At 46.4% G+C, this 68,425-nt stretch overlaps 1 protein-coding gene across 1 annotated transcript; it reads left to right on the top strand.

Annotated features, from left to right (window-relative positions):
• The first annotated feature begins 7,712 nt into the window (after positions 1 to 7,712).
• Positions 7,713 to 41,727, top strand: LOC138349738 (tripartite motif-containing protein 59-like). The gene is made up of 3 exons (XM_069325182.1): positions 7,713 to 7,789; positions 39,904 to 40,605; positions 41,539 to 41,727. Exons 1-3 carry the CDS (start codon positions 7,784 to 7,786, stop codon positions 41,725 to 41,727), a joined length of 897 nt encoding a protein of 298 aa, XP_069181283.1. The 5' UTR covers positions 7,713 to 7,783.
• Positions 41,728 to 68,425: the final 26,698 nt, after the last annotated feature.

The following is a 68,425-nucleotide window of genomic DNA, read 5'->3' as shown; positions in this document are numbered from 1 at the left end:
GGAGGGGTTCTTGGGGTATTGGTACTTGTTTGGTTTGGCCGGGGGTGCGTCCTGTGTTGTCCGGTTGTGCTTTTTGCTGTTGCCAGCGTACCGTGCCTGGGGATGCGCTGTGGTTGATCCGGTTCCTTCGTTCCCTATTTTCAGGGCTCGGGTCTCCCAGGTCGTCCGCAGTGTTTCCTTCTTCCTGCGGTCTGTCTTTGCACCCGTGCTGTTCAGACGTTTGCAGCATTTGCTGCTGTGTTGGTGATGTCTTGGGCTCGTTTCGGGCGCAGGGATTTGGGGTCGCACAGGTTTTTGGCCGCCCATCCATATGTGCGTCTGTTCTTGGGCGTTCTTGTTGCCTTGGTCACAGGTTTGCGACCGGTTGTCTTGGCTTTGTTGCAGAGTTTGTGGCGGCGGCCTCCCGGGTTAGCCTTCTTTCTTTTCCTTCTCTTTGGGTATGCAGCCTCCAGGGAGCCGTAGGGGCTCCCCACAGAAAACCAGCGTTGAATGTATATGAAACGCCATTTTCTGGGTGAGCCCCGGAGGCTCCCTGGAAACCCTCCCTCCCACCGGTCGGCGGTTTTTTCGCGTTGGTTGAAGCTTAGCTTCCGAACTGGAGCTTGGCAGCCGGCGCGGTAGGTCCGGGGCTCCCCCCTCCCCCTCCCGGGGGGAGGGCTGCGCGGACGATCGGCGCGGCAGTAAAGTGTGATGTTTGCTTGTTTCCTTGTTTCCTTGGGATTGTAGGGAGTTTTCTACCTCTCTGTTCGGTTTTGTTGTAGTTTCTTACCATCTGGGGTTTGTTTTGTTACGCCTACCTTTCTGGGTGCCTAACCCCGGTCGATGGCAGATAAGGAAAACCCCCAACCATATGGGGTTTTCCAGGGCCATTGCTCCCTGAAACCTCTCTGAAGGGGCCAGGTTCTGGCGCTGGTCCCTGGTAGGTCTGAACTCCTTAGCTAATGTCCCGGTCTAACATAACATACATTAGCCCGATAAGCTCCAGGGAGCCTCCGGGGCTCACCCAGAAAATGGCGTTTCATTACATTCAACGCTGGTTTTTGCTGTTATTACACTATATACACACATTGTATATAACCATCTACATATGTGTTCACCATAACGAACCACTAAGTTCGTATGGTGAGCCCAAAAAACAAGATTGAGCTGCCACACCCAGCCAGCCCTCCCTCACTTCTCCAACACCTTACTCGCCAACATTCCTCCTCCCACCATACTGTTATTGTTTTTATTACACTATTTACACACATTATGTATAAATATCAACATGTTTTATTCATCATAACCATACAACTAAACTCGTATTATGTCCAAACAGAACAGTGGCCACCATACACTGCATGACAAGTCACACAGCAGAAGACAACGCTACGAGTACGACGCCACCTCCCTCACCAAAATGGTTCCTCCCAATATACTCCTGTTGCTGTTATTACACTGTATACACACACATTATATATATGTATCTACATTTGTGTTCACCATAGTGAACCACTAAGCTAGTATGGTGAGCAAAACAAGATTGGCTGCCACACACTGACGCTACCTCGATTCCCTCCCTCCCTCACCAAAATTCCACCTCCCACAATACTATGCACAGCACTAATTATCACCACAATCCTGCTATTATCGTCCTATCATGGCTAAATAATACCAGTTACATATATATTTTGACATTATTTGGCAATGCCATGGTCACAAGCTGAACAGCAGTGCTGTGAGCTCATGTTGCGTGCGCCAGCCTTGGTTGCTCACTCAGTACTGAGGCTCTTACACCCGGGAATGTTGCCAACGATTTTTTTTTTAAATGGCGTCTGTTTATAAGAGCGCCACAATCCTGCTATTATCATAATCCTGGTCACTAAATCCTGTAAATGAATAATAGACCACACGTTTATTTTGTAAAGGAACATATGAAGTCGTTTGAAGATTCCTAGATGGACAAATTAATGCTGTTGTGCTGTGGCTAGCGCTGTGAACATCTTGAAGAGCATTGATTCACCGACATTTGAACATAGTCATTATCACACTCAGGCTCTTCTGTAATACTATCATGGCTAAATAATACCAGTTACATATATATTTTCACATTATTTGGCAATGCCGTGGTCACAAGCTGAACAGCAGTGCTGTGAGCTCATGCTGTGTGCGCCAGCCTTGGTTGCTCACTCAGTACTGAGGCTCTTACACCCGGGAATGTTGCCCACGATTTTTTTTTAAATGACGTCTGTTTATAAGAGCCCTGAGGAGGCTGATGTGAACCCCATGTAGCTGCGGGAGTTTTGAATCATACGCTATACCTATAAGATCCCTGAGGTGTGTTACGCACCACCCGTTGAGCGCCTACAAGCTCGTTGCGCAGTGCAGTGGTTAAGTATCTCGTCTTCCTCAGAGAGCAGAACTTCCGTAATGTCTAAATTCATAGCTCAGGCATTAGCCAGACAAAGCCTTTTGAGAGCATAGATAACCCTTAATCCATGAGTTGTATTACAGATGTAGTGTTTGGTGGTAAAGCCATACATGTTATTTTGCCATCAGGCGATGTTAATTTAGCAATGGGGTGAGCTGGGGCATTATCAGTCAACAACATTACCTTTACCTCAGCAGGATGAATTCTACACTCATTGATCTGCTGCTTTTTTACTAATTTATAAAAGTGATTCTGGAACCAATCCTCAAAAATAATCTGTGTGAACCAGGCATTTTTTGTGTTGTAGTAGATGACAGGTAGTTTGTTCATGCAGTTTTTCAATGCTCTGAGGTTGGCAGATTTCCCAACAATTGCGTACTTTGTTCGGTGACTGCCATCTGCGTTACAGCACAATAATGCTGAAATTCTTTCCTTCTTTACCTTGCAACCAGGAATACTCTTCTCAAGCCTGAAGGCCAAAGTGTTTCTTTGAAGGCATTTCCAGTTAAAGCCTGTTACATCTGCATTGTACACTTAAAACCAGCTTAGATTATTAGATATCATGTGCTGAAAAAGTTTATTCTTATATGCATTAGCACTTCCAACACCTGCACTTAATGCCTCGCCACAAATTTTCTTGTTAATGATGCCATACCTCTCTTTAAATCGACATACCCATTCAGCACTAGCCTTGAAATTGTCTATGTTTAACTTTACAGCAAGTCTTTCAGCTGCATTTCTAATAGAATCAACTGAAACAGCAGTTCCTTTCGCACCATGCTGTGTAAACCATTTAAATACAGACGAGTCCAAATCTGTGTACTTAGCAGGCCTCAATTTTTCCTGTTGCCTATTGCATGAGTTTGAGCAAAGAATTTCTTAATATTATCCTTCTGCTTTTTTATACACCAAACTGTATCTTTACCAATGTTGAATTCTTGGGTGAGTCGAGTGACAGAGTATCCACGCTCTGCATTTCTCATATAAGTCAACTTTCTAATCAAATTGACAAATTATTTCTCTTTTGTTTATAGCTTTAATACCATTGAATGCTGCTCTGAGACATCTGACAGATTAAATGAGTTCAAACAGTAAATTTTTTTAAATTATCACAAAATCCTTCGCGTGCGAGCCCGACGTTTTTACCCCAGGAGAGGAGAAGCACATGGTGCCAGCCCTCTCACTCAGGCCCAACGGGTTGACATGACCTGTGCTTATTTTATTAGGCATACTCAAAATTTAATGTACATATTGACTGTTACAAATTGTTTTATTTAAAATATTATTATTGTTATAATTAGTGAAATATTGTTAGTTTTGAAGTTTTATGCATTTTATACAGTACAGTTCTGTATTAACCATTAAGCTGTGCATGGCATACATATACGACAGGATCCTGATGGCAAAGTTCAATTTCTCAAAATTGCTCTAATGCTTTCCAATTTTTTGTGCATACTAGCAAATCCTGCAACTTTGTCTAAATGATCACAAACGTAACTTGAAAATAAGAAAATAAAAAATAATTATAAAAATTGAATATTGAAAACTTCAGATATTGAGATCAGCTGCAAAATATATAAACTATCACCTAATTGTTCATTTGGTGTTATTATGCTCTCAGAATAGTAATATGATCTTCATTTTCATAGATTTAGAATATACTGTTTTCAGTTTAGTTTCACTGTAAAAATATCATCAATGTGGCATTTGAATTATGTGCACCAAAGTTAGAAAAAAAATTGATAACTACAAATGTTTAGGGTTTGTGAAAAATCCATTCTAATAGGATTGGTAGAACAGACAACTGTGAACATTATTTGTAAAAATCGTGAGAATCGGTCAGAAACTGAATTTTTTGAAGCTGACTCAAAGTTTTAGAGATAATTGAAGTAAATATTTATGACAATGAATAAGGTAGTTCTAATTCATTAATTTACTTATATGTTTTAATAAACGTTGTTTGGACATTCGGTACTGCAATATGTGAAAGTTGTAGGTCAATATTGTGTTGGAATGATGTCAAGAAAAAATACCCCCCCCCCCAAAAAAAAACAACTAAATCCTGGTATAGGAAAAATTATAATGATTTAGGGGATAAAAATGTATATAGTGGCACCTCGATTAACGAGTTTAATCCTTTCTGGCACCGAGCTCGTTATGGGAAAACTCGTCTTTAGAAACAAATTTCCCCATATAAAATAAAGGAATAAATTTAATCCGTTCCACTCACAAAAAGTATCCATACTTGTATGACATTTTATAATGTAAATATAATATTGCACATGTATTTATGAATGTTTTATTGTACTATTTTCATGTTTACCTTATGAGAGTCGTTGCTTGCTTGAATGAGACGATGGGGAGGTGGGAAGGAGGAGAGGGGTTATGTGTGGAAGGAGAATCCACCTCTGAATCAGGGGGCTCTCTTGGAAATTTCTCCCCACTGGGACTGGTTGTGGTTTCACTATCACTGTGCTCTTCTTTTCTACTACTTTTCCAAAGAACGTATCTATTGACAATTGCTTTTGTCTTTGTTTTAGGATGTTCCTAAAACGAGTCAGCAAATTGTCATTAAACATGTTCACACACAAGGTTGTCACTGCTTTATCAGGCAGCTTTTCAAGAATGCGGTCATCTTTTCAAACATTCCCAACACTTCCCTGATCTCACTGAAAGAGGCAGCATTCTCCCTTACCTCCTCATTCCCTTACTAATGGTGCAAATTGTTGATGAGGATCTGCCATACTCCATTGTGAGATCAGTCACACAGACACCACGCTCATGCTTTGCTATAATTTCCTTCTTCAAATCCATAGTAATTGTGTGTTTCTTCCTCTTGACAAGTCTATCTTTAACAAGCAGCTTCTTTGGCGACATCTTGCGTTACAAATTGTTGTCACAAAACCACAAAATACCGAAAGAAAAAGCACAAATAAATGCAGAGGGATGCTTGTCATGCGCGATACAACAACAACACTGGTGTCGGAGGCGTCCGAGAATTTGTGAGAACCCGCGAGACGCTAGGAAGCACCATGTGGTTTTGCTCGTTAATAGAGGTGAAGCTCGTCAATAGAGACAAATTTGCTGTTGAGTGGCTCACTCGTTACTCGAAATGATCTTAGATACAGCCGCTCGTTAATCGAGGTGCTACTGTACTTTATAAAGTGATAAAGCCCTGATCATCAAAAACCGCCTAAAGAGACAAAGAAAATAGAATTTGAAATCTGTGAAAAAACTCAGTCAAAAAAATTCAAGTCCCAAGTTCTGCCAGTTGTGATTGATTTATTGGGTGACCAATTTCATTCTATCTTGACATAGTTAAGGGATGGGTATGCACTCTCCAGGATGTAGAGGTTACAATCAAAATGAGATAACAACAAAGGAGATAAAAAATATAATATTTTTGGATATTGTGACAGTAACAGATATTAACATTAGGCAATACATTTTCTCTATTCGAATATTTAACAAAATAGAGCATGATAACATACTCATTATTATTGGTATTATGATGCATCACTCAGCAATGCTATACAGCACCAGCTGACATATCCACTTTGTGGACACTTCTTGCTACTATTCTTCTTCTTTGTACATTGGACAAGTGTTTGCATCTCTTTATTACTGCATTATCCCTCAGTTCCAGTTAATAGGAGCTGTTCTCCTTATCAACAAAATGTTCTCCTTTCAAAAAAAATTGTCTTAAAATACATTTTTGAAAATATTAGGATGAAACTTGCATGATGCTTATGCCAATAAGTTGGAGATTTGTCTAACATTTAATATTAATTTTCACATAATTCAAATATTTTTTGCCTAGCCCCAGCTTGTACAGCCCAGGCTGTAGCAGCTTTAGGGTTAATGCACGTGGTTTGTATTACGTAGGCTGTTAGAGAGGGAGGGGAGGCAGCCGAGAACCCACCCATACCCCCTTCCCCTTTCCTGCCCCACCCTCCTTACTCCTGCCCACCCTCCTTACTCCTGTCCCCCTCCTTACTCCGGCCCACCCTCCTTACTCTTGCCCACCCTCCTTACTCCTGCCCACCCTCCTTATTCCTGCCCACCTTTCTTACTCCTGCCCACCCTCCATACTCCTGTCCACCCTCCTTACTCCTGCCCACCCTCCTTACTCCTGCCCACCCTCCATACTCCTGTCCACCCTCCTTACTCCTGCCCACCTTCCTTACTCCTGCCCACCCTCCATACTCCTGCCCACCCTCCATACTCCTGCCCACCCTCCTTACTCCTGCCCACCCTCCTTACTCCTGCCCACCCTCCATACTCCTACCCACCCTCCTTACTCCTGCCCACCCTCCTTACTCCTGCCCACCCTCCATACTCCTACCCACCCTCCATACTCCTGCCCACCCTCCTTACTCCTGCCCACCCTCCTTACTCCTGCCCACCCTCCATACTCCTACCCACCCTCCTTACTCCTGTTCACCCTCCTTACTCCTGCCCACCCTCTTTACTCCTGCCCACCCTCCTTACTCCTGCCCACCCTCCATACTCCTGCCCACCCTCCTTACTCCTGCCCACCCTCCTTACTCCTGCCCACCCTCCATACTCCTGCCCACCCTCCTTACTCCTGCCCACCCTCCTTACTCCTGCCCACCCTCCATACTCCTACCCACCCTCCTTACTCCTGTTCACCCTCCTTACTCCTGCCCACCCTCTTTACTCCTGCCCACCCTCCTTACTCCTGCCCACCCTCCATACTCCTGCCCACCCTCCTTACTCCTGCCCACCCTCCTTACTCCTGCCCACCCTCCATACTCCTGCCCACCCTCCTTACTCCTGCCCACCCTCCATACTCCTGTCCACCCTCCATACTCCTACCCACCCTCCATACTCCTGCCCACCCTCCATACTCCTGCCCACCCTCCTTACTCCTGCCCACCCTCCTTACTCCTGCCCACCCTCTTTACTCCTGCCCACCCTCCTTACTCCTGCCCACCCTCCTTACTCCTGCCCACCCTCCTTACTCCTGCCCACCCTCCATACTCCTGCCCACCCTCCTTACTCCTGCCCACCCTCCTTACTCCTGCCCACCCTCCATACTCCTGCCCACCCTCCATACTCCTGCCCACCCTCCATACTCCTGCCCACCCTCCTTACTCCTGCCCACCCTCCTTTCCTGCCCACCCTCCATACTCCTGCCCACCCTCCTTACTCCTGCCCACCCTCCTTACTTTTGCTCAAAGTACAATACCTAAAAAATATTATTAAATTTTTCTAAAAATTTACTATGTTTTGGTGGGAAAAATTTAGTCATAGAAACCTTAAATTTGTTTTATTTTGCCTAATAGGTAATACTGCTTCCATCTCTGCTCGGCTCCCAAGGACGATAGCAGACACAACTTCTGCCCATTAATGATGGTAAGGACAATTTTATTCTTACTGTACTATCAGTGTGTGTGTGTGTATCATATTGTTATTAACTAGTGATGGTAAGTATATTTATTATGTTGTCATTAACTAGTGATGCTGAGCGTATTAACCCTTTAAGTGCGCAACACATCATATGATGGGTTGAGTGACTTGCAGTAACTTGCGCTCCACATCATATGATGCATTGGAGTACAACGCAAGATTTGAAAGATAAAAAGGTAGAGATAAAAATTTGAAAGGTAGAGGGGACTCCCATACGCTGCTTATGGGTTATAGTAAACAGACACCATTTTGTAAAAAAAAATCCAGCTCACGCTACCATCGCGTGGGAGGCATCAGTTACCCAGCAGCCACACATGTCGAGCGCACGGCCGAACGCTTATCGGGCGCGCACCACGCAATCACTCGCCCAAGAGCAAATAACCAGTGAATTATTTTCTGATGGTGAGGAAAGTGATTTTGATAACTGATATTGATAAAGACTACACACAATTGACCGATGATAGTAGCACTGACAGTGAAAATGAGATACAGCCGCCTCCCATGGCAAGGCCTATATGCTCACCCATACCACCTCGCCCAGTGTCTACTCCAATTCACCCTCGACCACACAGTTCATGTGATTATTTAGAGTCTGAGGATATTTTCGGTGACGAGTCAGAGGAAGGTGACTCTTTTTCTGGTTTTAGTGAAGTGGAATCAGAACATAGTGTTACCGAGCCTGGTGCCAGTACCAGTGGTGTTACTGGGCGAGAATTTGTTACGTCAGCGTCTCGCCCAGCCAAGCGCCGCCGCATGGAACAACATGAGGCACCAAGAGTAGTGTAGTGATGGTGATGTTCTCGGGTAGTGTACTCACCTAGTTGTGCTTGCGGGGGTTGAGCTCTGGCTCTTTGGTCCCGCCTCTCAACTGTCAATCAACAGGTGTACAGGTTCCTGAGCCTATTGGGCTCTATCATATCTACACTTGAAACTGTGTATGGAGTCAGCCTCCACCATATCACTTCCTAATGCATTCCATTTGTCAACCACTCTGACACTAAAAAAGTTCTTTCTAATATATCTGTGGCTCATTTGGGCACTCAGTTTCCACCTGTGTCCCCTAGTGCGTGTGCCCCTTGTGTTAAACAGCCTGTCTTTATCAACCCTGTCGATTCCCTTGAGAATCTTGAATGTGGTGACCATGTCCCCCCTAACTCTTCTGTCTTCCAACGAAGTGAGGTTTAATTCCCGTAGTCTCCCCTCGTAGCTAATACCTCTCAGCTCGGGTACTAGTCTAGTGGCAAACCTTTGAATCTTTTCCATTTTAGTCTTATGCTTGACTAGATATGGACTCCGTGCTGGAGCCGCATACTCCAGGATTGGTCTGACATATGCGGTATATAATGTTCTGAAAGATTCCTTACACAAGTTTCTAAAGGCCGTTCTTATGTTAGCCAACCTGGCATATGCTGCTGATGTTATCCTCTTGATATGAGCTTCAGGGGACAGGTCTGGCGTGATATCAACCCCCAGGTCTTTCTCTCTGACTCTTGAAGTATTTCATCTCCCAAATGGTACCTTGTATCTGGTTTCCTGCTTCCTACCCCTATCTTCATTACATTACATTTGCTTGGGTTAAACTCTAACAGCCATTTGTTCGACCATTCCTGCAGCTTGTCCAGGTCTTCTTGAAGCCCTCAAGAAGAAGCCTCTTGAAGCCTCAAACTGTCCTCTTCAAGAAGTCTCTTGAAGCCTCAAACTGTCCTCTGTCTTAATCCTTCTCATAATTTTGGCGTCGTCAGCAAACATTGAGAGGAATGAGTCTATACCCTCTGGAGATCATTTACGTATATCAGAAACAGGATAGGTCCAAATACAGAGCCCTGTGGGACTCCACTGGTGACTTCACGCCAGTCTGAGGTCTCACCCCTCACTGTAACTCTCTGCTTCCTATTGTTTAGGTACTCCCTTATCCACTGGAGCGCCCTACCAGTTACTCCTGCCTGTTTCTCCAGCTTATGCATCAACCTTTTATGGGGTACTGTGTAGTGTGGTGATGTTCACGTGCTTCCACCTTATGTGCACGTAGCGGCCGTACTGTGCGTAGACGGGCTTCAGCTCCTGGTCCACTGTGTACATCACTTCGTCGCCGTCGTGCCCCTGTTGCGTCTCGCAGGACACCAGGTGTACTAGTGTGGAGTGATGGTGCTGGTTTTATTCCTCGAATTCCTGCCTTTGACAATAAAGATGGGATTACCGAGCTTTTTCCTGATAATGGAGAGGATATGAGTGAATTTTACACTCATATCCTATTTTTTTTACAGCATTCTATGATGAGCCGCTCATGGAATATATTGTACACCAAACGAACCTTCATGCGGCTCATCTCATTAGAAGAGAGATAACAGAATTTTCACGATTGCAACATTGGAAAACCACCAATGTAGGTGAAATGTATGTGTTTTAGCAATATGTATGTTGATGAAGCACTGTGTCAAACACGCTATCACAGATTACTGGAGCAAAGATCTGACTATTTCAACACCTTTCTTAGGGAAATATATATCCCGAGATAGGTTTCAGATACTCCTCAGGTGTCTGCATTTTGCAAGTAATGAGGACCGGACAGAGGATGATAGACTCTGGCGAGTGATGCACTATATGAATGAAGTGATTGATAAGTTCAGAGATTTTTACGTACCAGCACAGAAGCTGGTGATTGACGAATCCTTTGTGCTTTTCAAAGGATATGTTTCATTCAAGCAGTATATTCCCTCCAAACAAAACAGATTTGGATTGAAATTCTTTGTACTGTGTGTCTGTGAAACAGGATACGTGTTACACATGATTCTGTATTCAGCTAGCGATGTAGACATTCCCGGTAACGACGAACATGGTTTCTCGGGTAGTGTGGTGAAGTCACTGATGGCACCATGGATGAACAAGGGCCACATCTTATACACAGATAATTACTATACAAGTCCATTGCTAACTAAGTTTTTGGTTGAAAATAGAACTGGATTGGTTGGCACAGTAAAGGCACGAAGGAGGGAAATGCCAGTGTTTGACGGTAGACTTGCAGTTGGTGAGTGCCAGTTACGGAAATGTGATCAAATACTCTCGGTTCGGTGGAAAGACAAGAGAGAAGTGAACATGCTGACAACCATTCATGAGGGTACAATGGTGAACAGTGGCAAGGTGAACTGTGTAACGAAAGAACCAGTATATAAGCCAGATTGTGTTCTTGACTATACTGTAATATCAACATGCGTTTGATAAGGCTAACATGATGGTTGGCACTATCGAGTGTGTGGAAAACATTGAAATGGACGAAAAAAGTGTTTTTCCATCATGTTGACTTGAGCATGTTGACCTGCTATAATATGTATCTGGTGAAAACTGGACGTAAACCTAGTTTCCGTGCGTTTGCTTTTACACTTGCAACACAGTTATTAGCAAAGTTTGGTAAAGATGTCCCTGGCATGCAAAGACCAATCATGAACCCAGTGTTGCAGCATGCTGCAAACCCAGGCTTGCTCACATGGAGGCCTTTCAGCAACACAGACTAAAACATTTGCCACCAGCTGGAAAGCGTGCAATAGGCCAACGTGAATGCCTAGTATGTAAAACAACAAAAAAGAGAGAGTACAGAAACGTAAAGTGGTGCAAACATGGTGTGAAGCGTGTGCAGTTCTATTGTGTGCTGTCGACTGCTTCAACGACTACCAATCTCTCCAAGAATTCTAAATGTGCAATAATAGTGCAAAAACCTGTACATAGTGCATGCTTGTGTGTACATATAATAATGAACATTGTGATACATAATATAATGGCGTAATGGAAAACATTTGTGTGCACATGTGTATACTCGATGTATGTAACATTTATTGACAATGACTGTGATGTAACGTTATGTGCAACACAATTAGTGACTAATATTGCTAATAAAATAGGCCTAGACACTGTAAATAATGCAGCGAAAATAAATTCGTGGCAACTCTGGCTGCTTGAAGACCGCGCGCGCCGCCTCTGGGACACACCGTGCATGAGCGATCATGCATGGTGTGACGTCATCGCCCATCTTGTCGGCTCAATTACGTCGTCGGTAAGTTCAATTGAATTTTTTGTTCTCATGGTCAGGGAACACGACTTAACAGGTTAGGAAAAAAAATATTTTTTTTTTGGTATGCGCCTGTGGGTGACAAATACTAAATAGCCCGGAGCCATACAATGGTTATTCTTGGTGTTTTCATTACCCAGTGATGGTGAGTGTATTCATCATATTGGTATTACCCAGTGATGTGGATTGTATTAGTCATGGTATTATTAACCAGTTTTGTTGAGTGTATTAACCCTCTGAAATGCATTAGCGCCTAATTTCGCTCGATCAAGGGGCGCGCATAACACCTTAACCACTGCACTGTGCCAAACGACAAATGCTTTTCACCAATAACTGTCCCCACCGACAAGTTTTTTTTTTGTACACGGTCAAAACACGCTCGCGGTAGGTTGGATACAAAATGAACTCTTGGGACCCCCAGTGAGAGGCAGCTTTCTTTGAAAAAAATTCCCAGAATGTCCTACGGCTGCTCGCTGGGTTAGTATTGAGTGAGTAACCATGGGGTGGTGCACGCCCCTCTGGCTCCCAAACACCTGTCCGACGCAGTGTTGAAAGATCGCTGAAAAATTGAAAGATGTTGAAAAATTCAGACCTTATAGCCTGAAGAACATAAGGGTCATGATATTGATGAAGCTAGGCACAATAAGGATCTAACACAAAGGTCGGATGCAAGTGATACCACACCTATTAGGATGATACAGTGAGCGTATCCAGTTGTAGCTGTGAACGCCACCCATGCCCACCTATGCCATCTCCAATTTATATAGGTGATACATAGATGAATCGTTTTCTGGGTTCAGTGATGATGCATCTGATACAAGTAGCATAGATGAACAGTGTTAGCGGTTTCCATGGTGGTGTTTTCCATAGATATTTTCAAGATTAGCTGAATCTCTTCCAGAATGGCTCAATCTCTTCTAGATTGACTGACACTTGCTATAAATGACTGAATCTTCCAGTCAGGGACCTTACAAAGCGATATTTTCAAGACTACCTTACGCATTACGAGCTTGGCTACATACCACTTACAAGTACTAAAGCCAAGGATGTACGTGAGTGCGTTATTTGCAAGCACACAGAACAAAGAAACAGCGAAAATCTATCTGTACCTGGTGCAACGAGAGCGAAGTCGCGCTTTGTCCCATGGACTACTTCATTGATTATTACTCACTTCCGAAGTACTGATTGTGTAATACAGTGTGTTAGTGTGTAAATAGTGTGTGAAACTATACATATTGTAATCTTAGTGAATTTTTAGCAAGTAATATTGCAACAATAAATATTGTGGATACATTACTGACACACAGTATCACAGTTCCATGGAACATTATGAACGTTCTGTTGTATACATATTGTAAATAACAAAAATATGCATCATATACAATAAAAAAACTAATAAAACCGCATTGGAAATACATAGAACAAATAATTGAAAATATATTTGTGGCAACTCTCAATGCTTGAATGGCCTGCACGCTTGTTTCTGGGAGTTTCTGGTACGGGCGACCAGCCATGATGACGTCACAGCGCACCTTGTCCACTTCCCCACAGCCAAAGTAAGTGGAATTTTGTATTTATTTTTACATAAACATACATGTTCAGGGTTAAAAAAACATTTTTTGGGGAACACTTGATTTCATGTGCACGGGGAATGTCACAATAAACTCGGCGCATCACAGTGGTTAAGGCACTTGTAGGTATATTGTAGGGTTCAAAACTTGGGTACAAGATGGATTCCTGAGGTGTTTGCCAGCTTGAAAAAAATTCCCAGCATTCCCCACGGTTGTGGGCAGGCTCATATTCAAGGTAGCAACCATTTTGTATGTATCCATATTGAGCTCCCAGTCTCTAATTGGCCATGTTTTTGAGAAAACACTCTCTGATGTTGAAATACAGGGCATATTCCTTGAAGATGAGCATGCCAGTGATTTTGATAACTCAAATCTGGAAAAAGACAGGTGTCTGATACTAGTGATACGGATATTGAAGTGAACGATGTGGAGAGTGTGTACAGTACACAGCTCTCACAGCCCTGCCATACCGGCCTAGGTCATCACCATCAGTGGAACAACACAAATGATTTTTTGTATGTTCTACTGAACATTTAGCGCCAAATGCAATTTGTTCGGATTATCCGGGAATGCTTTAGAGTAGGGTTCGTTAGAGTGAGGATGCACTGTAATTGAATCACTAATATGCTCACAATACTTTTTGAGTATAGCGATGGATCACATTTTATTATATAAATATATCACACTACACACTATTGAATAATATTACTCGAAAAAAACAGAAAAAAAAATCAAAGACATTGAAATAATTAAGTAATAATATTTTTGTGGCAAATCCCGCCTGACAGCTCGGGTGGAGCTGACTGCCTCCGATGATTACTCTGTCAACGCCTCACTTTTGCCAGACTTCCTCGCCCTATTGTGGTCAAAATATGTCACAAATTATTTTCTATTTTTCCCATGATCAGGAAACACAAATGAACACTCTTATAAGACGTGTTGCAGGCTAAAATCGCAAGAGAGCAGCCCAAGGGTTAACAAAAACCAACTAATAATATCAGGGGTTTCGCGGCCTGATGAGGGTATCGACATCATAAAACCAAAACACGCTGAGTCCCTGATGAAGGTAATGCCATCATCAATTAATGCATTTTTAAAAATCCCATTTATTGTCTGAATATTATGGGACTGGTTTTAAATGTGCCCCTTTATATTGTGAACAGTTTGATAGCAAAATGAATGACGTAGCATGAAAATTGAGGTTAGAAAGCTGAAAAGAGTACAGTTCATCCTCACTAATGAACCCCGTTCTAGCGAATTCCCAGAAGATCCGAACAAATTGAATTAGGTACTAAATGTTCAGTGGAACATACAAATGTTTGATTAAGCGAGGATTGTTCATCCAAGCAGTCACCGAGACCGAGCGTCGGAGGTGGCTGTCATCAACTATGATTCGCCAAAGTGTAAACAGTTATACAGTGTTTTATTATGCTTACCCATTGTTTCTAGGGATAAATGGTTGAAGGATGATAAAATGGTATCAAGGGTCATTGGTGAGAGTTGTTGTCACGGGGGCAAGTGGTGTCAGTAGTTAGGGTTTATTGTTAGGGGGGAGGCAGGCGGTGTAAGTTATTCTCATGGAAGGCAGGTTGTCAGTGGTGTAAGTTGTCAGGGAAGCTGGAGTAATAGTGGTGTCAGGGGAGGCTGGTTGTGTCAGTGGTGGAAGTTGTCAGGGAAGATGGAGTAACAGTGTGTGTATTAGTGTAATAACAGCAAAAGGATTATGCTGGGAGGAGCCATTTGGGTGACGGAGGTGACGTCGTCTGCACGATTTGTCTAGCTGTTTAGAGGGTGGCCACTACGCTCTTTGGGCGCACTACAAGCTTAGGTGTACAGTTACGGTGCATAAAACATGTAGATACTTATATATAATATGTGTATATAGGGTAATAACACTGCAAACAGTATTGTTGGGGGAGAAAGTTTAGTGCGTGTGACCTTGAATGAGTGAGGGAGCCGCCAGCCGCCATCTGTGTATAGCGACGACTCGTAGTGCCTGAACTAACTATACCCATTGTTGAAAGTTCGTTTTTTCACCTCATCCACCTCACCCAAATGTAGATATAAACTTCGAAGATGTATAAGCTCTATTCAGTTTCAGTTGTGTGTTTGTAAACTAAAGTCTTTGAAAATGTAATAAGTTTTACGAAACGCGCTCAAGTGTCGCGTCAGACTAGAAATAAAAATGAATTTTGGAGAATTGATCTTTGAATTACCATCAACAGTGAAAAGAAATGTAAGAAAGATAGAGAAAATTCGTGTTAGAATTATTAATCTTACTTTTTCGGTCATATTTAATAATATATGTCTACAGGAAAGACTGCTACCAAAATATACTATATATATATATATATATATATATATATATATATATATATATATATATATATATATATATATATATATATATATATATATATATATGAATGAAAACTCACACCCCAGAAGTGACTCGAACCCATACTCCCAGAAGCAACGCAACTGGTAACTACAGGGCGCCTTAATCCGCTTGACCATCACGGCCGTCAAAAGGAAGTGATAGCCGAGGCTATTTGAGCCACTTCCCGACGGCAACTCGGATGGTAAGAGTATGGGTTCGAGTCACTTCTGGGTGTGAGTTTTCATTCGCATATAGTCCTGGGGACCATTCAGGCTTGTTCGCATTTGTGTTCCTCACGTGTGCCCCAAAGAATGAGGTGATTTGGTGAAATGCTATGCCCAAGATTACCATCCGAGTTGCCGTCGGGGAAGTGGCTCAAATAGCCTCGGCTATCACTTCCTTTTGACGGCCGTGATGGTCAAGCGGATTAAGGCGCCCTGTAGTTACCAGTTGCGTTGCTTCTGGGAGTATGGGTTCGAGTCACTTCTGGGGTGTGAGTTTTCATTCGCATATAGTCCTGGGACCATTCAGGCTTGTTCGCATTTGTGTTCCTCACGTGTGCCCCAAAGAATGAGGTGATTTGGTGAAATGCTATGCCCAAGTTTACCATCCGAGTTGCCGTCGGGGAAGTGGCTCAAATAGCCTCGGCTATCACTTCCTTTTGACGGCCGTGATGGTCAAGCGGATTAAGGCGCCCTGTAGTTACCAGTTGCGTTGCTTCTGGGAGTATGGGTTCGAGTCACTTCTGGGGTGTGAGTTTCATTCGCATATAGTCCTGGGGACCATTCAGGCTTGTTCGCATATATATATATATATATATATATATATATATATATATATATATATATATATATATATATATATATATATATATATATATATATATATATATATACTGTATATATATCAACCCGTTCTCACACAAGACAGCACATATATGACTTAATGCTTAAAGTCAATATGTTGAATATGACTTAGTAAATATGTGATATATTCCCAGTTACTTTTTTTCCAAACCCAAACTCTTCCTCACGTACCAATTTACGTTTCACAGTACCCGTCCGTCAACCTAGATAGCAGAATAGTCGTGATTGGTCCAATTATAAGGAAAATTGTAGTTTTCAGGTCCCACATGGGTTGTGAAATTTACATACTATTGTCCATGCTGTTAGAATATTACAGATCAGCTACTTCCTATTGAAGGCTCGTAGTTTTGTTTTGAGAAATATTAGTTGTTCTTAGTAAATTATAATAAGCACTAAAAATTATTACATAGAATAACAGTGCTTCACCAATCAATATTATATACCATAGTTTGTGCTTTACAAATCTTTAAAGGATGTTTTGTAGGAACGCTAACAGAAAACGATGTTACGTTGGAATGTCTATGGGGTAAACTACTGCAAACAGGATATTATTGTGTCTACTATACCAACTATAGCTAGGATGGGTATATTGTCAACTACCACCTGTTAGGTGGGTAAGGGGTCCAATACCACCCACAGGATGGGTATGAGGGTCACATCCACCCACAGTATGAGTATGGGGACCAACATCCACCCACAGGAAGGGTATGGGGTCCAATACCACCCACAGGATGAGTATGGCGTCCACTACAAACCCACAGGATGGGTATGGGGCTCCAACCACCCATAGAATGAGTATGGGGCTCCAACCACCCATAGAATGGGTTATGGGGTCCAATAACACCCACTGGATGTGCATGGCGTCCATTGTCGCGCGTCGAGCTCGAAAACCGCAGCATTCATCTCAGAACCATGCCTATTTCACGCAGATTTCTTAATAAACGTAAGAGTTTTATATGTCACAAGAAAGATAGAATTATAAGCTTCATTCTAAATACCTTACCATGGGTATATTTAAATTTAAAGCGAAGATACGTGTATTTTTATAATAGCCGAGCTCCGACCCCGGACAGATCGATCGACCGAGCAACTATTTATTTATTTATCTATTTATTTATTTATGCATATACAAGAATGTACATTGAGAATGGGAGGATACATAATATGGTAATTACAGTCTTGTAAAGCCACTAGTACGCGCAGCGTTTCGGGCAGGTCCTTAATCAAAGAAAATTTTAAGAAGGTAAATGCTTGCAAAATTTATAGACAAAAAAATGATAACAGTTACGTGGAATGAAAAAAATAAGATGAGAGAAAATTGTAGGTACAGTATATTAAAGCACATAGGTAGCTAAGATTGATTGCAATGACAGCTTGAATGGTAGTTGACAAAAATTGGTAGGCACAATACAGCAGAAACAATATAAGATTGATTGCAATGACAGCTTGAATGGTAGTTGACAAAAATTGGTAGTCACAATCCAGCATATGGCTAGCACATAAAGAAGACAGCAATGAACACAATGATAAGGTTGTTTGATACTACATAAAAATTAGGAGATTGGGTAACACTAGGTACAGAGCAAATTTAAAGCTCAGTGTAGGAAACTAAGAAGATGAAATTAGGTACTTTTTGGTTTTGCTTTTAAATAAGGCAAAAGTTTTACAGTTTTTCAATTCACTAGGGAGTGAGTTTCCATAGACTAGGTCCCTTAATTTGCATAGAGTGTTTACACTGATTAAGTTTGACCCTGGGGATATCAAAGAGATATTTATTTCTGGTGTGGTGATAATGGGTCCTATTACATCTGTCCAGGGAGAGTTTCAGAGCATGGTCTGCATTTAAGAACAGGGTTTTGTAAGTGTAGTTGACACAAGAGAATGTGTGGAGGGAGTTAATATTTAGCAAGTTTAGGGATTTAAACAAGGGAGCTGAGTGTTGTCTGAAAGTAGAGTTAATTATTATTCTGATAGCAGATTTTTGCTGTGTGATGATGGGCTTAAGGTGGTTTGCAGTGGTAGGACCCCCATGCACAGATACCATAATTAAGATAGGGGTAGATTAGTGCATAATATAGTGAGAGGAGAGCAGAGTTAGGAACTAATATCTGATTTTGGAGAGTATACCAACTGTCTTAGAGACTTTCTTAGTTATGTGTTGAATGTAGGTGCTGAAGTTGAGTCTCTTGTCTAGGAATAGGCCAAGAAACTTGCCATCATTTTTATTACTGATGTTAATGTTGTCTCTCTGTAGCTGAATTGCATTTGATGATTTGCTTTCTCTCAGAACAATGTTTATTTCACGTGAATTCGTTAATAAACATATGTGTTTTATATGTCTCAAGAAAGGCAGACATATAAGCTTCACTTTAAACACTTTACCATAGACATATTTACAGTTCTAATGAAGATACATGTATTTTAAAAATTACGGAGCTCCCACCCGTACAGACTGAACGACAGAGCAACTCTCTCTCAGATCAATGTTTATTTCACTTAAATTCTTTAATAAACACAAATGTTTTATATGTCTTAAGCAAGATAGAAATAAGAGCTTCATTTTAAATACATTACAATATACATATTTATAGCTCAAGTGAAGATACATATGTTTTTATAGTAGCGCTCAGTAGCTTGTCGGGCATGGAGTGCAGACGCCTACGCACTTGCCGATATATTGTATAATTAACAAAGATACACTAATAAAGCCTAAAATCTTATATGCCTCCAGAAAGACCGAGATATGAACATTATTATGATTGCACCAAATGAAATATATCATGTTCGAGAACAAAGATATATCAATTTTAAATTAAGTTTCGACTCTTGCTCGGGCGAGAGAGATGGGGCGACTCTCGCCCCATCTATTGGGGATTCTGTCCACTAAAGACCCAATGCTACTCAAACCCTCCTAGCATTATTTAGGTAATGAAGTAATATGGTATATATACTCACTATAATGTGGGTGTTGAATGCAGAACATGAGAAAACATATATTTACTCCAAACTAATATAATTTCATTATGAAATAAGTAAATAAGTAGCATCAAGGAAGTAGACGGTCCAAGCGTCAATGTTGTGGAGCGACTTATCCAAGATATATCGTTGTTTGGAAAGTGTTGTTGGCATATCCAGTTGTCGCACTTCTCTGCACAAATTATCACAAATTTAAATTATAATGTTAACAAGTAGAATACATATTTTTAATAAAAACTAACATAACTAGCCAGAAAACATTTAACATTTATTAAAAATATATGTTTGGAAGTTAAATCGACTTCATAGGTCAATAGTTTTGTTATATTACAAAAAAAAAAAAATATATACTCGTTATTCGTTGACATGCGTTCGTTACCTAAACTACCATGTACTGTACTTATGTAAAATCTCCCATGTCTCTTCGCTCATCTCACCGAACCCTACAGGCTCTGTGATATATTGTTTAATTAATTGAGATTCACAAATAAAGCTTATAATTGTATATGTTATCAAAAAGGCAGAGCTTAGTTTAGTTCATTTATTATGCACCCCATACCCATCCTATGGGCGATAGTGGAGTGTTACAGAGGCACATAATGGGCTCAGGGACTGAGCCCCACAATTCATATAGCCAAGCAAGTTATAATCTTGATAAGCTAGTTACAAAAGTCAATGCACATTGTCACATCAACAATGGGCTCGAGACCGACCACAAGTACAGTTTATCATTTAAGCAACTGACATATATGGAGGGCTAGTGTCACAATTGATATGTTTATCCTACACATAACCTCCTCTCCCCCTTCAAATGGGCAGCGGTGGATAGGTTACAATCAAGTCGTTTTTTGCGTTTTATTCAGAGATTAGATCTTATTGGGTGAGGAAAGATATTCATATTTTAAAGAAGGCTTCTTGGCTGATGCTCTCCATTGATGGAAAATATACAACCTTTTGAAATCAATGTTAGTTTGATCTAGATATTGTAATTAACGAAAGTATTTATGTCATCAGAAAGGTAGAAATATAGGCTACATTTAAAATCCTGTCATAAATATAACTGAAGTGAAAACGAAGATATATGTGTTTTGATAGTTACTTGATGGCTAGCTCTGAGAGTGTGAAGCCCTGCAACACCAGCCAATAAATTGTATAATTAGTTTCCATATATTTTAATTAATCTTAAAAATCTATATGTCAGAAGAAAGGAAGATGTAGCCGTTAATGTGACAACATTTAAAAATATATATCTCTTAAGTTAAATAAATAATACCACCTTATCGCCTGTGTCTGGACACATGAAAACTACCTAGGTATCAGTATCCAGCCAGGCGGGGATCCCAGGCTGCACAATACTGATAAATTATGTAATGCACTACTTGTGGTCGATCTCGAACCCATTTATGATGTGACGACTTATAGTGAATTTTGTAACTAGCTCATCAAGATTGTAACTTGCTTAGCTAAATGAATTGTGGGGTTCGGTCCATTCATTTTCTTTCTTTATTATGCACCCCATAATACCCATTCCGTGGGCGGTGATGTAAAGGATTACAGAGGCACATAATCGGTTCAGGAACTGAACCCTCTAGTTCGTTTAGCTAAGCAAATAACAATCTTTTGACGCTAGTTACAAAATTATTAATGTACACATACATGTACATATACATACATATACATATATACATACACATACATATTTAATCAACCAAACAAATACACACATCAGTAATCTTTTGTCACAAGTAATTCAACAAAAGGCTCACAACAGTCACTATAAAAGGCACTTTACGTCTATGAGGAGTCGCAGTTACTAGTCTTGCTCCACACCCACCAACTGGGCGGCAGCTTTACAGTCATTTGCTGCATACTTACCCAACAGGGTGGCAGCTTTACAGTCATGTGCTGCACACATACCCAACTGGGCGGCAGCTTTACAGTCATGTGCTGCACACATACCCAACTGGGTGGCAGCTTTACAGTCATGTGCTCCACACCCACCCAACTAGGCGGCAGCTTTACAGTCATTTGCTGCATACTTACCCAACTAGGTGGCAGCTTTACAGTCATGTGCTCCACACCCACCCAACTGGGCGGCAGCTTTACAGTCATGTGCATGTACAGTGGTACCTCGCATAACGATTGCCCCAAAAGACGAATATTTTGGGTAACGAACGGCCCGATCGGCGTCAAATCGTCCCGTATGACGAACGCTGGTTTGAGTAACGTCAACACCACATGGTGGGGTCCGCGCTGCTGCTTGCACATTCTTAGACGCCTCCGACGATGCACATAAATTATGTTGTTCTTGTTTAAAGATGCTAATGATGCTGGGATATAAAAGGGTGACTGCTGAGATGTTGCAAAGCATTGACGTTTTTGTAGGAAAAAGAAATGAAATATCTGATATACAACAAATGTCAAAAAAGTTCGTTCGGTGTTCGGCAGGTAGGCTGCTCCATTATAACAATCTTTCTTTGTTTCAAATGTGTTCCATTTGTTTTTTATTTGTCATTTACGTCTCAATAATGGAGAAGCCTACCTTACATACACTGAATAAACCATTATGACATTTTCCTTTCTTCAAATGTGTTCAATATTTATTTTTCATTTGTCTTATAGCAAAAGGTTCGTTCGGTGGTCGGCAGGTAGGCTGCTCCATGTTTCTTACATACAAAAAACGTAAATAATAAAAAATATGAAGAATTTTGAAAACCAGTACAAATGTCAAAAATGTTCGTTCGGTGGTCTACAGGTCGACTGCTCCATGTTTCTTAAAAAAAAAAAAAAAAAAAAAAAAACGAAAAATAAAAGAACTGTTGAAACAATTTGAAAAATGGACAAATGTCATAAAGGTTCGTTCAGTGGTTGTCGGGTAGGCTGCTCCATTATTGAGACGTAAGTGATAAATACAAAACAAATGGAACACATTTGAAACAAAGAAAGATTGTCATAATGGAGCAGCCTACCCAACAAACACTGAACGAACCTTTTGCTATAACGAATATGAAAGACAAGGGCTGCTGGCTGGGTTAGTAGTGCGTGAGCAACCATTTGTAGCACACATGCCTCTGGCTCTCAAACACCTGTCCCACACGGTGTTGAAAGACTGTACTCAGTCAGTGCAATTCAGACCCTATTGTTTGAAGAACATAAGGGTCATAACATTGGTGAAGCTAGGCGCAATAAGGGCTTAACACAACGGTCGGATGCCTGTGATACAGCACCTATGAGGATGATACAGCGAGCGTATCCAGGTGTAGCTCTGAGCCCCACCCTTGCCATCTCTAATGTATATAGATGATACATAGATGAATCGTTTTCTGCGTTCAGTGATGATGCATCTGATACAAGTAGCATAGATGAACAGTGTTAGCGGCTTCCATGGTGGTGGTGTTCATTGATATTTTTAAGAATACCTGAATCTTTTCCTGACTGATGGACACTCTTTGAGGCTAGCTGAATCTCTTCCTGACTGATGGACACTCTTTGAGGCTAGCTGAATCTCTTCCTGTGTGGGACCTTACAAAGCGATCTTTTCAAGACTACCTTACAAATTGAGCTTTTCCTATAATCGTTTCAATACTACCTTATGCTTTACAAGCTTGGCTACATACCACCTACAAGTACTAAAGCCAAGGGTGCACGCGAGTGCATTATTTGCAAGCACACAGAACGATGAAACAGGAAACAAAAATCTATCTGTAGCTGGTGCAAGGAGAGCAAAGTCGCGCTGTGTACCATGGACTACTTCGTTGACTATTACGCACCTCCAAAGTACTGAGTGTGTAATACAGTGTGTTACTGTGTAAATAGTATGTGAAACTGTACATATTGTAATATTAGTGCATTTTTACCACGTAATATTGTGACAATAAACATTTATTGTGGACACATTACTGACACATGTATCACAGTTTCATGGAAAATTATGAACATTCTACTGTATACATATTGTAAAGGTCACAAATATGCATCATATACGATAAAAGAAACAAATAAAACCGCATTGGAAATGCATAGGAAAAATATTTGAAAATATATTTGTGGCAACACGCGGTGCTTGAATGGCCTGCGCGACCGTGTCTGGGAGCTTCACACACGGGCGACCAGCCCCTGATGACGTCACAGCGCACCTTGTCCACGCCCTCACAGCCAAAGTAAGTGGAATTTGGTAATTATTTTTACATAGACATGTTCAGGGACGGTAATTTATCATTTTACAAAGAAAAATTATATTTTGGGGAACATTTGATGTCATGCACACTAGGGAAATTTCACAATAAACACAGTGCATCACACTGGTTACATGGGGGACACTCGTTTTGTATGACGTCCGTTTCACATGACGAACATGGAACGGATTAAATTCGTTATGGGAGGTACCACTGTATTACCTACAGTAAGCAAATTTGGATACTTCGCTAAGATTTCGGGCAGCACATCATTATGAATGAAGTACTTATACACATTTCATGGACACTATTGATGTTGTTATCTTTAAATTCCGCGATTTTTTCGCATTCCATTATATAATGACGCAAAGTATGCGAATAGTTCTGCTGACAGAGTATACATTTAGTCAAATCTACATCATCAGATGTTACAAATTCCCAGAGGTACTTGTAGCCGAGCCTAAACCTAGCAGTGGTAACATCTAGAAGTCTGCTAGCATTATTGGATGACCCATAGGCTTGCGATTCATCAAAGTTTATACAATATTGTGAAATTGAGAGTCAGTGTTGTAACATAAATTGGTAAATCATAAATATTGTAAGTTAAGAATCTGATGCATGTGTGTGTGTTGGGGGGGGGGGTATACCCTTGGTAAGCGAGAGTGAAAAGTAACCTTACACGTTCTGCGGTCAATGTGGGGGGCGAGGGAGGGTGGGAGAGTCAAATCCACCCTCCAACATCTGGGCATAGTACCACCAGCCTCCACAACACTCCATCAGCCTCCAGCTGATGCTTGTAGATGCCTCATCTAACCTCACCTATGTCACACATTAACCTACAGTTCCTGTGATAATTAAACTCATCACAGTGGCGTCTCACCAATATAAACTGTATTGGATTTTGTCCCGAAATAGCTATATGCTGACTGGACGTGTATGTATGTATGTATGTATGTATGTATTTATGTATGTATGTATGTATGAATGTATGAATGTATGTACGCATGTATGTATGTATGTATGTATGTGTATGTATGTATGTATGTGTGTATGTATTCCCAATCACGTTAAAGACTCCTCCTCTATCATACAATTAAAAAGAAAAACAACTATGTACTAAATAATCAACTCCTTGTAACTTTAATTTATGCTGACCTTCCTATCTGCATTCAGACTGTGCCTACCATCATTATAGGTGATTATAACGCTAGGCATAGGAATATTGGTAATTCGCAGTTCAATAATCGTAACGGCAACCAACTGTTGTCACTATTAGGTAGCCACGATGATGCACAGATTGTGGGTGACCTTGAACCGACGAATATCTACGGGGGTATTCTTGATCTATGTCTTGGTGTCAACGTCTCCCACACCGTGTGCGCCTCGTCAATAGTGCCAGATATGGCGTCTGATCATCTGACCATATTAGCCACTATAAGCATTGGCAGCTCTATCCTCCCTGGTGGAGCGTTCAAGCGGAAGAGGCTGGCTGTGCCCATCGATCAACGAGACAATTTTGTTGCCCATGTGTCAGATTGGTGCAGTTCATCTGAGCCTTCATCAGTTGAAGATTTTAACAATGAGCTCACAGGTACTATCGAGCAGTTTATAGAATCACTTGATCCATCGTCCAGGCCACGTAACCCAAATTACACTGGTCATAGCACTTATGCTTATTATAATGATTCTAAATTGCATGCACTAAAACGCACTGCCAGAATAATTGGACCAGCTTATAGAAGGACCCGCACTGCTGAAATGCTTCGGCTCTTTCAAGCGGCTCTGGCTAAGGCCAGGGAACGTATGGTGGAGCTGAGGCAGACAGACTGGGAAACTTTTGTCCGTGGTCTCAATTCTCACACGCCACTAAGTCGGGCATGGAAGGATATCAACAAGATCAAAGGGAAAAATGCTGCAGAGATCTCGTACCCTAATCATCTGCACAGAGCAAATGAGCTTGTTGGTGCTTGGGCCACGACTTCCAGCTTTGACAGTCTTCCTCTACCCTCACAGAATGAATTAAATGATAGATATACTGATAGGGCAAGGCTCCTTGACGTCATGCGTCATCAAGAGGATGACTGTGACATGCTTTTTACTGAATACAAACTAGATTCTGCTCTACATAAAGGCAAAGCTACATCACCCGGGGAGGATGGAGTTACTGACGGCATACTGCATATGCTTCTGTTAGTTCCAGGGAATACCTTTCTTCAATTGTATAATATGAGCTATGTTACTGGGGAGCTTCATAAGTCATGGACCAACAGTGTTATTATTCCCATTCCTAAACCTCACCAGCCGAGTGCTTTTCGCCCAATCTCCCTCACTAGTTGTCTCTATAAGTGTCTTGAGAGGATGTTCTCAACCGTCTCCTTTACAAAATTAATAATATGTTGTCTCCCCAGATATATGGCTTTACGCATGGAAAAAGTGTACATCACTGTATTACCACATTCCTCACCCTGCATACTGATAGGTCATATACCACTTTCCTAGATCTTAAGTCAGCCTTTGACATTGCTAACCCACACGTCATTCTGAGAGAACTTGCTAAAATGAATGTAGGAGGATGGCTTCTACGGTGGATAAAAGGCTATCTATCCAACAGGAAGTCATCTGTACTGTTCCAAGGGCATAGGCGTGTAACGAGAGATTTTGAACTTGGCACTCCACACGGAGGTGTCCTCAGTCGTACTCTGTTCAATGTGTTAATCAATGCCGATGACGATAATCAGTGACGATGTGTTATGAATTTTGTGGCTAGCTCCTCAAGATTGTAACTTGCTTAGATAAATAAATTGTGTGTTCAGTCCCTGAATCCATTATGTGATAAATTACTAAACTAAAAACTATAGTATGGCGACAAAACCTGAACTGCATAATGTAAATAGGGATTAACCAGAAAAAGATATAGGTGAAGAATAACACCAGGTAACTGTAAAGCTGCCGCCTACTTGGGTGGGTGTGGAGCACATGACTGTAAAGCTGCCGCCTAGTTGGGTGGGTGTGGAGCACATGACTGTAAAGCTGCCGCCTAGTTGGGTGGGTGTGGAGCACATGACTGTAAAGCTGCCGCCTAGTTGGGTGGGTGTGGAGCACATGACTGTAAAGCTGCCGCCCAGTTGGGTGGGTGTGGAGCACATGACTGTAAAGCTGCCGCCTAGTTGGGTGGGTGTGGAGCACATGACTGTAAAGCTGCCGCCCAGTTGGGTGGGTGTGGAGCACATGACTGTAAAGCTGCCGCCCAGTTGGGTGCGTGTGGAGCACATGACTGTAAAGCTGCCGCCCAGTTGGGTGGGTGTGGAGCACATGACTGTAAAGCTGCCGCCCAGTTGGGTGGGTGTGGAGCACATGACTGTAAAGCTGCCGCCCAGTTGGGTGGGTGTGGAGCACATGACTGTAAAGCTGCCGCCCAGTTGGGTTGGTGTGGAGCACATGACTGTAAAGCTGCCGCCCAGTTGGGTGGGTGTGGAGCACATGACTGTAAAGCTGCCGCCCAGTTGGGTGGGTGTGGAGCACATGACTGTAAAGCTGCCGCCCAGTTGGGTGGGTGTGGAGCACATGACTGTAAAGCTGCCGCCCAGTTGGGTGGGTGTGGAGCACATGACTGTAAAGCTGCCGCCCAGTTGGGTGGGTGTGGAGCAAGACTAGTAACTGTGCGACTCTTCATAGATGTAAAGTGCCTTGTATAGTTACTGTTGTGAGCCTCTTGTTGAATCACTTGTGATACAAAAGATTACTGATGTGTGTATTTGTGTGGGTGATTAAATATGCATGTGTATGTATATATGTATATGTACATGTATGCATAAGTATGTGTACATTAATAATTTTGTAACTAGCGTCAAAAGATAGTTATTTGCTTCGCTGAACGAACTAGAGGGTTCAGTTCCTGAACCGATTATGTTCCTCTGTAAACCTTTACACCACCGCCCATGGGATGGGTATTATGGGGTGCATAATAAAGAAAGAAAATGAATGGACCGAACCCCACAATTCATTTAGCTAAGCAAGTTACAATCTTGATGAGCTAGTTACAAAATTCACTATAAGTCGTCACATCATAAATGGGTTCGAGATCGACCACAAGTAGTGCATTACATAATTTATCAGTATTGTGCAGCCTGTGATCCCCGCCTGGCTGGATACTGATACCTAGGTAGTTTTCATGTGTCCGGACACAGGCGATAAGGTGGTATTATTTATTTAACTTAAGAGATATATATTTTTAAATGTTGTCACATTAACGGCTACATCTTCCTTTCTTCTGACATATAGATTTTTAAGATTAATTAAAATATATGGAAACTAATTATGCAATTTATTGGCTGGTGTGCAGGGCTTCACACTCTCAGAGCTAGCCATCAAGTAACTATCAAAACGCATATATCTTCGTTTTCACTTCAGTTATATTTATGACAAAGGATTTTAAATGTAGCCTATATTTCTACCTTTCTGATGACAAATACTTTCGTTAATTACAATATCTAGATCAAACTAACATTGATTTTCAAAAGGTTGTATATTTTCCATCAATGGAGAGCATCAGCCAAGAAGCCTTCTTTAAAATATGAATATCTTTCCTCACCCAATAAGATCTAATCTCTGAATAAAACGCAAAAAACGACTTGATTGTAACCTATCCACCGCTGCCCATTTGATGGGGGAGAGGGGGTTATGTGTAGGATAAACATATCAATTGTGACACTAGCCCTCCATATATGTCAGTTGCTTAAATTATAAACTGTACTTGTGGTCGGTCTCGAGCCCATTGTTGATGTGACAATGTGCATTAACTTTTGTAACTAGCTTATCAAGATTATAACTTGCTTGGCTATATGAATTGTGGGGCTCAGTCCCTGAGCCCATTATGTGCCTCTGTAACACTCCACTATCGCCCATAGGATGGGTATGGGGTGCATAATAAATGAACTAAACTAAGCTCTGCCTTTTTGATAACATATACAATTATAAGCTTTATTTGTGAATCTCAATTAATTAAACAAGGCGATGAGTCACAATAACGTGGCTGAAGTATGTTGACCAGACCACACACTAGAAGTTGAAGGGACGACGACGTTTCGGTCCGTCCTGGATCATTCACAATCGACTTGAGAATGGTCCAGGACGGACCGAAACGTCGTCGTCCCTTCAACTTCTAGTGTGTGGTCTGGTCAACTTAATTAAACAATATATCACAGAGCCTGTAGGGTTCGGTGAGATGAGCGAAGAGACATGGGAAATTTTACATAAGTACAGTACATGGTAGTTTAAGTAGCGAACGCATGTCAACGAATAGCGAGTATATATAATAATAATAATAATAATAATTTTTATTTAGGCAAAGGTACATACATAAAGAGATTTTACAAAGTTTGTTGGCTTTATAGATAAGAGCTAGTACATACAATGCCTAAAGCCACTATTACGCAAAGCGTTTCGGGCATTAATATAACAAAACATATAACAAAATTATTGTCCTATGAAATCGATTTGAAGTTAGTGATAGACACCAATGTGTAGCCATCAATAATATAACCTCTCCCATTCTACCAATAACCGTTGGAGTGCCACAGGGCAGCATCTTGGGGGCTCTAATATTTCTTATATACATCAATGGTCTGCCTAATGTGTCTAACATTCTGAAACCTATTTTGTTTGCTGATGATGCTACCCTCATCTACTCCAACCCCAACCCACATACACTAAATGATGTTGTTAATAATGAACTAAAAAAAGTCCACTTATGGATGCCAACCAACAAACTAACACTTAACATAGAAAAGACCTACTACATCCTATTTGGAAGCAAATCTACAAATGCAATTCAGCTTCAGATAGACAATGTAAACATTAGCAATAAAAATGATGGAAAGTTTCTTGGCCTATTCCTAGACAAGAGACTCAATTTCAGTACCCACATACAACACATAACTAAGAAAGTCTCTAAAACAGTTGGTATACTCTCCAAAATCAGATATTATGTACCTAACTCTGCTCTCATCTCTCTATATTATGCACTAATCTATCCCTATCTCAACTATGGTATCTGTGCATGGGGTTCAACCACTGCAAACCACCTCAAGTCCATCATCACCCAGCAAAAATCTGCTATCAGAATAATATCAAATTCTTCTTTCAGACAACACACAGCCCCCTTGTTTAACTCCCTAAACATGCTAAACATAATCTCACTCCATAAATTCTCTTGTGTCAACTACATTTACAAAACCCTGTTCTTAAATGCAAATCCTGCTCTGAAACTCTTCCTGGACAGATGTAATAGGACCCATTATCACCACACAAGAAATAAATATCTCTTTGATATCCCCAGAGTTAAACTTAATCTGTGTAAACACGCTATGCAAATAAAGGTACCCAGTTTATGGAACTCACTCCCTACTGAATTGAAAAGCTGTCCAACTTTTACATCATTCAAAATCAATACTGAAAGGTATCTAATTTCATCTTCATAGTTTTTCACTTTTTGCCTTAAAATTGCACTGTATCTATTGCTACCCAATCTCCCAACCTTCATGTTCCCAATTTGAACATCTTTACCATTGTGATCATTGCTGTCTTCTTATATGTGCTGCCAATCTGCTGTATGGTGTTTATAAATCTTGTTTATCTGTATCTTTTGCTACCCAGTCTCCCAATCTTTATGTACCCAATCTGAACATCTTTACCATTGTGATCATTGCTGTCTTATATGTGCTGTCAATCTGCTGTATGGTGTCTATTAATCTTGTTTAAATTACTAATCCAGCTGTCAATGTAATCAATCAGAGCTTTAATATAACAATGTGCTTTAATATACTTACTAAGCTCTCTCATCTCATTTTTCTCTTGCAATTTATCTTTGTCATTTATCAATTCTGATAGAAATTACCTACTTAAAATTATCTGTTAGATTAAGGACCTGCCCGAAACGCTGCGCGTACTAGTGGCTTTACAAGAGTGTAAATACTGTACTCTCCAATGTATTCTGACAAACCCAATGTACCTTCTTGTATATATATAAATAAATAAATAAAATAAATAAATTTAACTTCCAAACATATATTTTTTAATAAATGTTAAATGTTTTCTGACTAGTTATGTTAGATTTTATTAAAAATATGTATTCTACTTGTTAACATTATAATTGAAATTTGTGATAATTTGTGCAGAGAAGTGCGACAACTGGATATGCCAACACTTTCCAAACAACGATATATCTTGGATAAGTCGCTCCACAACATTGACGCTTGGACCGTCGACTTCCTTTGATGCTACTTATTTAATTATTTCATAATGAAATTACATTAGTTTAGAGTAAATATATGTTTTCTCATGTTCTGCATTCAACACCCACATTAAAGTGAGTATATATACCATATTACTTCATTACCTAAATATTGCTAGGAGGGTTTGAGTAGCTTTGGGTCTTTAGTGGACAGAATCCCCAATAGATGGGGCGAGAGTCGCCCCATCTCTCTCGCCCGAGCAAGAGTCGAAACTTAATTTAAAATTGATATATCTTTGTTCTCGAACATGATATATTTCATTTGGTGCAATCATAATAATGTTCATATCTCGGTCTTTCTGGAGGCATATAAGATTTTAGGCTTTATTAGCGTATCTTTGTTAATTATACAATATATCGGCAAGTGCGTAGGCGTCTGCACTCCATGCCCGACAAGCTACTGAGCGCTACTATAAAAACATATGTATCTTCACTTGAGCTATATATATGTCTATTGTAATGTATTTAAAATGAAGCTCTTATTTCTATCTTGCTTAAGACATATAAAACATTTGTGTTTATTAACGAATTTACGTGAAATAAACATTGATCTGAGAGAGAGTTGCTCTGTCGTTCAGTCTGTACGGGGTGAGAGCTCCGTAATTTTTAAAATACATGTATCTTCATTAGAACTTTAAATATGTCTATGGTAAAGTGTTTAAAGTGAAGCTTATATGTCTGCCTTTCTTGAGACATATAAAACACATATGTTTATTAACGAATTCACGTAAAATAAACATTGTTCTGCGAGAGAGTTGCTCGGTCGATCGATCTGTCTGGGGTCGGAGCTCGGCTATTATAAAAATACACGTATCTTCGCTTTAAATTTAAATGTACCCATGGTAAGATATTTAGAATGAAGCTTATATTTCTATCTTTCTTGTGACATATAAAATTCTTACGTTTATTAAGGAATCTGCGTGAAATAGGCATGGTTCTGAGATGAATGCTGCGGTTTTCGAGCTCGACGCGCGACAATGGACGCCATACACATCCAGTGGGTGTTATTGGACCCCATACCCATTCTATGGGTGGTTGGAGCCCCATACTCATTCTATGGGTGGTTGGAGCCCCATACCCATCCTGTGGGTTGTAGTGGGCGCCATACTCATCCTGTGGGTAGTATTGGACCCCATACCCTTCCTGTGGGTGGATGTGGTCCCCATACTCATCCTGTGGGTGGATGTGACCCTCATACCCATCCTGTGGGTGGTATTGGACCCCTTACCCACCTAACAGGTGGTAGTGGACAATATACCCATCCTAGCTATAGTTGGTATAGTAGACACAATAATATCCTGTTTGCAGTAGTTTACCCCATAGACATTCCAACGTAACATCGTTTTCTGTTAGCGTTCCTACAAAACATCCTTTAAAGATTTGTAAAGCACAAACTATGGTATATAATATTGATTGGTGAAGCACTGTTATTCTATGTAATAATTTTTAGTGCTTATTATAATTTACTAAGAACAACTAATATTTCTCAAAACAAAACTACGAGCCTTCAATAGGAAGTAGCTGATCTGTAATATTCTAAGAGCATGGACAATAGTAGGTAAATTTCACAACCCATGTGGGATCTGAAAACTACAATTTTCCTTATAATTGAACCAATCACGACTATTCTGCTATCTAGGTTGACGGATGGATACTGTGAGACGTAAATTGGTACATGAGGAAGAGTTTGGGCCTTAGAAAAAAAGTAACTGGGAATATATCACATATTTACTAATTCATATTCAACATATTGACTTTAAGCATTAAGTCATTTATGTGCTGTCTTGTGTGAGAACGGGTTGATATATATATATATATATATATATATATATATATATATATATATATATATATATATATATATATTAGTATATTTTGGTAGCATTCTTTCCTGTAGACATATATTATTAAATATGACCGAAAAAGTAAGATTAATAATTCTAACACAAATTTTCTCAATATTTCTTATGTTTCTTTTCACTGTCGATGGTAATTGAAAAATCAGTTCTCCAAAATTCATTTTTATTTCTAGTCTGACGCCACACTTGAACACGTTTCGTAATAACTTATTACACTTTCAAAGACTTTAGTTTACACACACACAACTATAACCTGCAAACACTAAACAGATTTCTTACTATGCTATAATTCAAATGGCTTTTCATTTTATATACCTGCATTTGGGTGAGGTGATATGTTACAACAGTTTTGGATGAGGTGAAAACAAACTTTCAACACAAGATAGAACACGAAATAATGGGTAAAGTTAAAGGGGAAGAATGGAAGTAAATGCAAAAGGCCTATTGGCCCATATTTCTTGATGCTTCTATATTGGTGCAGAGTCTTGAAGTGGGTAGAATATAGTTGTGCATTAATTTGCTGTTGATTGCTGGTGTTAACTTCTTAATGTGTAGTGCCTCGCAGATATCAAGCTGCCTGCTATCGGTGTATCTATCGATGATTTCTGTGTTTTTTGTTAAGACTTCTCTGGTGATGGTATGGTTGTGGGAAGAGATTATATGTTCCTTAATGGAGCCCTGTTGCTTATGTATCGTTAATCGCCTGGAAAGAGATGTTGTTGTCTTGCCTATATACTGAGTTCTTTGAGGCTTACAGTCCCTAAGTGGGCATTTGAAGGCATAGACGACATTGGTCTCTTTCAAAGCGTTCTGCTTTGTGTCTGGAGAGTTTCTCATGAGTAGGTTGGCCGTTTTTCTGGTTTTATAGTAAATCGTCACTTGTATCTTCTGATTTTTGTCTGTAGGGGTAACGTTTCTATTAACAATATCTTTCAGGACCCTTTCCTGCGTTTTATGAGCTGTGGAAAAGAAGTTCCTGTAAAATAGTCTAATAGGGGGTACAGGTGTTGTGTTAGTTGTCTCTTCAGAGGTTGCATGGCATTTCACTTTCCATCTTATGATGTCTTCAATGAAACCATTGGAGAAGCCGTTGTTGACTAGGACCTGCCTTACCCTACAAAGTTCTTCATCGACTTGCTTCCATCCTGAGCTGTGGCTGAGAGCACGGTCGACATAAGCGTTAACAACACTCCTCTTGTACCTGTCTGGGCAGTCACTATTGGCATTGAGGCACATTCCTATGTTTCTCTAGTGTAGACTGCAGTGTGGAAACCTCCGCTCCTTTCCATGACTGTTACATCTAGAAAGGGCAGCTTCCCATCCTTCTCCATCTCGTAAGTGAAACGCAACACAGAATTCTGCTCAAATGCCTCCTTCAGCTCCTGCAGATGTCTGACCTCAGGTACCTGAGTAAAAATGTCGTCAACATATCTGCAGTATATGGCCGGTTTCAAGTTCATGTCGACAAAGACCTTTTGTTCGATGGTACCCATGTAGAAGTTCGCAAACAGAACACCTAGGGGAGAACCCATGGCGACCCCATCTACTTGCTTATACATGTGCCCATCCAGGCTCAAGAAGGATGCCTCTTTAGTACAAGCATGGAGTAGTTTCCTTAGAATGTTTTCTGGTATGTCAAGAGGAGTACAGGCCAGATCACGATACACTCTGCCCGCTATATATATATATATATATATATATATATATATATATATATATATATATATATATATATATATATATATATATATACACAGTGGTACCTCGCATAACGATCGCCCCAAAAGACGAATATTTTGGGTAACGAACGGCCCAATCGGCGTCAAATCGTCCCGTATGACGAACGCTGGTTTGAGTAACGTCAACACCACATGGTGGGGTCGCGCTGCTGCTTGCACATTCTTAGACGCCTCCGACGATGCACATAAATTATGTTGTTCTTGTTTAAAGATGCTAATGATGCTGGGATATAAAAGGGTGACTGCTGAGATGTTGCAAAGCATTGACGTTTTTGTAGGAAAAAAGAAACGAAATGTCTGATATACAACAAATGTCAAAAAGGTTCGTTCGGTGTTCAGCAGGTAGGCTGCTCCATTATAACAATCTTTCTTTGTTTCAAATGTGTTCCATTTGTTTTGTATTTGTCATTTATGTCTCAATAATGGAGCAGCCTACCTTACATATACACTCAACAAACCATTATGACATTTTCCTTTCTTCAAATGTGTTCAATATTTATTTTTCATTTGTCTTATAGCAAAAGGTTCGTTCGGTGGTCATCAGGTAGGCTGCTCCATGTTTCTTACATACAAAAAACGTAAATAATAAAAAAAAAAATAAGAATTTTGAAAACCAGTACAAACGTCAAAAAGGTTCGTTCGGTGGTCTACAGGTCGGCTGCTCCATGTTTCTTAAATAAAAAAAAAATAAAAGAACTGTTGAAACAATTTGAAAAATTGACAAATGCTATAAAGGTTCGTTCAGTGTTTGTCGGGTAGGCTGCTCCATTATTGAGACGTAAGTGACAAATACAAAACAAATGGAACACATTTGAAGCAAAGATTGTCATAATGGAGCAGCCTACCCAACAAACACTGAACGAACCTTTTGCTATAATGAATATGAAAGACAAGGGCTGCTGGCTGGGTTAGTAGTGCGTGAGCAACCATTTGTAGCACACGTGCCTCTGGCTCTCAAACACCTGTCCCACACAGTGTTGAAAGACTGCGCTCAGTCGGTGCAATTCAGACCCTATTGTTTGAAGAACATAAGGGTCATAACATAGGTGAAGCTAGGCGCAATAAGGGCTTAACACAATAGTCGGATGCCAGTGATACAGCACCTATGAGGATGATACAGTGAGCGTATCCAGTTGTAGCTCTGAGCCCCACCCTTGCCATCTCCAATTTATATAGATACATTGATGAATTGTTGTCTGCGTTCAGTGATGATGCATCTGATACAAGTAGCATAGATGAACAGTGTTAGCGGCTTCCATGGTGGTGTTGTTCATTGATATTTTCAAGAATACCTGAATGTCTTCCTGACTGATGGACACTCTTTGAGGCTGGCTGAATCTCTTCCTGTGTGGGACCTTACAAAGCGATCTTTTCAAGACTACCTTAAAAATTGAGCTTTTCCTATTATCGTTTCAATACTACCTTATGCTTTACAAGCTTGGCTACATACCACCTACAAGTACTAAAGCCAAGGGTGAACGCGAGTGCGTTATTTGCAAGCACACAGAACGATGAAACAGGAAACGAAAATCTATCTGTAGCTGGTGCAAGGAGAGCAAAGTCGCGCTGTGTACCATGGACTACTTCGTTGACTATTATGCACCTCCAAGGTACTGAGTGTGTAATACAGTGTGTTACTGTGTAAATAGTATGTGAAACTGTACATATTGTAATTTTAGTGAATTTTTACCATGTAATATTGTGACAATAAACATTTATTGTGGACACATTACTGACACATGTATCACAGTTCCATGGAAAATTATGAACATTCTACTGTATACATATTGTAAAGGTCACAAATATGCATCATATACGATAAAAGAAACAAATAAAACCGCATTGGAAATGCATAGAAAAAATATTTGAAAATATATTTGTGGCAACACGCGGTGCTTGAATGGCCTGCGTGACCGTGTCTGGGAGCTTCACACACGGGCGGCCAGCCCCTGATGACGTCACAGTGCACCTTGTCTATGCCCTCACAGCCAAAGTAAATGGAATTTGGTAATTATTTTTACATAGACATGTTCAGGGAAGGTAATTTTTCATTTTACACTGAAAAATGATATTTTTGGGAACATTTGATGTCATGCATACTAGGGGAATTTCACAATAAACACAGTGCATCACACTGGTTACATGGGGGGACACTCGTTTTGTATGACGTCCGTTTCACATGACGAACATGGAACGGATTAAATTCATTACTCGAGGTACCACTGTATATATATATATATATATATATATATATATATATATATATATATATATATATATATATATATAAAATATACAGTGGCACCTCGACATAGGATTGCCCCTACTTGCGATAATTTCGAGTTACGATGTGAATTTCATCGAAAAATGCGACTCGACATCCGATGGTGTCGTCGACTTACGATATTTGTTGGTACACGTTCGGGTCGACAGAGCGAGTGGTTCCCAGTCACGCGGCCGACCTGCCTCAGTTTACTACAGCTGCCCGCTTAGTGACAATCGCGCCTATACGAAATTCCGCGTTTGTGGTGATTTTTTGCATTTTGAACATTAAAGTAATTATTATATATCACGCCATGAGTCCCAGGAAAGTCAGTGGTAAGGCTCAACATATGAAAACCCATGTAAGGATGAGCATATAGCAGATACAAGAGTACAGAATGTCTCTTCCTCAACAATTAAGAAAATGTGTGCAGCATGGGAAGAATTGCAAACCTTTGCTGAAACGACTCGCCCAAATCAAGCTGCAGTAGGTCGTTGCCTTAACCTATTCAATGACACTGATGCATCATTACAGACAAATGTTAAAACAAAGGGAAAAACAAATGTCTCTTGACAAATTTGTAGTGAGACAAACAAGCACTGAATCATAACCAGGTTCTAGTGGTATTCAGACAAAACGTAGGAGAGAGAGTACCCTAGAGAAAACATCACTGCCTGATGTGATAATGGAAGGGGACTCCCCTTCCAAACAGGTACAACTCTCCTCTTCCCCGCTCATCACCATCTTCCATACGCCATAAAGACCCCTCCATAAAGGTAAGAGACACTTTGGTACTGTATTGTAGTTAGAAAAAAACATTGTATTCAGTATAAAATGTATTTGTATGTTAATATTTTGGAGGGTGGGGAACGGATTAATTCAATTCCCTTTATTTCTTATGGGAAAAATCGCTTCGACTTACGATCCATCTCTGGGAACGGATTAGCATCGGAAGTCGAGGCCCCATTGTGTGTGTGTGTATATATATATATATATATATATATATATATATATATATATATATATATATATATATATATATATATATATATAATATTATATTTTTTTGTTTGTGAGGGTACCACCTCTGGTGCCAATGTGGGGACCCATAGCCTCGGAGAAGAAAATAAAAAGTATTCAGAGGAGACCTTGTGGTTTCTCACTGAACACTAATATTATCTTCTCCTACCACCCCCATTCTTTTGTATGTACACATATATATTTACTTTATTTGAACTTTGTTACAAAAAAGGAGTTACATATGGGTTACAAAGATGGTTATCATAGGTTGTCGAGTTCCTCCAGCTCCTCAGATGGCGGGCAGGAACCCTGGATGCAGTGCACATTTCCCCTCTGTATCGCCACACTGAGGCGCTGGAAAAGAAAGCTTGCAGCTCTTGGGTCCCATGTTGTTTCAATGAGCCTAGAACCCAGTTCCTTCAAAAAACTGGTAGCACTTTTACCCCAGGCGCCGAGTGTCTCAGAAGCAATGGGGACAAAATTGTAGTGGTGATCCAGTTCACTATACTTACGGGATTTGGCTGCTTTCCTGTGGGTGGCAGCGCCACCTGGTTGTGCAACACTGAGGTTAATGTAGGTGTTAGCCAGGGTTGATACGCACGTGTAGTCCCATACCAACTGCTTGCCATTCTTCCAGGGGTTCACTGTGATACCATCTGGGCGACCAATAAGAGCATCAGAGTTACGGGGCGTTAGGTAACGGGGCTCTCTTTCAGCTGGGCATCCAGCTGTGGTGAGGCTCCTCTTGATTATGTCGTTAACTTCATTGTGCCTCGAGTGCCATCCCCCTGTGCTTTGGCAGAGTAGGCCATGGTGGCCGTACCTGTCAGCCACCACCTCACCGCAAATACACCTATATCTGGTGTGGATTGGGGCAGCAAGGCGGAGGGCCACAGCAATTCGGAGGGCGTGTAGTGTGAGACGCGTGCCAGTTGCTGACATTGGGGTTGCTAACAGGAAATCCCCTGCATGTGGTGCTGCTACTGCTGTGAGGCGAGCAATGTCGTGTTGTGTTGTTGCAGCACCCAGGCACTCTGCAGCAACTTGGTCTACAATGGGGCCATCCCAGCTGGATTGCTTGTGGGCTTTTGGGGATGGTGGTTGAGGTGATTGGCCTGCACGAGAGGCCCACTCTGGGGCACAGCGTGTAAAATTGGGATCATGTACACCTGCCAGCTGATGTAAGTGGGCAGGTAGAATTTCCTTCACAAGGTCATCGGATGCTGATAAGGAGGACAGGAAGGCTGGAACAGCGATTTGCGTTGCTGTTCGAACTCATAAGATTTGGTGGTCTTATCACCACCAAATCAACTAAGCCCAGATTTGTGTGAGACCAATAGTCAATTTATCTATCATGGTTATGTTTGGGGAAGAGTATCACTCAATCTCAACAATCCTGTAATGTAATTGTGTGTTCCCATAGTAAGTGTAAAATAATCCAGAGTTATTCAATAAAACCCATGTGTTAAGATGTAACCCACAGTGTATTTATTGTCCAACTTAGACTAAGAATACTTGATCCTTTCCCCATTATCACATACGATACATACATTTCCTTCCATTATTCATAATAAAGTAAGGACGGGTTTTGTTAGTCTGTACTCTCAGGTATGGCTTACAAACAGCCCTGCTGCTGCAATATGTTACCTAAATATATTATCCCATACTCCGAGATATGTTTATAAAAAATATTGGCCTTGCTGTGAATGTGTTAATCTGTCAGTAATATTAACCCTGCTTTGAAATAGCTAATGCAAAGCATGTAAGTAAATATTATGTAATTTGTATTAGTAAATAAAGTACTGTAATATTAGTTTTAAATGTAAATACATCTAGCAAACTAAATATTCTTTTCCACAGGATAACAAGCCAGAGGAATGTTCAGTGTGTTTTAACGATTATGATGACAATCAGCTACGACCTCGCACACTGCCATGTGGCCACACATTCTGCTCCCAGTGTATTGACAATGCTATCAAGAATGGTCAGCTGACCTGCCCCAGCTGCCGTGCCGAGCACGCTGCCACAGCCTCTACTCAGTTCCCAATTAGCTATGCTGTGGAGGCTTTTGTTAGGAAACTCAAAAATATTCAGCTAACAACTGAGGAAGTAGTGCCAGCAAAACCTTATGAAGGTCCCGCCAGAGGCATCAGTAAGACATTACGTTCCATGGTGCAGGAGCAGAAGAGCATCATCAGCAGCCTCATTACTAGCTGTGAAGAGGTACTGTCTCAGCTGGGGGAGTACCGGGGAGAGCTGGGGGACTGGAAGACTCACCACCTCCAGCTCCAGGACAGACTCTATGCTCTGGTAGAGCAGAACAAGTCAGCAATGAAGCTCTTGGAACTGGAGGATACCAGTGTGGTAGATATGACAACACAAGGAGAGGAAGGGAAGACTCAGCTGCAGGCCATGTTGGGGAGCCTCGACACAGTCAACACCCCACAGGAGGTTGGCACAACCATAGACACAGCTGATGGGTGCAAGATGAAGGTAGAAGATTGGCTCCGGAAGTGCCAGGAACTCTTCCCAGATGTCAACACTGTCCACACCTCGGTGAAGGTACACTACCGAAGATCACATTGTTCTCACCCAACTGAGTGTAGTATGGCCTCTATATAAACACTTTTGACATGGAGACACATCAAGATGAGAGTTGACTTTATAGATAGGAAACATTTTTATTAATAAAGTCAACTGCATCTTGGTGTTTCTCTACACTGTGGTCAGTGTAGAGAAACACCATTACTTATATTGTGAAATTATTTTACTCAGAGCCTGATGCTTCATTATAGTCCAGTTACTTTACTCAGAGCCTGATGCGTCATTATAGTCCAGTTACTTTACTCAGAGCCTGATGCTTCATTATAGTCGAGTTACGTTACTCAGAGCCTGATGCTTCATTATAGTCCAGTTACTTTACTCAGAGCCTGATGCTTCATTATAGTCCAGTTACTTTACTCAGAGCCTGATGCTTCATTATAGTCCAGTTACTTTACTCAGAGCCTGATGCTTCATTATAGTCCAGTTACTTTACTCAGAGCCTGATGCTTCATTATAGTCCAGTTACTTTACTCAGAGCCTGATGCTTCATTATAGTCCAGGTTCCACCATTAATGTTTGTGTTGGAAATGACGGGTGCAGGAGACCATCAGGGAGGCCCTGGAGATGACGACCACAGAGACAGGTGCCACAGCTGACCCAGTACACCTGGGAGACTCAGCCTCCACCATTAATGTTTGTGTTGGTAATGACAGGTGCAGGAGACCATCAGGGAGGTTCTGGAGATGATGACCACAGAGACAGGTGCCACAGCTGACCCCGTACACCTGGGAGACTCAGCCTCCACCATTAATGTTTGTGTTGGTAATGACAGGTGCAGGAGACCATCAGGGAGGCCCTGGAGATGATAACCACAGAGACAGGTGCCACAGCTGACCCCGTACACCTGGGAGACTCAGCCTCCACCATTAATGTTTGTGTTGGTAATGACAGGTGCAGGAGACCATCAGGGAGGCCCTGGAGATAACGACCACTGAGACAGGTGCCACAGCTGACCCCGTACACCTGGGAGACTCAGCCTCCAGCATCATGGATAAAGTTCAGGAAATCACTGGAGAGATCACTCAGAAGCAATTAACAGTAAGTTTTTTATTTTCTCTCATAGGTCATACCACAAGATAAAGAGTTGAGTTTTGAGGAGAGGAAGCCTGTTCCTAGGTTTATCGGGGTTCCCCAAGGTCAACTACTGACTTTCCTTAACATACAATCCACAATAGTTGCCTAACTCCTGGATAAATATTTACTGGTTGGTGAACAGAGGCAACAGGAAACATGTTAACCATTTCTGGCCTGCATGGTGATTGAACCCATGATCCTCTATTGAACCCGCGATCCTGGCCCCCCCCACAGAGGCGCAGAGACCGGGAGACACTCCACCAACCTTTCCAAAAAAGTATACCTGGTTGTTGGGGTTCTGGGAGTTGTTCTACTCCCCAAGCCTGGCCCGAAGCCAGGCTTAACTTGAGAGACTTTGGTCCATTAGGCTGTTGCTTGGAGCGGCCCGCAGGCCCACATATCCACCACAGCCCGGTTGATCTAGCACTCCTTAGGAGAAACAATCTAGTTTCCACTTGAAGATGTGTACGGTTCTTCCGGCAATATTTCTTATGCTCGCTGGGAGGACGTTGAATCCAGTAAGACAGCGAACCAAATCAGACCACTGCTGGGTACGAAGAAAGTGAAGCCTTAAAATTGCCAACGAACTCCACAACAATGCCAGCACCAACCCCATGCCAGTAGAGGGATGGGAGGGGGGGGCTGGAGCTACAGGTCCAGCATCAACCCCTTGCCAGTAGAGGGGGGGCTGGAGCTACAGGTCCAGCACCAACACACTGCCAGTAGAAGAGGGGGGCAGGAGCTATAGGTCCAGCACCAACCCCCTGCCAGTAGAAGGGGGGCTGGAGCTACAGGTCCAGCACCAAACCCCCGCCAGTAGAAGGAGGGCTGGAGCTACAGGTCCAGCACCAATCCCCTGCCAGTAGAGGGGGGCTGGAGCAATAGGTACAACACCAACCCCCTGCCAGTAGAAGGGGGGATGAAACTACTGGTCCAGCACCAACTCCCACTGCCAGTAGAGAGGGGCTGGAGCTATAGGTCCAGTACCCACCCCCCTGCCAGTAGAAGGGGGCTGGAGCTACAGGTCCAGCACAAACCCCCTACCAGTAGAGGGGGGGGGGGGGCAGGAGCTATAGGTAAAGCACCAACCTGCCAGTAGAGGGGGCTGGAGCTACAGGTCCAGCACCAACCCCCTGCCAGTAGAGGGGGGGGGGGCTGGAGCTACAGGTCCAGCACCAACCCACTGCCAGTAAAGGGGGGCTGGAGCTACAGGTCCAGCACCAACCCACTGCCAGGAAAGGAGGGCTGGAGCTACAGGTCCTGCACCAACCCCCTGCCAGTAGAGGGGGGGCTGGAGCTACAGATCCAGCACCAACCCCTGCCAGTAGAGGGGGAGGGGCTGGAGCTACAGGTCCAGCACCATCCCCCTGTCAGTAGCGTTGGGCTGGAGCTACTGGTCCTGCACCGACCCCCTGCCAGTAGAGGGGGGGCTGGAGCTACAGGTGCAGCACCAACCCCCTGCCAGTAGAGGGGGGCTGGAACTACAGGTCCAGCACCCACCCCTTGCCAGTAGTGTGGGGCTGGAGCTACAGGTCCAGCACCAACCCCCGGCCAGTAGAGGGGGGGCTGGAGCTACTGGTCCTGCACCGACCCCCTGCCAGTAGAGGGGGGGCTGGAGCTACAAGTCCAACACCAACCCCCTGCCAGTAGAGGGGGCTAGAGCTACAGGTCCAGCACCAACCCCCTGCCAGTAGAGGGGGCTGGAGCTACAGATCCTGCACCAACCCCCTGCCAGTAGAGAGGTGGGGGCACGAGATACATGTGCAGCACCTACCCCCTGCCAGTAAAGGGGGGCTGGAGCTACAGGTCCAGCACCTACCCCCAGCCAGTAGAGGGGGGCTGGAGCTATAGGTCCAGCACCAACCCTCTTCCAGTAGAGGTGGGCTGGAGCTACAGGTCCAGCACCTACCCCCTGCCAGTAGAGGGGGGGGGGCTGGAGCTACAGGTCCAGCACCAACCCCCTGCCAGTAGAGGTGGTGTGGAGCTACACGTCAAGCACAAACCCCCTCCTAGTAGAGGGGGGGGGGGGCTGGAGCTACAGATCCAGCACCAACCCCCTGCCAGTAGAGGGGGGGGGGGCTGGAGCTACTGGTCCAGCACCAACCCCCTGCCAGTAGAGGGTGGCTGGAGCTACAGGTCCAGCACGCACCCCCTGCCAGTAGAGGGGGGCTGGAGCTACTGGTCCAGCACTAACCCCCTGCCAGTAGATGGGGGCTGGAGCTACAGGTCCAGCACCAACCCTCTTCCAGTAGAGGGGGGCTGGAGCTACAGGTCAAGCAGCTACCCCCTGACAGTAGAAGGGGGTTGGAACTACTAGTCCTGCACCAACCCCTGCCAGTAGAGGAGGGCTGGAGCTACAGGTCCAGCACCAACCTCCTGCCAGTAGAGGGGGGCTGGAACTACAGGTCCAGCACCCACCCCCTGCCAATAGAGCAGGGCTGGAGCTACAAGTCCAATGTAACACGGGTTAGGGTTCCTCTCTCTCTACTTCCTTCTTTTCCCTCTACCCGTATTCTTACTTTTTATTCTCTACCAAGGGACTCCAAAACGTTTACCAAAGCCAACTCCACGCCACGTGGTCCTAAGACGATTGACCGACTTAGGATTCTACAACCAGTATGGCGTGACCTAGGCTTTGAGCAAAACCCTAGAGTCGCCTCTACGCTGCCACCACCAGACCAGTAACACAAGAGCAATGATCGAGGTCTGGATCGATCACGCTAATTAATCAACCTTGGGGCTTGATCCCCACTATAACCGATGACCGTGGAAACTTAAGAGTGTGAAATTAATTACACGGGAATGATTCGATGTTAGAATCGATGTTAGAATCGGCGCCCAATCCAACTCTGTCTCGTGTGGACCACGTGACCAGGACAAGTATACACATAACCAAATGGAAACAAAAAAATGCAAATTATTAACTTAATTAATTTATTAAAAGAAAAACTAAAACAAAAATCTAAATATGTTCACTCCCTGTCACTTTAACACTCCCTACTTGACCTGAATGGCAATGAATTGACTGTTCTTATACATAACAATAGCAACTATACCTTGGGCAACCAGCTAAAGATGTTGGGCTGGTCTTGGGGAGAGGTAAGATGTTTGACCTCTCCCAGCTGCTCTGGAGACCACACTGATCTCTTCCTCGTCTGGCCTAGCCCAGGCTAGAGCATTGTAACCTTCCGCCTAGTCAAAGTTTCACCAAGTTACTAGCAAGGTTTAAGTTATAACAATTAACCCCTGTTTGTACTGAATTGATCCAGACTGGTTGAATTATTTTACTGAAATTAAATTACACAAACATCTAACGGCAGAGCTGTTCCCGATCCCCCAAAAATGGTTAATTGAACTTTGAGAAATAGTAGACCTGTCAACCCTGATGACCTATGACCGCCGGTCACTCCGCCTTACAAGTTAGATCTGATTCGTGATGTCACTGATGGTGACTTAAACTCAATAATTAGAATACTCTTGATATTGTATCCAGTACTATTATACAATACAATTTTAATGCAAAATGAATAAAGGCTAATTTTCTCTAAATTACTGAATACTATAGGATGGTTCATTATACGCAGCTATGAACAAAGCGTCGGTTATTTCCACCGCGAATTCCCCTGGGGTCAGGTTCTCAGGTCACCATGCGGGCTCAGCTTCCCATTCTCTTTTGTCGATAAACCACTCTGGATAATTCTTACAACAGCCTAATTTGTTACAACCCCCCTGCACAAGCACTTAGTAAACCTTGTTAATTTGTTAAAAATCACGAGGTTTAGTATCCAAACCCACAATTCAACTCATGCCTCAAACAAAAGCTAACCTAACTAATAAAATTTGACAAATATTTGAGTGTCCAACATCAACATGTTTAAATTCATAAATTTCTCAGCTGTCAACTGACAGCAATCCTCTAACATCAAGAAACATACATCCTATCCTTACTGACATAGCTAAATAACATGTCCCTACTCTACCATCAAAGACTAGCTATTAAACTCTCTTGGCTCTTCACTAGCCAAGTCCATGTGTCCTCTAGAGCCGGCCACACCGTGCTCAAACAAACATTAAAGTTATATCTTCAGACTGAACTTTCAGTCATCCGGGAGCGTACTATGGAACTATCAAGTTCACATCCGTGTACTGACCACTCCCCATCAATGTCAACCTTGACATGTTAAGGAACACACCTAATGTTTATTACATGTATCTAAAAATATAAAAAAAATCCTATACTATATCACAGGTTTCAGCTGACTGTACAGCCAAGTGTTCTCACTCACTAGAAGTATCAATGTTTATATTGGTCCGCCTCTCCTGTGTTCAAACATTCTGCAAAAATATCACAACATAATTTTCCATAACCGTTTGTTCTGGGCTGAGACAATTACACAGGGGCTTCGATTTTGATTACTGACCAATTTATAGAGTAAAAGTCATATATTATACCAGAATTATTTTAAATCTGTTTTTCAACATTTATAAAGTATTGATTCTAAATCTGTTTTTCAACATTTAAACAAAAGTGTCCAGATATTCTTTACACAGATGTTCAGAGCCACTTTGTTGTTTGTATCAATTGTTCATATTGAGTAAACGAGAAAAAAAAAATCGATGCTGCTGGATGCTGAATGTAGTCGCTGACGATGACGGTGTCGATCTTGCTTCTCCCCATGTGTAGACATCAATACCTGGTCCTCTTGTACTCCCATCCGGTACTCTTGAATGACGACAGAGTGTAGTAGAGCGGAGTGCCAAGTGACAGCTGTAGAATACTGTTACTTCGGCCATTAATCTTGCTCTCGACAGTCCACACGCCTTCGTATCAATCACAGTTCACACGGCAGTCTTGATGTTAAACTTGACGTCGCAGATGACCACAGCAGAGCAGGACTGGATGTACCAACGGTGTCTCTTAGCAGGAGTGGTGTCAGAAGGTCGTAGAGGCGGGTTGCTTGTTTGCAGAACAGGTGAATCTCGTCTTCCATCATTGCTCACGTCATATCAGGCGTTTCTTGATGTCACCAGGTTACTAGGCCGTAAACACCAACTGTGTATACCCTCGTACCGCCGACTTTAGGCCAAAGGAGACAATTTTGCGACCTTCTATTGGCGAGTCCCGGTACTCTGTAGGGAAACCGTGCCTTCCACCTGTGACCGCCTTACTTCCGCTTTCTTGTTACTTCAGATGACGTAATCATTAATCTTCCGGCGAAATTCTTGAGTACTGCTACGTGCTTTCCATTTCTTGACCTCTCCTCCAACACTGCTGGAATGGCTGCAGTCTTGATGACGCAGCAGGTGGGTAGTGGTGATCTCGAGACAGCTACCCCGGCGTTGTATGGCACCTCCGGTGACTGCTATAATGTGGACAGCTCGCTGGCCCTGACAACCTCGTTAGTGACGTGAGGCGTCGGCCGGGTGACTCTTGGACAGTCACTCATCCCCAAAGTAACTGATGTATGGGTTACTGGGTCTGGTGGGGGGAGGGCTTTGTGTAACGTGCCTCCCCCCTCGGTCTTTACAGACAAGGGTTCACGTGTGGCTGGAACAACTAGGTCGGTGTACCAATCAGACCTGGGAACAGACAGACACAACACAGCGGAAGCATAGATATACTCTGGGTTTGGTAGGGGTGGAACCCAAGAGCACGGTAAAAGTTGCTACCTGAGTCAAGTATAGACATAGTACACCTCATTGCCTTTACAGGAAAATCTAATGAATACTAAATTATACTAACCAAGGAAGTTACTTTACTGTATAGCGCGAGATCTCGTCACCATAGGGTGGCGAGACTGCACCTGACTACTGATGAGCGATGACAGAGGGTCATCCTCATCTTCTGACTCGTCGGTGAAGCCATGAGTCAGCACTGCTGAGTCAGGAACTAGACCCGCTGAAGGCAGTTCTAATTCCTCTCTAGCATGATAATGTTTCAATTTATTCACATGAATTGTCCTTTCCACCTGGTCCTCGAACACTCCTTTTATAACAAGATTAACCGGCCCCGCCCTTTTAATTACTCTATAGGGTCCTCGCCACCTCGGAGCTAGTTTCCTGCTCTGATTGGCGGGCGCAGCCTCATTCACTCTCAATACGAGGCTTCCTTCCTTCAACTCAAGAGGGCGCACTTTCTTGTCATAAAAATGAGCATACCGAGTCCGTGCCTTCTTGGACGCTTCGGCTGCAATATTCCATGCATTTCTCATTTTTCCAAGGACCTCTGAAGGATAGTCCTCCCCGTATGCAACATTATGTCTGTTAAGCAGACCTGAGGGGAAATTGCATGAATTACCAGTAAACAAATGAAGTGGTTGGGTGTTAATTGATTGGTGGATGGCAGTATTCAAGGCGAACTGAACATAGGGTAGGTGTTCATCCCAGGTGTTTGCATCATGTTCAGCAAGGATTGCAAGCATATCCTTGACTGAACGATTAGTCCGTTCCGTCATTCCGTTTGCTTGTGGGTGGTAGGCTGTTGTAAAAGCCGAAGTTGTCTCTAAAATCTTACAAACTTCTCTAAATATATTCCCATTGAATTCTTGATCCCGGTCAGAGACTAAAACTTTAGGAGGTCCGAATACAGTAACGAACCTACGCAAGAACGCATCTGCAACCGTACGAGAATCCTTCTGAGGTAATGCAACTAGTGTAGTGTATCTAGACAGATGGTCAACTAGCACCAACACATATCTGTTACCTGAATGACTGTGGTGTAAATCAATCAGATCGGCCCCCACACGATCTAACGGTTCACGAATTTCAGGAAATTCCTGAAGTGGGGCTTGTACCTTAAGGGTGCCTTTCCTCCTCTGGCAACGAGGGCACGACTTCACGAAATTGATTACCTCAGAAAGTAATCCTGGAAAATAAAATAGAGACTTTGCTTTTAAGTGCGTTTTAAAGATCCCCGGATGCCCTGCAATTTTTGAAGCATGCGCAAGCTTTAACGCTGATGACCGCAACGCGTCCGGAATAACTAGCTGAAATACTGCCCTATCATTCTGGCTATTAACATAATACAGGACGCCCTGTTTCATTTCAAAATCATGAATAGGTAAATTCTTTTTCTTTTTCGGGTATTTTCCTCCCTCTAAATACTCAATAATCTCTTTCCATCTCGGCTCGTTCATCTGGTATTCTCTCATTTTATCCGATGGAATGGTTTCAATATTTTCATTAATCTGCATTGCCGCTATATTTCTACTTAGCGTGTCTGGCACAACATGTGCTGGACCAGGCTTGTACAAGATCTGGAATGAGTGGGCCGAAAGTTCGTGAGACCAGCGTGACATTCGTGGGCATTTCGTTCGCTTTTTAAATATGTGTGTTAATGCTCGATGGTCTGTGTAGATTACAAAATGCCGCTGAAATAGGTAAGGCTCGAAATACCTAACTGAATCTACTACTGCCAGTGCCTCCCGATCCGTAGCTGAATAACGAACTTCAGGTCCTTTGACCTTCCTACTGAAATAGGCTACTGGATGGGGTAAATTATCCGCATCTCGCTGAATTAAGCACCCGCCAATAGCTATACCGCTGGCGTCAGTGTGCACTTCCCACTCTTTCTCAAAATCGGGAATAGCTAATACCGGTGTCGTGATTAGTTGGTCTTTCAGTTTGCGATAGGCCTCGTCATGTTCGGATTTCCACACAAACTTCGCATTTTTCTTTGTCAGATCAGTCAGGGGTGCTGAAATGCCAGCGAAACCTTCAATATGACGACGAAAATATCCGGCCGCCCCCAAAAACCTACGCACGTCCTTTGCTGTCCTTGGAGTAGGCATGTCAGCAATGGCGCGGCAAGAATCTGGGTCAGGTCGGATACCGTCTGGGCACACCTGGAACCCCAGAAATTTGAATTTCTGAGCTGCCAGGGTGCACTTCTGAACATTCAGCCTGAAACCTGCCTGATCTAACAACTTCAAAGTCTCAGTCAAGTCCTGTAGGTGTTCCTCAAACGTCCTGGAATATATCACAACATCATCCAGGTACGCTAAAGAATGCCTACCCAGTACCGGACTAAGGATAAAGTTGATGGCCCTCTGAAACGACGAAGGCGCTGTCTTCAAACCAAACGGCATCCTACGGAATTGATAAGTGTGCCTACCATCCGAGAATGCTGTTTTTTCCCTATCCTGTTCTGCCACCGGAATCGCCCAATACGCCGATTTTGCGTCAAGAGTTGAGAAATACTTAGCAGCACCAAATTGATCTATTATCTCCTGTATTCGGGGCAACGGATACACATCACCCTTAGTTAGTTCGTTCACCTTCCGGTAGTCTACACAGAAACGATAACTACCGTCCGGTTTCCGAACTAGCACAACAGGAGAGAGCCACGGTGACGTACTAGGCTCTATAACGCCCTGTCTCAACATTTTCTGGCACTCCTCCCTGATAATGTTCTTTGTCTGTTCTGGCAACCTCCACTGTCTTGTGTACACAGGCAAATGGTCACCAGTTGGAATGGTGTGCTCGATCTTATCAAGGAGACCAATCTGGTCATCCTCTGTCGCAAACAATTTCGGGAATTTTCGTAAAACTCCTCTCAGTGCCTTCCTATCTGCCTGTGCAACATGTTGCAAATCAAGTGCTGAAATTAATTTTTCCACTTCCTCTACATTCTGTGCAACATTTCTCGTCTCGTATTGTACTTTGGATGGTGTTTTAGTGTTCAACATATTCAGTGCACTACATTGTGCAGTGACGGCTGGCGTCTCAGCTGACTCATGGTGAAAGATTTCTGTGTCCTCCACCATGGTTCCCTGAGATACCCTATCACCTGCCCTGAAGCGAAAAGTCTTGTGTGAAAGATTGACAACTGGAATGAGTGCACCTTTATCGAGCACTACAACTAAGTGATGAGGAATTAATAAACTATCACATCTCCCAGCCACCTGAAGGGTGGTACCTGGTTGAATGTGACGTCCCACGGCTACTTTAATAAATTTAACAGAATGTGGTGGGCAACTCTGTTTGGTCAATGCATGCAATGCGCATGACCTCTTAACTGTGTCTGGAAGAGACTTAAAAATCAATTTTGGATAGTGCGCATTATATTTCAGCTTCCTCTTAATTGAAGCTACAACTGGGGGATGGTCGATCATCTCCACTGGGTAGAAAGTCTGTCCCAACTGCAACCTGCAGTTCCTAGCCCCTTTTTGAGCAGACAAGGAATAATCAAATCGCGACAGAAAATCAGTTCCCATTAAGATGTGACCAGGAAAATCAAGGTTCTCTACGATCGTACATATATGAGGCTGCAATTCCCCATCAATCTCAAAATTAACTGTACCTTGACCTACGATCTCAATCTTCTCCCCATTGACTGCTGTTAATGTCTTTGCGCAACGTTGAAGACGTGCATACTTAAAATTGCTGAAGGCTGACTTTTTAATTACCGTTGCCTGGCTTCCTGTATCAACAAAAGCTGTCAATCTCACACCTTCCACTTTCACCACAAAAGTAGGCCTACCATCACTAGGAGCCTGCTTTCATGCTTTCGTAGGAGTGACTTCGCAATCCCTCTGTATATGCCCGCGCTTCCAGCAGGAGTAACACCTCCGCGGATCTCTGTTGGTACCCCGCGCAGGGTGGCTCGAACTTGCAGCTGTGGGCTGCTTCCCGCCTGATGAACCCGCGCCACAGTTCCTCGGCTTGGCTCCCTCGCCTTTACTTAACGCCTCTACGTATGGCAACAACTGAGTGCCCGGCGTCTCCGTGCGCATCTGCCTGTCTAAGGCTGTGGCGGCCTGGGGTTGGGGTTGAATTATGGTGTGGGTGGCCTGGGGTTGGGGTGTGGATGGAGGTTGGGGTTGAGGTATAGTGTGGGTGGCCTCGGGTTGGGGTGTGGATGGAGGTTGGGGTTGAGGAATGGTGTGGGTGGCCTCGGGTTGGGGTGTGGATTGAGGTTGGGGTTGAGGTATGGTGTGGGTGACCTCAGGTTGGGGTGTGGATTGAGGTTGAGGTGGGTATGAGGTCGCCTGGGGTTGGAATGGGTATGGGGTGGCCTGGGGTTGGAATGGGTATGGGTATGGGGTGGCCTGGGGTTGGAATGGGTATGGGTATGGGGTGGCCTGGGGTTGGAATGGGTATGGAGTGGCCTGGGGTTGGGGGAAGGGTTGGTATGGGAACTGAGGATGGGGTTGGTATGGGAATTGAGGATGGGGTTGGTACGGGAATTGAGGATGGGGTTGGGGTTGTTGTAGTGGTGGATGAGGTGTACCTGAGCGGTCCCCAGTGGTGTCAGAAGAGGTGCTGTCCTCTACACTTCCACTTCCACTCCCACTGGTCCCTACTGACTGGTCACTGTCTGGGTTAAACATTTTCTGTGATTCCTGGTGTGCCACGTCTCTTCTAAACTACCCTTTAGTGCACCCTCGACCCGGACTCACTACAACCGTAACCTTATACAATAAAAAAAAATCACAACTCTTTTCCAAGAGAAAACTACTAAATTTCCAAAATAGGAAATACAACGATTTATCGAGAGAATCGCTGAAGTGAATCCAATGAATGAGTGTCTGCCCCGCACTCGTGTCTGCCCGTGAAATATCCCGCAGTTCTATTGCTGAAACCTAAGTCCTTTACGTTAAAAAAATTAAAGAATCTAATTTATATAAAACAATTTAAATGATAACGCAACTAACGCGCAGCACTCGTGATGGAGTAATAAAGAATATTTACTGTACTTGAATACTAAACGCACTTGAAGTGAGCAGCGTGGCCCCTGATGACTGATGGAGCGGGACCAGCTGCGCTGAAAAAACTAAGTCCCGCGCTTTTTCGCTTAAACGCTGAAAAATCTAAATTTTTGTTCTGAAGGAAAATAACTAGTTTTACGTTAATAAACCGCTCTAGCGATTAATATAGACACCCAGGACATATATTTGCTTACCAAAATTGACTTTTTATCAAAAAATTGCGTTTTTACTCAATTGCTGGACTCTGCCAAATTTTCCTGACTCCGAGGGAAAAATATTCTATCACCCCAAATATCACAAAACTCCTTTAATTCACAAAAATTTGGGTTTCTCGTTCCCAGATATAAATACGTTATTATTTACTACTGACGTTGTATGCAGAACAATACCGACACTTCGGGCGGTTTCAACACTCACTAATTCGACTTTTCGTCAAAATCCGAGATTTTCACCTCAAATGGACTCTGACAAAATTACAACACGATTTTCTCGAAAAATAACTAAATTCGGCAAAAATGTAATTATCACTGTTTTATGTTTTACGAACAGAATTACGTCCCTTGCGCGCACTAGAGAGTAATACTGACCCTAGGATATACACGAAACCTGAAAATTAGAATTTCCGCCAAAAAGTCAGATTCTAGCCCAAGCTGGACTTAGAAAATTTTCCACCTACGTTTCTACTGAAAACAGAATTCTATGTCTACAAACACAATTCTACCGTCTTACTGGTAAAAACTAGAAAATATCATCCGCATCGACTGGAGAATCCTAATGACGCCCAGAACATACACGTGACCCACGAATACAAATTAATTACAGTTAACGACTTTCCGACATTGACTTAGCCGAAAACTTATCCCAAAATACTTAGAAATATTCCACGGACAAATAACATTTACACGCAACTTACTATCCCTTAAACTCCTTCACTTACTATAGTGACCGACCAATAGCCCTAATTCCAGAGGATTAACTACACTCTAGTAACAACGCCTCTGACTTAGACTAATACAACAGGGAATAGCAAAGCTTAATGTACGCACTTAGCCTAATATGCAAGAAAATGCTAAACACTTTGATAAAAAAAAAATTTTTAACCGGGGATTGAATGTAAGGGAAAAAAAATTAATCTCTAGAACAACGAAAATGAACTGAAATTACTTTATAAATTGAAGTATACTTAATTCAAAAATGCACTCGACTTAATCTTATAATTGTTCCTACCGGCTCGCCGTACCACACCTAGCCTAGGGGCCTCGACCATCTAGGTTCCAACAGAGCGACACGCAGCTTTCAGCAACAATTATGACTAGGGACGACTCAACCTCCACTAAGTGTGCGATCACTTAATTGTTGAATCGCTGCTAGGTAGGTTACTAGTCCGTTCCTCGGAGGCCGCAACGCCCTTCACGGATTTCCGTTTTTCCTAGCGTTTTGGGTCGTCTAATAACGCCCTCGGACTATCTACTGGCGTCCCACAGATATATCCGCCCCCGACAGCCCTCAAGGAACTGCTGTTGAGAGTATGGCGGCTCCCAACACCTCTGAATTAATTGCAATGGGTCGAGTATGGTACCCAGTCCAATCAACTCGGAGCGGTCTCCTTTTCAATAAATCTATTTTAACAGCCTAATCTTACTAACTAAACCTTAATCATATCAGCCTGCATGACCCAAGATTCGCCAGTCCCCACTCAAACGCACTGTTGTGGGGCGCACTGCTAATCCTGGCCCGCGGCTGTCTCCTTAGCATCCGCGCACGTGTTCGAACGGCTAGACGCGTGAGCCTTTCAACAATTTCAAACAAAATTGTTGAAACCACCGCTGTGCACCATTGTAACACGGGTTAGGGTTCCTCTCTCTCTACTTCCTTCTTTTCCCTCTACCCGTATTCTTACTTTTTATTCTCTACCAAGGGACTCCAAAACGTTTACCAAAGCCAACTCCACGCCACGTGGTCCTAAGACGATTGACCGACTTAGGATTCTACAACCAGTATGGCGTGACCTAGGCTTTGAGCAAAACCCTAGAGTCGCCTCTACGCTGCCACCACCAGACCAGTAACACAAGAGCAATGATCGAGGTCTGGATCGATCACGCTAATTAATCAACCTTGGGGCTTGATCCCCACTATAACCGATGACCGTGGAAACTTAAGAGTGTGAAATTAATTACACGGGAATGATTCGATGTTAGAATCGGCGCCCAATCCAACTCTGTCTCGTGTGGACCACGTGACCAGGACAAGTATACACATAACCAAATGGAAACAAAAAAAATGCAAATTATTAACTTAATTAATTTATTAAAAGAAAAACTAAAACAAAAATCTAAATATGTTCACTCCCTGTCACTTTAACACTCCCTACTTGACCTGAATGGCAATGAATTGACTGTTCTTATACATAACAATAGCAACTATACCTTGGGCAACCAGCTAAAGATGTTGGGCTGGTCTTGGGGAGAGGTAAGATGTTTGACCTCTCCCAGCTGCTCTGGAGACCACACTGATCTCTTCCTCGTCTGGCCTAGCCCAGGCTAGAGCATTGTAACCTTCCGCTTAGTCAAAGTTTCACCAAGTTACTAGCAAGGTTTAAGTTATAACAATTAACCTCTGTTTGTACTGAATTGATCCAGACTGGTTGAATTATTTTACTGAAATTAAATTACACAAACATCTAACAGCAGAGCTGTTCCCGATCCCCCAAAAATGGTTAATTGAACTTTGAGAAATAGTAGACCTGTCAACCCTGATGACCTATGACCGCCGGTCACACCGCCTTACAAGTTAGATCTGATTCGTGACGTCACTGATGGTGACAAACTCAATAATTAGAATACTCTTGATATTGTATCCAGTACTATTATACAATACAATTTTAATGCAAAATGAATAAAGGCTAATTTTCTCTAAATTACTGAATACTATAGGATGGTTCATTATACGCAGCTATGAACAAAGCGTCGGTTATTTCCACCGCGAATTCCCCTGGGGTCAGGTTCTCAGGTCACCATGAGGGCTCAGCTTCCCATTCTCTTTTGTCGATAAACCACTCTGGATAATTCTTACAACAGCCTAGTTTGTTACACCAACACCAACCCCCTGCCAGTAGAGGGGGGCTGGAGCTACAGGTCCAGCACACCCGCTGCCAGTAGAGGGGGGCTGGAGCTAAGGTCCAGCACCAACCCCCTGCCAGTAGAGGGAAGGCTGGAGCTACAGGTCCAGGGCAAACCCCCTGCCAGTAAAGGGGGCTGGAGCTACAGGTCCAGAACCAACCCCCTGCCAGTTGAGGAGGGCTGGAGCTACAGGTCCAGCGCCAACCCCCTGCCAGTAGAGGTGGGCAGGAGCTACAGGTCCAGCACCAACCCCCAGCCAGTAGAGGGGGGCTGGAGCTACAGGTCCAGCACCAACCCCCTGCCAGTAGAGGGGGGGGGCTGGAGCTACACGTCAAGCACCAACCCCCTCCCAGTAGAGAGGGGGGGGGGCTGGAGATACAGGTGCAGCACCTACCCTCTGTCAGTAGAGGGGGGCTGGAGCTACAGGTCCAGCACCTACCCCCTGCCAGTAGAGGGGGGCTGGAGCTACAGGTCCAGCACCAACCCCCTGCCAGTAGAGGGGGGCTGGAGCTACAGGTCCAGCACCAACCCCCTGCCAGTAGAGGGGGGGCTGGAGCTACACGTCAAGCACCAACCCCCTCCCAGAAGAGGGGGGGGGGGCTGGAGCTACAGGTCCAGCGCCAACCCCCTGCCAGTAGAGGTGGGCAGGAGCTACAGGTCCAGCACCAACCCCCTGCCAGTAGAGGGGGGCTGGAGCGACAGATCCAGCACCATCCCCCTGTCAGTAGAGTGGGGCTGGAGCTACAGGTCCAGCACCAATCCCCTGCCAGTAGAGGGGGGGCTGGAGCTACAGATCCAGCACCATCCCCCTGTCAGTAGAGTGGGGCTGGAGCTACAGGTCCAGCACCAATCCCCTGCCAGTAGAGGGGGGGCTGGGGCTACAGATCCAGCACCAACCCCCTGCCAGTAGAGGGGGCTAGAGCTGCAGGTCCAGCACCAACCCCCTGCCAGTAGAGTTGGGCTGGAGCTACAAGTCCAACACCAACCCCCTGCCAGTAGAGGGGGCTAGAGCTACAGGTCCAGCACCAACTCCCTGCCAGTAGAGGGGGCTAGAGCTACAGGTCCAGCACCAACCCCCTCCCAGTAGAGGGGGCTGGAGCTACAGATCCTGCACCAACCCCCTGCCAGTAGAGGGGTCTGGAGCTACAGGTCTAGCACCAACCCCTTGCCAGTAGAGTGGGGCTGGAGCTACAGGTCCAGCACCAATTCCCTGCCAGTAGAGGGGGGGGTGTTGGAGCTACAGGTCCAGCACCAACCCCCTGCCAGTAGAGGGGGGCTGGAGCTACAGATCCAGCACCAACCCCCTCCCAGTAGAGGGGGGGGGGGCAGGAGATACAGGTGCAGCACCTACCCCCTGCCAGTAAAAAGGGGCTGGAGCTACAGGTTCAGCACCTACCCCCTGCCAGTAGAGGGGGGCTGGAGCTATAGGTCCAGCACCAACCCCCTGCCAGTAGAGGGGGGCTGGAGCTACAGATCCAGCACCAACCCCCTGCCAGTAGAGGGGGGGGCTGGAGCTACACGTCAAGCACCAACCCCCTCCCAGTAGAGGGGGGGGGGCAGGAGATACAGGTACAGCACCAACCCCCTGCCAGTAGAAGAAGGCTGGAGCTACAGGTCCAGCACCAACCTCCTGCCAGTAGAGGGGGCTGGAGCTACAGGTCCAGCACCAACCCACTGCCAGTAGAGGGGGGGCTGGAGCTACAGGTCCAGCACCAAACCCCTGAAAGTAGAGAGGGGCTGGAGCTACACGTCAAGCACCAACCCCCTGCCAGTAGAGGGAAGGCTGGAGCTACAGGTCCAGGGCCAACCCCCTGCCAGTAGAGGGGGGCTTGAGCTACAGGTCCAGCACCACGCCTCTGCCAGTAGAGGGGGGGCTGGAGCTACAGGTCCAGAACCAACCATCTGCCAATAGAGGGAAGGCTGGAGCTACAGGTCCAGGGCCAACCCCCTGCCAGTAGAGGGGGCTGGAGCTACAGGTCCAGCACCAACCCCCTGCCAGTAAAGGGAAGGCTGGAGCTACAGGTCCATGGCCAACCCCCTGCCAGTAAAGGGGGCTGGAGCTACAGGTCCAGAACCAACCCCCTGCCAGTTGAGGAGGGCTGGAGCTACAGGTCCAGCGCCAACCCCCAGCCAGTAGAGGTGGGCTGGAGCTATAGGTCCAGCACCAACCCTCTTCCAGTAGAGGTGGGCTGGAGCTATAGGTCCAGCACCAACCCCCTGCCAGTAGAGGTGGGCTGGAGCTACAGGTCCAGCACCAACCCCCTCCAAGTAGAGGGGGGGGGGGCTGGAGATACAGGTGCAGCACCTACCCCCCCAGTAGAGGGGGGCTGGAGCTACAGGTCCAGCACGAAACCCCTGCCAGTAGAGGGGAGCTGGAGCTACTGGTCCAGCACTAACCCACTTCCAGTATATTGGGGGTTGGAGCTACAGGTCCAGCACCAACCCCCTCCCAGCAGAGGGGGGGGGGGGGCTGGAGATACAGGTGCAGCACCTACCCCCCCCAGTAGAGGGGGGCTGGAGCTACAGGTCCAGCACGAAACCACCTGCCAGTAGAGGGGGGCTGGAGCTACAAGTCCAGCACCAACCCTCTTCCAGTAGAGGGGGGCTGGAGCTACAGGTCAAGCACCAACCTCCTACCAGTAGAGGGGGGGCTGGAGCTACAGGTCCAGCACCAACCCCCTGCCAGTAGAGGGGGGGGGGGCTGGACCTAAAGGTCCAGCACCAACCCCCTACCAGTAGAGGGGGGGGCTGGAGCTACAGGTCCAGCACCAACCCCCTACCAGTAGAGGTGGGGTGGAGCTTCAAGTCCAGCACCAACACCCTGCCAGTAGAGGGGGGGGCTGGAGCTACTGGTCCAGCACCAACCCCCTGCCAGTAGAGGTGGGCTGGAGCTACACGTCAAGCACAAACCCCCTCCCAGTAGAGGGGGGCTGGAGCTACTGGTACAGCACCAACCCCCTGCCAGTAGAGGGGGGCTGGAGCTACAAGTCCAGCACCAACCCCCTGCCAGTTGAGGGGGGCTGGAGCTACAAGTCCAGCACCAACCCTCGTCCAGTAGTGGGGGGCTGGAGCTACAGGTCAAGCAGCTACCCCCTGCCAGTTGAGGGGGGTTGGAACTACTAGTCCTGCACCAACCCCGGCCAGTAGAGGAGGGCTGGAGCTACAGGTCCAGCGCCAACCCCCTGCCAGTAGAGGGGGGCAGGAGCTACAGGTTCAGCACCAAACCCCTGCCAGTAGAAGGGGGCTGGAGCTACAGGTCGAGCACCAACCCCCTGCCAGTAGAGGAGGGCTGGAGCTACAGGTCCAGCGCCAACCCCCTGCCAGTAAAGGGAGGCTGGAGCTACAGGTCCAGCGCCAACCCCCTGCCAGTAGAGGGGGGCTGGAGCTACAGGTCCAGGGCCAACCTCCTGCCAGTAGAGGGGTGCTGGAGCTACAGGTCCAGCACCATCCCCCTGCCAATAGAGGGGGGCTGAAGCTACAGGTCCAGCACCAACCCCCTGCCAGTGGAGGGGGGGCTGGAGCTACAGGTCCAGCACCCCCCCCCCATCCTGCCAGTAGAGGGGGCTGAAGCTACAGATCCCACACCAACCCCCTGCCAGTAAAGGAGGGCTGGAGGTACAGGTCCAGCACCAACCCCCCCCCCCCCATCCTGCCAGTTGAGGGGGCTGGAGCTACAGATCCCACACCAACCCCCTGCTAGTGGAGGGGGGCTGGAGCTACAGGTGCAGCACCAACCCCCTACCAGTAGAGGGGGGCTGGAGCTACAGGTCCAGCACCAACCCCCTGCCAACAGAGCAGGGCTGGAGCTACAAGTCCAACACCAACCCCCTGCCAGTAGAGGGGGCTAGAGCTACAGGCCCAGCACCAACCCCCTGCCAGTAAAGGGAGCTAGAGCTACAGATCCTGCACCAACCCCCTGCCAGTAGAGGGGGCTAGAGCTGCAAGTCCAACACCAACCCCCTGCCAGTAGAGGAGGGCTGGAGCTACAGGTCCAGCCCCACCCCCCCTTCTGCCAATAGAGTGGGGCTGGAGCTACAGATCCAGCACCAACCCCCTCCCAGTAGAGGGGGGGGGGGGCTGGAGCTACAGGTCCAGCGCCAACCCCCTGCCAGTAGAGGGAGGCTGGAGCTACAGGTCCAGCGCCAACCCCCTGCCAGTAGAGGGGGGCTGGAGCTACAGGTCCAGGGGCCAACCTCCTGCCAGTAGAGGGGTGCTGGAGCTACAGGTCCAGCACCATCCCCCTGCCAATAGAGGGGGGCTGAAGCTACAGGTCCAGCACCAACCCCCTGCCAGTGGAGGGGGGGCTGGAGCTACAGGTCCAGCACCCCCCCCCATCCTGCCAGTAGAGGGGGTTGAAGCTACAGATCCCACACAAACCCCCTGCCAGTAAAGGAGGGCTGGAGGTACAGGTCCAGCACCAACCCCCCCCCCCATCCTGCCAGTTGAGGGGGCTGGAGCTACAGATCCCACACCAACCCCCTGCTAGTGGAGGGGGGCTGGAGCTACAGGTGCAGCACCAACCCCCTGCCAGTAGAGGGGGGCTAGAGCTACAGGTCCAGCAGCAACCCCCTGCCAACAGAGCAGGGCTGGAGCTACAAGTCCAACACCAACCCCCTGCCAGTAGAGGGGGCTAGAGCTACAGGTCCAGCACCAACCCCCTGCCAGTAAAGGGAGCTAAAGCTACAGATCCTGCACCAACCCCCTGCCAGTAGAGGGGGCTAGAGCTGCAAGTCCAACACCAACCCCCTGCCAGTAGAGGAGGGCTGGAGCAAACAGGTCCAGCCCCACCCCCCCCCCCCTGCCAATAGAGTGGGGCTGGAGCTACAGATCCAGCACCAACCCCCTCCCAGTAGAGGGGGGGGGGGGGCTGGAGCTACAGGTGCAGCACCTACCCCCTGCGAGTAGAGGGTGGCTGGAGCTACAGGTCCAGCACCTACCTCCTGCCAGTAGAGGGGGGCTGGAGCTATAGATCCAGCACCAACCCTCTTCCAGTAGAGGGGGGCTCGAGCTACAGGTCCAGCACCAACCCTCTTCCAGTAGAGGGGGGCTGGAGCTACAGGTCCAGCACCTACCCCCTGTCAGTAGAGGGGGGTTGGAACTACTAGTCCTGCACCAACCCCTGCCAGTAGAGGGGACTGGAGCTACAGGTCCAGCACCAACCCCCTGCCAGTAGAGGGGGGCTGGAGCTACAGGTCCAGCACCTACCCTCTGCCAGTAGAGGAGGGCTGGAGCTATAAGGCCAGCCCCAACCCCCCACCAGTAGAGGGGGGCTGGAGCTACAGGTCCAGCAACAACCCCCTGCCAGTAGAGGGGGGCTGGAGCTACAGGTTCAGCAGCATCCCCTGCCAGTAGAGAGGGGCTGGGTCAACACATCCAACACCAACCCCCTGCCAGTAGTGGGGGGGGGAGGTGCTGGAGCTGCAGGTCCAGCACTAATCCCCTGCCAGTAGAGGGGGGCTGGAGCTTCAGGTCCAGCACCAACCCCCTGCCAGTAGAAGGGGACTGGAGCTACAGGTCCAGAACCCACCCCCTTCCAGTAGAGGGGGGGCTGCAGTTTCAGGTCCAGCACCAACCCCCTGCCACTAAAGGGGGGGAGGTCTGGAACTACAGGTCAAGGACCATCCCCCTGCCAGTAGACGGGGGCTGGAGCTACAGGTCCAGCACCAACCCCCTGCCAGTAGAGTGTGGCTGGAGCTACAGGTCTATCACCAACCCCCTGCCAGTAGAGGGGGGGCTGGAGTTACAGGTCCAGGACCAACCCCACCCTGCCACTAGAAGGGGGCTGGAGCTACAGGTCCAGCACCAACCCCCTGCCAGTAGAGGGGAGCTAGAGCTACAGGTCCAGCACCAACCCCCTGCTAGTAGAGGGGGGCTGGAGCTACAGGTCCAGGACGAACCCCATGCCAATAGAGGGGGGGCTGGAGCTGCAGGTCCCGCACCATCCCCCCTGCCAGTAGAGGGGGGCTGGAGCTACAGATCCCACACCAACCCCCTGCTAGTGGAGGGGGGCTGGAGCTACAGGTGCAGCACCAACCCCCTGCCAGTAGAGGGGGGCTGGAGCTACAGGTCCAGCACCAACCCCCTGCCAACAGAGCAGGGCTGGAGCTACAAGTCCAACACCAACCCCCTGCCAGTAGAGGGGGCTAGAGCTACAGGTCCAGCACCAACCCCCTGCCAGTAAAGGGAGCTAAAGCTACAGATCCTGCACCAACCCCCTGCCAGTAGAGGGGGCTAGAGCTGCAAGTCCAACACCAACCCCCTGCCAGTAGAGGAGGGCTGGAGCTACAGGTCCAGCCCCCCCCCCTGCCAATAGAGTGGGGCTGGAGCTACAGATCCAGCACCAACCCCCTCCCAGTAGAGGGGGGGGGGGCTGGAGCTACAGGTGCAGCACCTACCCCCTGCGAGTAGAGGGTGGCTGGAGCTACAGGTCCAGCACCTACCTCCTGCCAGTAGAGGGGGGCTGGAGCTATAGATCCAGCACCAACCCTCTTCCAGTAGAGGGGGGCTCGAGCTACAGGTCCAGCACCAACCCTCTTCCAGTAGAGGGGGGCTGGAGCTACAGGTCCAGCACCTACCCCCTGTCAGTAGAGGGGGGTTGGAACTACTAGTCCTGCACCAACCCCTGCCAGTAGAGGGGACTGGAGCTACAGGTCCAGCACCAACCCCCTGCCAGTAGAGGGGGGCTGGAGCTACAGGTCCAGCACCTACCCTCTGCCAGTAGAGGAGGGCTGGAGCTATAAGGCCAGCCCCAACCCCCCGCCAGTAGAGGGGGGCTGGAGCTACAGGTCCAGCAACAACCCCCTGCCAGTAGAGGGGGGCTGGAGCTACAGGTTCAGCAGCATCCCCTGCCAGTAGAGAGGGGCTGGGTCAACACATCCAACACCAACCCCCTGCCAGTAGTGGGGGGGGGAGGTGCTGGAGCTGCAGGTCCAGCACTAATCCCCTTCCAGTAGAGGGGGGCTGGAGCTTCAGGTCCAGCACCAACCCCCTGCCAGTAGAAGGGGACTGGAGCTACAGGTCCCGAACCCACCCCCTTCCAGTAGAGGGGGGGCTGCAGTTTCAGGTCCAGCACCAACCCCCTGCCACTAAAGGGGGGGAGGTCTGGAACTACAGGTCAAGGACCATCCCCCTGCCAGTAGACGGGGGCTGGAGCTACAGGTCCAGCACCAACCCCCTGCCAGTAGAGTGTGGCTGGAGCTACAGGTCTATCACCAACCCCCTGCCAGTAGAGGGGGGGCTGGAGTTACAGGTCCAGGACCAACCCCACCCTGCCAGTAGAAGGGGGCTGGAACTACAGGTCCAGCACCAACCCCCTGCCAGTAGAGGGGAGCTAGAGCTACAGGTCCAGCACCAACCCCCTGCTAGTAGAGGGGGGCTGGAGCTACAGGTCCAGGACGAACCCCATGCCAATAGAGGGGGGGCTGGAGCTGCAGGTCCCGCACCATCCCCCCTGCCAGTAGAGGGGGGCTGGAGCTATAGGTCCAGCACCATCCCCTCCTGCCAGTAGAGGAGGCTGGAACTACAGATCCAGCGCCAACCCCCTGCCAGTAGAGGGGAGCTGGAGCTACAGGTGCAGCACCAACCCCATGCTAATAGAGGGGGGCTGGATCTAGAGGTCCAGCACCAACCCCCTGCCAGTAGAGGGGGCTGGAGCTACAGGTCCAGGACCAACCCCCTGCCAGTAGAGGGGGGCTGGAGCTACAGGTCCAGCACCAACCCCCTGCCAGTAGAGGGGGGCTGGAGCTACAGGTCCAGCACCAAACCCCCCTGCCAGTAGTGGGGGGAAGGAGCTGCAGGTCCAGCACCGACCCCCTGCCAGTAGAGGGGGCCTGGAGCTACAGGTTCAGCACCAACCCCCTGCCAGTTGAGGGGGGCTGGAGCTACAGTTTCAGCACCAACCCCCCTCCTAGTAGAGGGGGGCTGGAGTTACAGGTCCAGCACCAACCCCCTGCCAGTAGAAGGGGGCTGGAGCTACAGGTCCAGCACCATCCCCCTGCCAATAGAGGGGGGTTGGAGTTACAGGTTCAGGACCAACCCCCTGCCTGTAAAAGGCGCGGGTAGAGCTACAGGTCCAGCATTAACCCCCTGCCAGTAGAGGGGGCTGGAGCTACAGATTCAGGGCCAACCCCCTGCCAGAAGAGGGGGGCTGGAGCTACAGGTCCAGGACCAATCCCCTGCCAGTAGAGGAAGGCTGGAGCTAAAGGTCCAGCACCAACCCCCTGCCAGTAGAAGGCGGAGTGGAGCTACAGATCCAGGGCCAACCCCCTGGCTATAGAGGATGGCTGGAGCTACAGGTCCATCTCCAGCCCCCTGCCAGTAGAGGTGGGGGGGAGGCCTAGAGCTTCAGGTCAAGCAGGAACCCCCTGCCTGGAGAGGGGCCTGGAGCTACAGGTCCAGCACCAACCCCCTGCCAGTAGAGAGGGGGCTTGAGCTATAGGTCCAGCATGAACCCCCTCCCAGTAGAGGGGGGCTGGATCTACAGGTCCAGCACCAACCCCATTCTTGTAGAGGGGGGCTGGATCTACAGGTCCAGCACCAACCTCCTGCCAGTAGAGGGGGGCTGGAGCTACAGGTCCAGCACCAACCCCCTGCCAGTAGAGGGGGGCTGGATCTACAGGTCCAGCACCAACCCCCTGCCAGTAGAGGGGGGGCTGGAGCTACAGATTCAGGGCCAACCCTCTGCCAGTAGAGGGGAGCTAGAGCTACAGGTCCAGCACCAACCTCCTGCCAGTAGAGGGGAGATAGAGCTACAGGTCCAGCACCAACCTCCTGCCAGTAGAGGGGAGCTAGAGCTACAGGTCCAGCACCAACCTCCTGCCATTAGAGGGGGCTGGAGCTACAGGTCCAGCACCAACCCTCTGCCGGTAGAGGAGAGCTGGAGTCTTCATTTCCAGGACTAACCCTCTGCCAGTAGAGGGGGGCTGGAGCTACAGATTCAGCACCAACCCCCTGTTATTAGAGGGGGGGGGAGCTAGAGCTACAGGTCCAGCACTAACCCCCTGCCAGTAGAGGTGGCTGGAGCTACAGGTGAAATACCAAATCCCTGCCAGTAGAGAAGGGGCTTGAGCTATAGGTTCAGCAACAACCCCCTGCCAGTAGAGGGGGGCTCGAGCTACAGGTCCAGCACCAACCCCCTGCCAGTAGAAAGGGGCTGGAGCTACATGTCCAGCACCAACCTTCTGCCAGTAGAGGGGGCCTGGAGCTACAGGTCCAGCTCCAACCCATTGCCAGTAGAGGAGGCAGGCTGGAGCTACAGGTCCAGCACCAACCCCCTGCCTGTAGAGAGGGGAGGCTGGAGCTATAGGTGCAGCTCCAACCCCCCCCCTGCCGGTAGAGGTGGGCTGGAGGTACAGGTTCAGCACCAACCCCCTGCCAGTAGAGGGGGAGGCTGGAGCTACAGGTTCAGCACCAACCCCCTGCCAGTAGAGGGGGGAGGCTGGAGCTACAGGTCCAGAACCAACCCCCTGCCAGTAGAGGGGGTCTGGAGCTACAGGTCTAACATCAACCCCCTGCCAGTAGAGGGGGGCTGGAGCTGCAGGTCAAGCACCAACCCCTTGCCAGTAGAGGGGGGGGGGCTGGAGCTACATGTTCAGCACCAACCCCCTGGCAGTAGAGGGGGGGGGCTGGAGCTACAGGTGCAGCACCAACTACCTGCCAGTAGAAGGGGGGCTGGAGGTACAGGTCCAGCACCTACCCCCTGGCAGTAGAGGGGGGCTGGAGCTACAGGTCCAGCACTTACCCCCTGATAGTAGAGGGGGGCTGGAGCTACAGGTCCAGCACCTGCCCTCTGCCAGTACACGTAATCTGGAGCTGCAGGTCAAGCACCAACTCCCTGCCAGTAGAGGGGGGCTGGAGCTACAGGTCCAGGGCCAACCCCCTTGCCAGTAGAGGGGGGCTAGAGCTGCAAGTCCAACACCATCCCCCTGCCAGTAGAGGGGGGCTGGAGCTACAGCTACAGCACCAATCCCCTGCCAGTAGAGGGGGCTGGAGCTACAGGTCCAGCATCAAACCCCCCCCCCCCCTGCCAGTAGAGGGGGGCTGGAGCTACAGGTCCAGCACCTACCCCCTGCCAGTAGAAAGGGGCTGGAGCTACAGGTCCAGCACCCACCCCCTGCCAGTAGAAAGGAGCTGGAGCTACAGGTCCAGCACCAACCCCCTGTCAATACAGGGGGGGCTGAAGCTACAGGTCCAGCACCAACCCCCTGCCAATACAAAGGGGCTGAAGCTACAGGTGCAGCACCAACCCCCTGCCAGTAGAGGGGGGGCTGGAGCTACAGGTCTAGAACGAACCCCCTGCCAGTAGAGGGGGGCTGGAGCTACAGGTCCAGCACTAACCCCCTGCCAGTAGAGGGGGCTGGAGCTACAGGTGAAACACCAAATCCCTGCCAGTAGAGAAGCGGCTTGAGCTATAGGTTCAGCAACAACCCCCTGCCAGTAGAGGGGGGCTCGAGCTACAGGTCCAGCACCAAACCCCCTGCCAGTAGAAAGGGGCTGGAGCTAAAGGTCCAGCACCAACCTTCTGCCAGTAGAGGGGGCCTGGAGCTACAGGTCCAGTACCAACCCCCTGCCAGTAGAGGGGGGGGGGCTGGAGCTACAGGTCCAGCTCCAACCCATTGCCAGTAGAGGAGGGAGGCTGGAGCTACAGGTCCAGCACCAACCCCCTGTCTGTAGAGGGGGGAGGCTGGAGCTATAGGTGCAGCTCCATCCCCTTCCCCCCTGCCGGTAGAGGTGGGCTGGAGGTACAGGTTCAGCACCAACCCCCTGCCAGTAGAGGGGGAGGCTGGAGCTACAGGTCCATCATCAATCCCCTGCTAGTACAGGGGGGCCGGAGCTTCAGGTCCAGGACCAACCCCCTGCCAGTAGAGGGGGGCTGGAGCTACAGGTCTAGCACCAACCCCCTGCCAGTAGAGGGGGTCTGGAGCTACAGGTCTAAGATCAACCCCCTGCCAGTAGAGGGGGGCTGGAGCTGCAGGTCAAGCACCAACCCCTTGCCAGTAGAGGGGGGGGGGGCTGGAGCTACAGGTTCAGCACCAACCCCCTGCCAGTAGAGGGGGGGGGGCTGGAGCTACAGGTGCAGCACCAACCCCCTGCCAGTAGAAGGGGGGCTGGAGGTACAGGTCCAGCACCTACCCCCTGCCAGTAGAGGGGGGCTGGAGCTACAGGTCCAGCACCTACCCCCTGCCAGTAGAGGGGGGCTGGAGCTACAGGTCCAGCACCTACCCCCTGCCAGTACACGTAATCTGGAGCTGCAGGTCAAGCACCAACTCCCTGCCAGTAGAGGGGGGCTGGAGCTACAGGTCCAGGGCCAACCCCCTTGCCAGTAGAGGGGGGCTAGAGCTGCAAGTCCAACACCATCCCCCTGCCAGTAGAGGGGGGCTGGAGCTACAGCTACAGCACCAATCCCCTGCCAGTAGAGGGGGCTGGAGCTACAGGTCCAGCATCAAACCCCCCCCCCCTACCAGTAGAGGGGGGCTGGAGCTACAGGTCCAGCACCAACCCCCTGCCAGTAGAAAGGGGCTGGAGCTACAGGTCCAGCACCCACCCCCTGCCAGTAGAAAGGGGCTGGAGCTACAGGTCCAGCACCAACCCCCTGTCAATACAGGGGAGCTGAAGCTACAGGTCCAGCACCAACCCCCTGCCAATACAAAGGGGCTGAAGCTACAGGTCCAGCACCAACCCCCTGCCAGTAGAGGGGGGGCTGGAGCTACAGGTCCAGAACGAACCCCCTGCCAGTAGAGGGGGGCTGGAGCTACAGGTCCAGCACGAACCCCCTGCCAGTAGAGAAGGGCTGGAGCTACAGGTCCAGCACCAACCCCCCCCCCCCCCATCCTGACAGTAAAGGGGGCTGGAGCTACAGATCCCACACCAACCCCCTACCAATACAGGGGGGGCTGAAGCTACAGGTCCAGCACCACCCCTCTACCAGTAGAGTGGGTCTGGAGCTACAAGTCCAACACCAAGCCCCTGCCAGTAGAGGAGGGCTGGAGCTATAGGTCCAGCACCAACCCCCCCTTCCATCGTGCCAGTAGAGGGGGCTGAAGCTACAGATCCCACACCAACCCCCTGCCAGTAGAGGAGTCTGGAGCTACAAGTCCAACACCAACCCCCTGCCAGTAGAGGGGGCTGGAGCTACAGGTGCAGCACCAACCCCCTGCCAACAGAGCAGGGCTGGAGCTACAAGTCCAACACCAACCCCCAGCCAGTAGAGCGGGGCTGGAGCTACAGGTCCAGCACCAACCCCCTGAGAGTAGAGGGGGGAAGGGGGGGCTGGAGCTACAGGGGCAGCACCTACCCCCTGCCATTAGAGGGTGGCTGGAGCTACAGGTCCAGCACCTACCTCCTGCCAGTAGAGGGGGGCTGGAGCTATAGATCCAGCACCAACCCTCTTCCAGTAGAGGGGGGCTCGAGCTACAGGTCCAGCACCTACCCCCTGTCACTAGAGGGGGGTTGGAACTACTAGTCCTGCACCAACCCCTGCCAGTAGAGGGGGCTGGAACTACAGGTCCAGCACCAACCCCCTGGCAGTAGAGGGGGGCTGGAGCTACAGGTCCAGCACCAACCCCCTGCCAACAGAGCAGGGCTGGAGCTACAAGTCCAACACCAACCCCCTGCCAGTAGAGGGGGCTAGAGCTACAGGTCCAGCACCAACCCCCTGCCTGTAAAGGGGGCTGGAGCTACAGATCCAGCACCAACCCCCAGCCAGTAGAGCGGGGCTGGAGCTACAGGTCCTGCACCAACCGCCTCCCAGTAGAGGGAGGCTGGAGCTACAGGTCCAGCACCTACCCCCTGCCAGTAGAGGGGGGCTGGAGCTACAAATCCAGCACCTACCCCCTGTCAGTAGAGGGGGGGTTGGAACTACTAGTCCTGCACCAACCC

Source organism: Procambarus clarkii, chromosome 15, assembly GCF_040958095.1.
Source record: "Procambarus clarkii isolate CNS0578487 chromosome 15, FALCON_Pclarkii_2.0, whole genome shotgun sequence".
Classification (NCBI taxonomy): Eukaryota; Metazoa; Arthropoda; class Malacostraca; order Decapoda; family Cambaridae; genus Procambarus; species Procambarus clarkii.
The sequence above is the reverse complement of the archived record's forward strand: the minus strand, read 5'-3'. Positions and strand labels throughout refer to the sequence as shown.

Bases quoted from the DNA above. Each gene is read 5' to 3' on its own strand.
- LOC138349738 (XM_069325182.1), top strand. The intron at 40,606-41,538 runs GTACACTACCGA...TGGTAATGACAG, and splicing joins CTGTCCACACCTCGGTGAAG to GTGCAGGAGACCATCAGGGA.